A 72,089-nucleotide genomic window follows, 5' to 3' on the forward strand; every position below is an offset into this window, starting at 1 on the left:
GCAGTTCTGAGAAAAAAGTCTGAATTGTGAGATAAAAAAGTCACAATTATCTTTTATACTGTTTTATTCTGTAGCGGAAACAAGCTTCCATATCCAACACAATCTCATAGTAATTCTGAACTATCTTTACATTTTGATGAATTGGTGGCTAATTCATATGAATTTGCATAATCTCATTTGTACATTTGCACAAAAATTTGCTTATGCCTTTGCTGACGGTTGTTTATGGATGGACCTTCATGCTTTTTCATACAAATTCATAAGAAATTTGCATCTCGTAAAATAGTTAGGCTCTTCACTACATTAACTTTTGTTCAAAAAATAAGTTTGAATGATCATTGAATGAGATTACGACAGAAGCAGTCTTGCATTGACATACTGTAGTGAGGTGTTTTAATAAATAAGAGCATCAACAACACAACAAAAGCTTGCTTTATGTATACTGTATATACACATATATATATATATATATATTTATATTTATATTCTGACCGTATAAACTATATAAATATGTCATGCAGTCCTCATAACTTAAACAACCAATAATTTACAGAGTGAGGTAGGGTAGGAGGGGAGTGGGTTGTGATGTCATGAGCAGAACAGAAAAGGGGCGGAGTCTCGGATCACCAGTACGGATGTTATCATTGACGGGTGGGAGGGGCTTGCGACAGGAGGCTGCAGTGGGTTGGCTGAGACACCAGTCAATACATCACTCAATGCCTCCATGAGTTGCGGCTGAGCACGCACACGCAAGCGGCGTTGATTCGGATGAACCTCCAGGCGATCTGGTTATTGTAGGTTGTTAGCGCGCGCACATAGGTGTGCGTGTTGGTGCAATACGAGTTCCAGTGCCGGTTGTCAATCCCACGACAGCTAGAGGTTCCAGCTTTAACGCCGCTGGCTCCTTGACCTGGCTTGGGGGCCCCGACGGGTTTCGACACGCGGCATGTGGTCTCGTAGAAGAGTTGCTTCTTCACGACATTGTTGATGCGAACGTGTGGCAGCACCGTGACTTCATTGCCCGCTAAGTCTGTGGCACGGGTCAGGTTGCCGACCCAGTGCTCTTCGCTGTCGCACACCGAGTACTCGCCGCGATGCAAGAAGTCGTTAGCCTTCCGCCGGACACGTGGGCGTTTGGGGCCTCCCGTTTCATTTTCCGTAGGGAACACGTCGCTGAACAGCACGCGAGGTGAGCGGTAGCGGCGCTTGTTGAAGAGTTTGGGGTCCACGGTGGGGATTTGGTCTTCATAATGCGAGTCCTGCTTGGATTGGCCGTGAGGCCTGGGGGAGTGTCGTGCTGCTGCGTGCTGATTGGCTGGCCCCTGCGCCTGGGTGTGGCCTCCCATGATGAGTGCAGCCTGGATGCTGATCAGGACGAGCAGGACCAGCGTCAACGACCTCATGGGCACTCGTCCTGCTGGCAAAGAGACAAAAACAATCATTGTCATGGAAGTGCGCATATTCATTTCTCAAGTTATTAGAAACACTTTCTGTCTGTAAGGTGGCCTGGATTCCTGACTGGTTAAAACGGCAGCAGGAAAAAAGAACTGCTCATATTGAAGATATCACTGAGCTATGCATTGAAGAATCTGGCATCGGTGTAATTTTCACGAAACCTGTCGAGAACGTGTCTAGGGCATATTTCACCCGAAAATCGAAAGGAAAAAAAAAGAAATATTTTGAATAAAGAAAATGAGAAATGAGAAAATGTTTTAAGGCCATCAATATATATATATATATTTTTTTCGTTTTACATTTTTAATGTTTATTAAGAAAATCAGATTAAATAAATTAAATTACTTAATTACACTATCATTCAATATTGGCGGTTGGTAGAGTTTTTGAAAGAAGATTTACCAAGGCTGCATTTATTCGCTCAAAAATACACTAAAACAATTATATTGTGAAAAATAATTACAATCTAAAACAGCTGTTTTCTATGTGAATATATGTTAAAATGTAATTTATTCCTGTGATCAAAGCTGAATTTTCAGCATCATTACTCCAGTCTTCAGTGTCACATGATCCTTCAGAAATCATTCTAATATGATGATTTGATGATCTAGAAACATTTATTATGTTGTTGTTCTAAAGAATAGCATTGTTTAAAAGAAAAATTTTTTTGTAATAATTTAAATGTCTTTACTTTCACTTTGGTCAATGCGGCTTTGCTGGATAATAGTGTTAATGTCTTTGGTTGCACTTTATTTTAAGGTGACGTATTTGCGAGTAATAATAATTAACTACATGTACTTGCTAAAGAGATATGGTAAGGGTTTGTTTTGGGGTTAGTTACTTATAATTATGCATAATTTACTGTTATAACTGTAGGAACTACATGTAGTAATGTGTAACTACGTCATCTTAAAATAAAGTATTACCATGTCTTTTAATAAAATTATAATTCTTTTTTAACATTATGCATTCCAGACTCTCTCTCTCTCTCTCTCTCTCTCTCTCTCTCTCTCTCTCTCACTCACATACACACACACACACACACACACACACACACACACACACACACAGGTTGGGTTTGTCCCAAAAAAATGTCCCCACAAGGACACACACACACACAAACACAGGGAGAGAGAGTCTCTCTCTCTCTCTCTCTCTCTCTCTCTCTCTCTCTCTCTCTCTCTCTCTCTCTCTCTCTCTCTCTCTCTCTGTGTGTGTGTGTGTGCATGTGTGTCTGTGCGTGTGTGTGTGTGTACTTGTTTAACTACTTTTGATGGCCAGATGTATATGACACCCGACTCGACTAGTGAGGACATTTTACTGGTCACCATAGTTGAAAAGCATATAAATCAGCAAAATTATGTTTTTATTAAAATATAGTGTTTTGTGCATATTTCTGTGATTGGTAGGTAGGGGTTGGGTTAGGCAATAGAAAATATCATTAAGTTGAGATAAAGTCAGTGAAGTCTATCCAATGCCGTCAGTAATATTGTGAAACAATATTGTGTGTGTGTGCTCACTGACCTGTGAAATGTTCAGAGTTGAAGTGAGGGCCCAATGGGCTGCTAGAGCCAGAGTCCAGTGCAGGCTGACCCCCAAGCGCCTGCCATCAGGACTGGCCTGTGTGTCTGCTTTTATTCTGTAAAACACACAAACACACAGAGCGTGGCTCGTTAGGTACAATAACATCCAAGTATATCCGTTCAGTGGTCTGATATATTCTTCAAAGCTGCATAAGGTCAATGAGGAGTGAGTTATACATATTCTGAAGTGTTTACAGTCTAGATTGAACCTGCAAACATAATTTTCTCTCAGTATTCACATCAGAAATGATGTGGCTGCATGAACTCAGTGTGCAAATATAAGGTCTTCGCAGAGAAATCGATTTTTAAAAATAAAAGCTGTGAGGTTGTTAACTGATGATATACATAAAATAAATGTAAAAAAAAAAAAAATCCTAATAAAGAACTACAATACCCCACAAATACCCCATATTCTTAAAAAACTGATATATTGATTTTGCAATGAACTTAAAAATATATTGTTTTTATATTTATAATCAATTTATAATTTGTTTTTATTTGCAATGCAATAATTCTAAGTGAACAAAGTCTTGTACCTTTTAACTTTTTTCTATATTGTACTTATTGTGATTCATCTTGGGGCTGATTGGTTTGTTTCTTGTCTTTTTTATTTTTGAAAAGGACAAAATAAATGAGGAAAATACTTTGGAAACCACACAAAAAGGTCAGGGTTAAGCTCTATTTACCCATATGCTCACCCGGGCCATGAGTCACTTCAGCTGCCTGCAATGTGCAACCACCTAAAGTGTCATTCCATTAAAAGTGTGAAATTTTACACTTCATAATGAGACCTCTGCCCCATCTGAACCACACACTAAAACGTGTTTCATTAGAAACCATCCATCAGGCTGAGCTTTCTGAATTGACATTAAAATCGCCACATATGGAAGCTTTAATAGAGTTAGCAAAAACAAGGAATTCATTAAAAAGAGAACTCAATAACCAACATACCTTATTGCGTCAACAACAATACATAATGTTAAATTCAGTACAATCCAACTAAATTGGATTATGATTAATATTACCTGCACAGTTTATAAGCAAAATTTCCAAAAGCAATCCAAAGCAATTTAGTTCTAGCCCCTGCAAACATCATCAGCCTCTTCCATATTTACACCACAAATTAGAAACTTCCACACAAAATGTATTGTGACAAAAGCAACCAAGTAAACGGGTTCATTTAAAGTCAGTATATTTTGAAAAAGAAAAAGAAAAAGAGAGAGAGTCCCAGCACAATCTAGTGTACTGTAAAACAGTCACGGATTGAACACAGAGATACAAGCCTGTTTCCAAACACTGCCACTCTATTTATATAAGGTAAAGCCAAAGAACAGGCGTAATGCCAAATCTGTGCTGGCATAATCTCTAGGCTTCCTAGTGTGCAAACTTGTAATGGTTATTGTGCAATAATAGTAATAATGATCAAAATGCACTGCACAGCATCTATGCAGGATTCATAAAGGTTTGATGGTGGGATATTTTTAATAATGTGCAATATTCACAATCAAATCATAAGCATGAACTAAAAATGCAACCTTCAACTTTGATAATCATGAGAATAGTGAGCAGATGGTCTGCAATCTGCACACCGTTGCTTTCAGCTGATCACACTTTGTGTGTGACTGCGTGACTGTGTATGTACTGTACTTGTGTAAAAAAACAGAAACAGGCTGTTCGCACTGAAAAAAAGTTTTTTTCTTAACCAGAATCAGCATCATTACTTCAGTGTCACGTGATCCTTCAGAAATCATTCTAATATGATGAAACATGCACAGTGTAAATATATATATATATATATATATATATATATATATATATATATATATATATATATATATATATATATATATATATATATATATATATATATAATGTATATGTGTGTGTGTGTGTGTGTGTGTGACAGACATACAGATAGATAGATGGATGGATGGACAGATAGACAGTTAGATACTGTAGACAGACGGATAGATGGATGGATAGATAGATAGATAGATAGACAGAGACAAATAGATAGACAGACAGACAGACAGACAGACAGACAGACAGACAGACAGATAGATAGATAGATAGACAGACAGACAGACAGACAGACAGACAGACAGACAGACAGACAGATGGATGGATAGATGGACAGATAGATAGATACTGTAGATAGATAGACGGATAGATAGAAGGATAGATAGATAGATAGATAGATAGACAGACAGACAGACAGACAGATAGACAGATAGATAGATAGACAAAGAGACAGATAGACAGACAGACAGACAGACAGACAGACAGACAGACAGACAGATAGATAGATGATAGATAGATAGATAGATAGATAGATAGATAGATAGATAGATAGATAAACAGACAGATTAGATAGATAGATAGATGGATAGATAGACGGATAGATAGACGGATAGATAGACGCAGATAGATGGACAGACGGATAAATGGACAGATGGATAGATGGACAGACGGATAGATAGATAGATAGACAGACATATAGATGGACGGACGGACGGATGGATGGATAGACAGATAGACAGACATAGATGGACGGACGGATGGATGGATAGACAGATAGATAGACAGACAGATAGATGGACGGACGGACGGACGGACGGATGGATGGATGGATGGATGGATAGACCGATAGATAGACAGACATATAGATGGACGGACGGACGGATGGATGGATAGACAGACAGACAGACAGATGGACGGACAGACGGACGGATGGATAGACAGATAGATACAGTGAGGAAAATAAGTATTTGAACACCCTGCTATTTTGCAAGTTCTCCCATTTGGAAATCATGGAGGGGTCTGAAATTGTAATCGTAGGTGCATGTCCATTGTGAGAGACATAATCTAAAAAAAAAAATCCAGAAATCACAATGTATGATTTTTTAACTATTTATTTGTATGATACAGCTGCAAATAAGTATGTGAACACCTGTCTATCAGCTAGAATTTTGACCCTCAAAGACCTGTTAGTCTGCCTTTAAAATGTCCACCTCCACTCCATTTATTATCCTAAATTAGATGCACATGTTTGAGGTCGTTAGCTGCATAAAGACACCTGTCCACCCCATACAATCAGTAAGAATCCAACTACTAACATGGCCAAGACCAAAGAGCTGTCCAAAGACACTAGAGACAAAATTGTACACCTCCACAAGGCTGGAAAGGGCTACGGGGAAATTGCCAAGCAGCTTGGTGAAAAAAGGTCCACTGTTGGAGCAATCATTAGAAAATGGAAGAAGCTAAACATGACTGTCAATCTCCCTCGGACTGGGGCTCCATGCAAGATCTCACCTCGTGGGGTCTCAATGATCCTAAGAAAGGTGAGAAATCAGCCCAGAACTACACGGGAGGAGCTGGTCAATGACCTGAAAAGAGCTGGGACCACCGTTTCCAAGGTTACTGTTGGTAATACACTAAGACGTCATGGTTTGAAATCATGCATGGCACGGAAGGTTCCCCTGCTTAAACCAGCACATTTCAAGGCCCGTCTTAAGTTTGCCAATGACCATTTGGATGATCCAGAGGAGTCATGGGAGAAAGTCATGTGGTCAGATGAGACCAAAATAGAACTTTTTGGTCATAATTCCACTAAACGTGTTTGGAGGAAGAAGAATGATGAGTACCATCCCAAGAACACCATCCCTACTGTGAAGCATGGGGGTGGCAGCATCATGCTTTGGGGGTGTTTTTCTGCACATGGGACAGGGCGACTGCACTGTATTAAGGAGAGGATGACCGGGGCCATGTATTGCGAGATTTTGGGGAACAACCTTCTTCCCTCAGTTAGAGCATTGAAGATGGGTCGAGGCTGGGTCTTCCAACATGACAATGACCCGAAGCACACAGCCAGGATAACCAAGGAGTGGCTCTGTAAGAAGCATATCAAGGTTCTGGCGTGGCCTAGCCAGTCTCCAGACCTAAACCCAATAGAGAATCTTTGGAGGGAGCTCAAACTCCGTGTTTCTCAGCGACAGCCCAGAAACCTGACTGATCTAGAGAAGATCTGTGTGGAGGAGTGGGCCAAAATCCCTCCTGCAGTGTGTGCAAACCTGGTGAAAAACTACAGGAAACGTTTGACCTCTGTAATTGCAAACAAAGGCTACTGTACCAAATATTAACATTGATTTTCTCAGGTGTTCAAATACTTATTTGCAGCTGTATCATACAAATAAATAGTTAAAAAATCATACATTGTGATTTCTGGATTTTTTTTTTTTAGATTATGTCTCTCACAGTGGACATGCACCTACGATGACAATTTCAGACCCCTCCATAATTTCTAAGTGGGAGAACTTGCAAAATAGCAGGGTGTTCAAATACTTATTTTCCTCACTGTAGATAGACAGACAGATAGATGGATGGATGGATAGACAGATAGATAGATAGATAGATAGATAGATAGACAGAAAGATGTGCTTTATTTACAGTCACCACTAGAGGGCAAAACTGCACTAACATTTCATCCACACATCTGGGGAGTAAATGGAGGCATTCATTGTCACTAGTTCAACTCTGCACATGGCAGCAAGGCATAGACTAAACTTTCCAGCAAACAAACAGGCCGGAACCAGAACTTAAAACAATAAAGCGATACAGCCGCACATACTGTCTGTATATGTTTCGCTGTATATGTTTTGCAGCTGAGGGATTCGACTCACAGACTGAGGCCGCACCCATTGTTTTGCGTCTGGGGCTTCTCTCACACACATGATGTTGCCCAGATGTCACCTAACCTTGCTTTCAGTGAGAAGTCTGTCACACAAGGAGAGGAAGAAGGTCTTAAGTGTCTGGATTGCACCGTGTATGAACGCCAGCATCTAAATAATAGAACATGACAATTTAATGTAGTTTGTAGTGTCATGATAAGATTAACAAAAACTCTTGTTTACATCAAATGCTGTAAACACATTGTGTGAGCTGTTCTTTGTGTTTGATCATTTGTTTAAGTTTGAACTCAAACCTGTTGAGGAATTTTCCAGGTTCAATCAGCAGCATTTGTGGCATAATGTTGATAAAATTTCATTTAATACATCTAATTGTATTAATTTCATTTTTAATAATCATAATCTTTTAATAAACAGTGAAGCCCATGTGAAAGGGATTGCGCTTAATTGTATTGAATGTGCACTTGTAGGGCACTCCAAATCTTAAAAGTATATTTTTTCATTGCATAATGTACATCTTTACTTGCAGATAATATTAATGAAATGAAATGCCACTTACAGTAAGGGCACTTAGAAAGAGTTCACTTTCATGACTGTTTCTTTACACACTTAAGTGCACTTTGTTCAATTTGTAATTAAAAGTTTAACTTTAAAGCACATTTTAAAACATTGTTTTAATAATATTCTGTCGTGTTTTAAGTGCATTTATTTTGATGTTGACTAACATAATAAAGCTCATGTAAAGACTAACATACTAAAGCACATCTAAAGCGCTTGATTATAACTTTAACTGTAGTGTGTTATTCAATATTATATATAAAATGTACTAAATTGCAACTTCATCCTACAAATGTGTAATTACAAATATATTTTAATGCATGATAAACAAGGCACAATAGAAGTTACATTAAAGCGTATTTGATGTATATTAATGTTTCAAAGACAATAGAAGTTAATTCGGAAATACATTTAAAGATGTACAAAAGTCCCTCTTTCCCACAAGTAAAATCAACGTGGATGTATAAGTAATTTCAACTTCAATTACATTAAACTGACTTTTAACAAAAATAATTTGAATCTTGCATAACTTATAAAAAAGTTTAAAAAAAATTGCGTAACTTATTTTAGTGAGTTAAAGCAATGTATAAACTTATTGATCATATTATATTTTAAGTAAAAAAAACACTTAATGCATTTCATATCAGTACTTTAAAAGTACTTGCCAAAACTTCTTTGCCATGACAACACCTAAACCCCCTTAAAACAACCATAAAAATAACATGAACAGTTTTACAGCTCAAATAATACACACGTTTTAACCGAATATTAATGGTAGTGCTTTTATAAAATTATAAGCTACACATTTCTGCTCTCCAAAAATTGGCCCCATTCCCTGCCATTATACAATAAGTGTGTCACAGATGTTGTTCATAGAGCTTAATTTGTTTTAAACCTGAAAAGTTGTCAACTTCTTTCCAAACCTTTGTCACAGTTTGAAGAAACATTATGGCTCTGACCGACACTTTTGACCCCAACACATTTTAAGTAACCTGATTATAAAACGTTATGATTCTTACTTCGAAAGTTATGGAGCGGCTGCTCTCTTGTACCGGTTCAGAAATCCCCACCAGCACATGTGCAGCATGTATAAACACACACTCATCAAACTGATACACAACGACTAGCCCTCTAGTCCTGTAGCGCTGAGTACACTTTGTATTCGAATGCTACATAAATTAGCTCCGAACTCCCTTTGGCGAAACCTATATAAACACACCGCGCGGCACAGCCACCGAGGGTCAAAATGGTTTACTGAAGACCTCCAACCCGCGCTGCTCAGAATGCACTTTTTCTTCTCTCACAGACTTTCCTAACGTCTAACATTCATCACATGACTTTAAAACACAGGCTGGCACCTGAATCAGTCTTTGCCAGAAATTGGTGATGACAGGAGGGGTTTTGTGAGAGATTACAGTGGTTTGAGGTTTGTGGTTGTTATCCATTCTGTTTATTTTAATGTTAAAAATAACATAAGCCATCATGGCCTACCTTCCTGGAGAGGAAAAGAAAAAAGGAGGCAAGAGGGAAGCTGATCTGCACGTGTAAATGCAGATATTTACTTTTAGTTTTCAGTGCAAATAAACATTTAAAAAAATACTTATGTTTTTTTTCCCCTCAAAACATTCTTTAAAAAATAATAATTATTATGCATGCTGTTATGAGGCGCTGAATATTTGTACTTAGAAATCAGTTAAGTTTCATTGCAATGGTCCTGCAAAATGCTCCAAAATGGATCCGGCGACTCAAAACGGGGGTTGGAGGTAACGGAACAAAAAAAATTACACTGCCTATGTAGCTTCTCTGCAGGGGCGGCGCCAGAGAATTTTTAACGCATGTGCTGAGGGGGTGCTAGATCATTAGGCTTGTTTGAGATGAGCAAAATCTGTGCAGAACCGATCACCGGTGATCAGTGCGAGATCATGCTGGTTAGAAATTTGTCAGAGTGCGGTCCGACTTGCTCTGATGTTATGCTGACGTATGCAAAAAACTCTTGCAATTGCAAGGCGCACGTGTCGGATTCTGTAGTCGAGTGCAGTTGCTCTCCACCGACTGCGCTGATCAAAAGCATGATGGGAAACGACTTGCTGACGACACAGCTTAATGCTCATTGGTTTAAACAACCGTGATGTATTGTTCTCTTTTAAAATGTTTTCATTTAAACTCTGATATCGTGTTTTTATGTGGATAAATTATGTGTGAGTATTCCCAAACTCTGACAGTGTGATCTCTATATGGGTTATTTGATTGTTGTCATATTTATAATATATATATATATATAACATGTCTGTAATTAAAGTAAAAATGATTGATAAACACGTCTTTGGTATGTGATTAAATAACAAGTACTTTGCTGTCTTGTTCATTATATTTATTTTCATATAAAAGCAACAGAACTTAAATTGCATCCAGTTCAACGAGCACAAGCGTGAATATCGTGAATCCCGCGATATCCGCCTTTGATCTCACAGGTGTCTGATCCACTGCGAGAAGAGAGATCTGTCTGTCATGCCTGCACTTTTTTCACTCCTCCCCTCACTGCAGCCGCCTAGTCTCGCATACATTTCAGGCGAGGCAAGGTGCATCTCAAACAAGCCTATTGACGGGAGCTGCGCAAAACTTGGCCACTAAATATTTAATATTCAATTATTTTAATGATCACAATTAAAGTTGTAATTGTATTAAATTGAACAAGCGCAACTTTCAGCATTCAATCAAATAGGCTATTCTAAAAGATAGGCTATTATTAATAATAATGTTATTTCAACATAATATCTCATTATTTCGACATAATATGTGTGCGTGCAACAAGCAAGATGTGCATTTGTAAATCCGGTGACGCGTGCATTGATTTTTATTAATAAACTAGTGTTTTCTGACAGTGTCGGCTGCAAAGATGAAGTTGACAATGGCCATATTCGTAGTGAACGCGCCTATAGAGAGAAATGCACATAATGGATTACATAATCAGAGAGTAGCCTTTTTCTTTTTTCGTTTTGAATTATTACGTTTAAAGACATTTCAAGCTTTGTGTATTTGATGTATTTCTCATGTCTGTGTGAGGCATACACTGAGTTTCGTTAAGTTAGGATGAGATGCGCTCCAGTTAACGTGCAAAGTGACCGCACGGGCGCCTCCATGATTATATTGTCTGTTATATTTGCTTCTTATTCATTAAATCCAGGCAATTGGTTGATGAAAAATGTATTAAAATTAAGATACAATTTATACAAAACGAAATTCACTTTAAAGAAAGGTTTTCTACAAAACAAAACTTAATGAAGTGGTCAAAATCATGTCTGACCCACTCCATGTCTCATATTGCGTATCCTATCTTACTCGTGCTGTTCACTTTTCATAAATCAACATAAATGGAAAAAAAATAACATTATAATATTTTAACAAATATGAAACTAAATGCGCTTTTTTAATGGCTACAACAGTATAGTAGGCCTACAGACTCTCTATTTGTACAAATTGCTGCACATTAATTTAATTCTGAATTTTGCACACACAAATTGAAAGGCATTTGTTCAAATCAAGTTCTCGTATAATTGTGCGTGCATTTATTAATCATTATGATACTAAAATAATAACAAAGTAGGCTATGCACAAAAAATCAGATGAGCCCAGAATATGAACGCAATTACACGTTAAGCATTTTCCTCCCATAGAAAACCATTATAAGAAGAACGCTTAATGTGGCTTAATGCAGATTAGAATGTCCCCTTATTATGTCGAAATAACGAGATATTATGTCGATACTACTGCTGTGTCCACCATGGTCTCCACATTCTTGATCAGCGGAAACGATTTTTGCTTGTTTGGGATCTGACTGGCCAGCGTGTTTGAAAAAGTTAAGCAAACTTTGCTGTCTTTTTGACATTTTTCCCCTGAGTGAAACGATCGAGGCTAACAGCAATCTCAACTAGCACAACAAGCGAAAATGCAAACACAAGATTTTTGTAGAACTTCAATGGGGAATAAAGACTAACCAGACAAATAACAACATTGAACATTACACAAACAGTAATTTTATTTTTTTCATTTAGGCAATTCATTTTCCATAGTGACACAGGAGGTGCCGGATCCAATAAAAAAGGTTCCGGATCCAACGTCGGAGGTGACGGAACATGTTCTGGCGTGTTCCGGCTCAAATTAAGCCCTGCTCATCATCATGGTAAAGCCAATGCTAACTTTTTTCTTTCTTTTTTTTTAAAGCTGCAGTCCGTAGCTTTTTTGGGTTAAAAAATATCCAAAATAATTTTTTGAGCAAGTACATAACCAGCCAGTGTTCAAAACTCTCTGTTTGCTGTAGCTCGATTCAAAATGGTAAGCTTGTAAAAATGTTTTGAATTCCAGTGGTACTGGTGGATTTCCGTGGGAAATTTGAGCATGTCTTTGCGTCATTACGTCACATCTGTACACATAAAGAAGGAGTCTTGGCTATTAGGCTATGAGTGTGAGGATGTTGGAGGTGGAGATTTATAGCCTTTTCTCACAGCACTTGATATAATTAAACTTATCAATTTGATGGCAGATCCAGAAAGGTTCAAACGACAATCACCAGTGACAACTTGAGATTCACCCGTTGTAAAACGCGAAAGACTTCGGACTTGGGAGGAAAAAAAGAGACTGCAACCGGCCTGTGTGAAAACAAGGACAAATATCAAATATCTAAATTCTTGGTGGTCATGAGTAATTTAAAAAGCTGTCTAATTTAAGTTGGAGATCGGCCTTTTTAGTTTATGTGGCTGTTTTAGATCATGTTTGACTTTCTCCATGGTGTTTTAAAGTGGTACATTCTCAATAGAATTCAAATGGGCCGCACATTTTATAATCAGCGTCGTGATAGGAACGGCTTGCGCAAATCTTTTGGAGCACGCTGATGAACGTGGTGCGCCACTCGTGAAAAATTAAATAATTGGGCTTCAATCACAGTCATATTGCTCAGGCTGGTACGTTTTGAGCTTGTCCACTTTCTATCACTTCCAGAGGTAGTTGAAAACACATTCGACCGGATTGCTTTCGTAGTGTAAACGCTCATGTGGACGAATGCATTCGAACAGCCACATAAGACCGTCTTCTCTCCGTCTACTGACCTTATAAGTAAACATTATGAGAAGAGCTCTAGCCTGACGGGCTGGAGACCCAAGTTTGGTTTGAAGATGAAAAACGTACCAAGCACAATGTTCTCTCACCATTCCTGATTTCTAACACACACTCACAACGTTCTGTCATATTTACAGGACTGTAATATGAAGATTCTACAAAGGAACATTTATCTTTAGCAACACTATGAAAGTAAATAGCAGGCATAACAATACTGGTATAACCATATACTGTATATTATGGGTACAATATGCATCACATGACTAAACATGAATCATAGGTTTCAAAAGCCTCCGTTTTCACAGTCCACACTACAACGCGAAAACAGCTCCGTCTTCATTGACAAAAACTCAATCTCAGTGTGAACAGAAGACCAAAACGGAGAGAAAAAGATGTTTTCATATGAACGTTTATTATTGTGGACAAGTACTAATGTTCTAATGACTGCTAGTTGACATGTAGTTGCAAAGTTACTTATAGTCAGTAGAATGGTTAAAGTGGACCATCGAAATAAAGAGTTACCAAAAAAATTACACTGTACAACCATTCACATTAAACTAGTGAAAGCAAAAATAAGGTTACACTTCAAAGGTTATTTCCAATGGTCCACTTTAGACATTCAACTAACTCTCATTAGAGTATTAGTAGACTGTAGCTAGACTGTTAGGTTATGGTTAGGGACATGTAGTTGCAAAGTTACTTATAGTCAGTGGAATGTTTGATGAAGGTGCATCAAAATTAAGAGTTAGCAGATATTAAGCAGACTGTCAACTAATACTCTAATAATTTCTAGTTGACGTGTAGTTGCAAAGATACTTAGTCAATTGAAAGACTAAATTAGCCCCTTGAAATAAAGTGAAAAAAGGGAGCTGATTAAAAAAACTTAATAGCAATGGTGACCACTTAAACACCATAAAATATCCACTTTCCATTTCCCAAAACTCCCTTTAACCATAATTTCTGAAATCATTCCCATCACCACTTAACTACAATAACGCATGTTTTCAAATGAGGTTTAATTTATGCTTAATGACATGGGAAAAACCACAAATGAGCCTTTTAAAACAAGCCTCTTAAATCTCCAATGAGCGATTCTCCTTTAATAACCAGCAATGCTGAGGCAAACGTTGTTCAATTCATTTTCTTTTATGAGCGTACACTTTGTGCTAATTATTGTTTTAAGTATTTTGACATCATAGTTCTCCAATAATGTGTCTGTTTTAGTAACACTTTTCTATATTAAATGCCATATAATATTGAGGTTATGTCCATAGCTACAGTCTGATGTTAACATTTCTGCCATGTATAATGGTACTATGCTATATGGCAAAAGTATGTATATTCTGCCCTAAAAGTATGTATTTGCTGGTGAAAGGGAAGTGTATTCAACTACGCCATCAAATTGCATCTTGGTACCACACTTTACTTTCAACACTTGCCAAAATGTACAGTAGTAAACTGCACTGAGTACAGTATCCCACAATGCAATGCAACTTATTGATGAACACAAATCCACCACAACTTTTTGTTGACTTGTTATTTGTCTGACAAAAAATTAGGGATGCACCGATATGAAAATTTTGTCTGATACCGATAACCGATAATTCTTTATCTTTGAACGACGATAACTGATATATTGGGCGATAAATCTAAATCCAGAGTTTTATGTAATTTTGAGAGCCTGATTACAAAAACAAAAGAAAACTCATTATTAAAAACTATGTCCAAAACACATAATTTTATGTAGCCGATATGACAGACTTGCGCTGCACATGTTGCACTTAACTGTTTTTTCCTTTTTGAAGTCAATCATATTTCAAGCAATTCAAAACCATCTTGTTAAAAAATGCGCATCTGAAGTGTCTCAGCTGAAGGAAATAATCCATTATTTATCGGCTTTAATATATCAGCCATATTTTCTTATCGGGCTGATATTGATAACATTAAAAATGAACATACTGTTACCGATATGGTGGCTGATATATCGTGCATCCCTACTAAAAATAGCTCTTTTTATTTCCAAGATGATTACTGGACACAAAGAATTAATGCAGTAAGTCATGTGACCAAAATGTACTGTTTGAAATGCGTAGCGTTACATAATGTGTATTGTTCGGCATACTGTTTAAAAAATATAGTAGGTCCCACGTTATATTAAGTGTATTTAACTACAATGTAATCCCATTTTAATTAGTAATTTGATACAGTTCATTTATTGTGTCCATACATGTTATTACATTGTACTTATATTTTAATTAAACCTGCATGTAATTATGTCTGTAATTATGTATTACATCTTAACCCATCCTCAAACTTACCCATGCCACCAAACCTGTCCTAAACTTACCCATGCTGCCAAACCTGTCTTAAACTTACCCGTATCCACCAAACCTGTCTTAAACTTACCCATGCCACCAAACCTGTCCTAAACTTACCCATGCCGCCAAACCTGTCTTAAACTTACCCATGCCACCAAACCTGTCCTAAACTTACCCATGCCGCCAAACCTGTCTTAAACTTACCCATGCCACCAAACCTGTCCTAAACTTACCCATACCACCAAACCTGTCTTAAACTTACCCATGCCACCAAACCTGTCCTAAACTTACCCATACCACCAAACCTGTCCTAAACTTATCCATACCACCAAACCCGTCTTAAACTTACCCGTATCCACCAAACCCGTCTTAAACTTACCCATACCACCAAACCTGTCCTAAACTTACCCATGCCACTAGTGGTGCATGATATATCGGCCGCCGATATAATATCGGCCGATATGGTCATTTTTTTACACATCGGTATCGTTCCGATGTCAAAATAGGGCTGATGTGAACAGGCCGATAGTTATTCCTGTGTATTTGACGTGTGAAGTTGAAGATGAACTTGACGATGCGGACTCGCGTTCTTCGCTGTAGCCTAGTGAACGCGCCTGAGAGAAATGCACATTTCATATGGATGACATAAGCAGAGAACAGTCTGTTTTCTTTCGTTTTGAATTGTTCTGTTTAAAAGTACACATTTCAAGCTTTCTATATATGTCTCAGGTCTGTGAGGCAAGTAGGCTACCTTATACGCTGAGTTTCGGTTCATTTATGAGATGAGCTCCAGGTTCACACGCCGGTGCCTCCGTGTCGTGATTAAATATTTTCTAATATATTTACTTCTTATTTATTAAATCCAGGCAATTGGTTGATGAAACATTGATCAAAATTAAGATACAATTAATACAAAACGAAATTAAATTTAAAGACAGGCTTTGTGCTTTCTGTTTGAGGTCTCTGTGAAAGTTTTAAAGCAGTCTTTTAATGCCACTTTCAGAGCGCTCACGTCCATAACGGAGAACTGTGCCGTCCGTAACATTGTTTTTTTTTTTTTCGAAATAAATGCGACTTATAGTCCAGTGCGACTTATGTTTTTTTCCTCTTCATGATGCATTTTTTGACTGATCGTTTTTTGACTCGTAGATATTCGAATATATTGCTTGATATTTGATACCCGTTCGAATTTGATTTTTCTCAAAAGTGACAGCACGTGTGATTTGTGGATTACCGATAAGCGTGAGTCTGGAGAAACAGCCGTTTATTTATTCATTCTCAGTGTTGAGAAACGTAGCCTTCATGTCTTATGTTATTGTGTTAATAATAACTGAAGTACCTAATTATGTTACATATTTATTTTGTATGAAAACTAGCGCGTTCATTACTTATAGATTAAAAAGTACCGTTGTATCAGTGCTGCGCGAGCTCTCTCTCACAAACACAGACGCGCACACAGAGAGAGAGAAGATAATTGTAAAATGAAAATTGGCGGGCTAAGTTTAAATTTTGTTCTTGCTTTTTTTTTTTTTTTTTTCTGTCAAAATGTCAGAAAACATTTTGTATTATCCATCCGTGTTTTTAAAATTCATTAAATGACGAACGTTTTACTGTTAACACAGCCCTCATTATATGTCGGATTCGTCTAACTTATACTTGATATTATTTTTAGAATAAGTGATTCGTTATGCTATTATTGGACTCCTGTCTATTCATTGTCAACTGTTTTCTATAAATATGTTTGTATTGGCTAACATGTATTCAGCTAATGCGTGTCCTGTTTAAAATGTGCAATGTTCAAACGCAAAGACTCACAAAAAAACACATTGACTATTCATTGCCTTTTCATCCTTATTTATAGTGTGAATTCAGGACACACTTGTATCCTTTATAAAAATGTATTTTTATATAAATATTTATTTTTTCTTCTGAAAATCTGATGACATATTTTGCACACAGGTAAAGGTGCCCAATATCAGTCATTTCTAAAGTAAAAAAAAAATGTGTTTTGGAAAATAGCTCTTTATTTGATTATCATAAAAATGTGTTTTCTATACAGAGATATCGACATCGGAAAATATCGGTATCGGCCATAACAGCAATATTAATATCGGTTATCGGTATTGGCTACAATTCTCACATCGGTGCATCACTACATGCCACCAAACCTGTCTTAAACTTACCCATACCACCAAACCAGTCCTAAACTTACCCATGCCACCAAACCTGTCCTAAACTTACCCGTATCCACCAAACCTGTCCTAAACTTACCCATACCACCAAACCTGTCTTAAACTTACCCATACCACCAAACCTGTCCTAAACTTACCCACGCCACCAAACCTGTCCTAAACTTACCTGTATCCAACAAACCCGTCTTAAACTTACCCGTATCCACCAAACCCGTCTTAAACTTACCCATACCACCAAACCTGTCCTAAACTTACCCATGCCACCAAACCTGTCTTAAACTTATCCATACCACCAAACCTGTCCTAAACTTACCCATGCCACCAAACCTGTCCTAAACTTACCCATGCCACCAAACCTGTCCTAAACTTACCCATAAGTTATAACAATAAAAAAGAAAAAAAGAAAAACAATTAAAGTACAACATGAATTTGTAAATTGCAAAAAAAAACACATTTTACATTATTTGCACGTGTGCACTTTAACACAAATTATGTAACGTAACATCAAGAGTAGAACAGACATATGCAATTTCATTTCTGACTGAATGCATGTCAGTAGGTTTAGCGACCTGTTTAAAGATTTGATTGTGAGTGTCAACAGTGTATTTTGTCAAAGCACACAGCTCTTCTGAGGTGCTGACAGCACATCAGAGATAATGAAGCAGTGCTAAAGACAGATGGCCTCTTTTATCAACAAATGACAAAAGGAAAGAGAATAAGACAAAGAGAAGCAGGGGAGGGAATGAGAAATGGCTGATCATTTGTCTGACAGACTTCACAGAGTTATTCTCTTACACAAATACCAAATAATTTGAGCTCTCGTTGGCACAGAATGTTGCCTCTCTCCTGACTAAGTGTTGCAAATGCATGTGATCAAGTGTTTAATATACTGCTATATAAAGAAATCCAGAAAACACAACAGCAAAATAAACTGAATGTGCTTTTAGAACAATGTAAGTGTGTTTAGATTGTGTCGCAACAGCAGTATGTGCTTTGCAATGCATTAGCAGATTCACACTTAATGCATCATAGCTGGAATACGCATAGTTAATTATGCTAATCTATGTGAATGTAAACTGATCTGATTGCTATTTTGATATATAATTCTCTCGATCTTTTGTAATCATTATAATAGCATTTCACAGCTGTTTTGAACTCAGCAGAGACTGATACACGCCAGAACTGCTTTTAAAGGGATAGATAGTTCAGCCAAAAATGAAAATTCTGTCATCATTTACACACATTCATGATGTTCAAACCCATATGACTTTTCAATTGTGACAAAGGGGACAAAGACCATCATTAAAAAAAAAATAATTTAAATGTCATTTTAAGTAGTTCATATGACTATTTTCCAGCATATTCACTGACAAAATTTACCTCTGCATGATGAGGCACCGTATTTGTATGCATGTGGACAAAGGAGGGGAAGATTTTACTTAAGACCTACGTAAGCTTCTTGTCACACAAAGCTTATGTCTTGGAAAATAGTAATATTTAAGAAACTTTTATGTCCATATTCAGTTTTGCTGTATGGAAAAAAGTGGCAAAGACATTCAGGACATTAATATTCTACTTTTGTATTCCATACAGTGTACATACATATTCCATACATAATGACAACATATTAATTCCCTTTAAACATTAAAGACTATGAATCGTTTTTGTTGGAAATGGTTCCAGTAAAAAGCCTTAGCACAACAAAAGTCCTTTAAATTAAAGGAATAATGGTATTTTGTACTTTGAATAATTGTAAATATAAATAAGATATACACATGCACATGTACACAGACAATTAACGGACATAATCTTAATTTAGCACAGCACTTATTTCCAAAATCTATTTGTCTCGTATTTTAAATGATGCTTGCTGTACCTTAAAATGTATTTACTGACAATAAGTAAACAATGACAGCACAACATAGACTGTGTAAAAGCCTGATACACTGTTATAACAGTCTTTACTTCAATGAAAAGGCTTAGCAATAATAGGATAATTTTTACTCACCCTCATGTCATTCTAAGTGTGTATGCTGTTATTTCTTCAATGGTAAACAGGGATAACAAAAATGGAGAATTTTGAAATAGTACACAACAGCGCTTTTCCAGAATGATAGTTCATAGTGACCATCTGTTAAGCTTAAAATGGACAAAAATAAACAATAAATGTTGAATGTACCTATTTTGTTACATTTATGTTGTTTTTTGAGCTTGAAAGATGTGGCCATAGTGACCTGTTGTTATACTGTAAAAAGTTGACTTAATTTTAAAGCAATGGGGTTTCCTCAATTTTAAGTCCTCAAAGTTAAGTAGACTTCATGCGTAATTGAAAAAATTAAGTTATGTGAACTTGACAATTCCACATAACTTATTTTTTTTCAATTACGCATGGTTTATTTATTTAGTAATTTTAAGGCAACACGTTTCTGATCACTTTTTACAATGTATATATGGAAAAGAGCTACGTGGATATTCTTAAGAATGTCTCTCTTTTGTGTTCCACAGAAAAATAACAGCATACTGGTTTAAAAATCATGAAAGTGAATAAATTATGAGCAGTGAAGATAAAAATATCTTCAACATCAGGCCATTTTAAAATCACTTGGTTTAGTGATTTCAAACTCATTTCATAGTAATAATAATTTAATCTGTGGAAAATACCACAGTAAAATTGACAGCAGAAAAATGTTACCCTGACCTGTATCTGCACCACGATCTAAGGCATCCATCAAACATAGCATGAAGTAAATCTTTCACGGTTATCTTTGGGGAATACGCATGAAAACGAGACTTCCACACACAGAATTCAGCAGAAGATGTGTCCAAAAAGCTGCACTGAATTTGATGAATGATTGTATGCATTTTCTGTTGAAGAGCTGAAGAATAACATCGGACCGTCCAGATGGAATACCAACATTATTATGTTAATGATGAGTTGCACAAACACATATGGACACAGATACATATAGTGCATACACACACATGGATGTCTGTACATCGTAAATTTGGCAGAAGACAAAGCGACCATTGGAACAGCTGTGAAATTGTATTTTAAACACAGCTGCTGTTTTGTAGACAGTACAACAGTGAACAGGAAGTAGCGTGAAATTTGTTTAGGATGTGAGAGCATTGTGGTAAAAATCTACCTTTCGACCACTTTTGTCCAAAAATTCTCATAAAAACGAATACCTGAAAATCTATTCAGATGCATTAAGTTGAAAAATTGCTTTTTTTTAAAAAAAACATTCTTATTATTTGATAGGGAAATCATAGAAATGATTAACACACAAGAAAAGAAAACATGGAACCAAAGTTTTTTTTTTTTTTAATAAAATAAAATAATGAGCGAATTTCGAAGGCGATATATACATTGTTTTTGAATACAGCACATTCTTTGGGTCAGTGATGGTTGTACAGGCTGTTGTCTTTCTCAAAGCTCTCAGGCATGAGAAATCACTTGAGGTGGGCTCTCCAATAGCTCACAGGACAGCCAAATGTTTCCCAAACAAACCTGACGACTTCCTGGATAGGCTGACGGCTAAGATCATTTAGAGCCTTTCCTCCAAACAATTTAAACAGATGGAGACGAGAGGACAAGGGCTGTAAGCGAGCATTGTACATCATTTGTGTCCCTTGGTCAAGTCAAGTCTTGGTCAGAACTCAAGAGTACTGCTTTTAGACTTTAATAAGTGTTTCTTGATTAAATCTAAGCACTGCTGCAATGCACAACTCCCACTCTGAACAGTTGATTTGATATGGCTTTGAGCCTTGTGTTTGGTGCCAGCACTAAATGATGGGAACATTAGTTCATTTGTTTTCACATTGTGATGCAGCCAAATCGACTCTTCTTTTTGAGAAATTTGAAGTGTTTCCGATTTTACTGTGAGCTGTTTGTTACAGAATACTTCTGATTGCTAGAGGGAAAAAAGGATTTTGGAAAAAAAAGAGATGAGCAAATGCACATTCAGTAATAATTAAAATAACACTGAAGTAGCAATGTCTAAAGAAGGCTGGAGCATTGCTCAAAAAAGATGCAATTTCCTTCTGTGTTAAAATATGTTCTCATATCCCAGCTTAAAATGCAGAGAGGTCTTTAAATAAGCCAGTGGTAAATTGACTACCAAAAAAGTGTAAACACTGTGGTGCTATCAAAACATCGGTCTGTTTGTTTGAGTATCCCAACCAGGGGTGTGTTTCCCAAAAATGTATATAGGTGCAAGATCTATCATTACTAGCATAGTTCAAAGATTTGGTGTTTCCCAAAACTGTGGTTCCAGTGAACAATTAGCAAACAGCATCTCAAGTTTGTGTGGTTGGAACTACAGCTCTCAACCTGTTGTTAGCAGTTTCTTGTTAGGATTTATAGATCTTGCTCTTGGGAAAAATAAGCAAGCTTACATGTAATACATTCTATATCTATAAACATTTCAATCTATATATTTTAGGGGCTGTTTACACGACACCGTTTTCAACTAAACTGTAAAACTTTTTTGGCCGTTCATTTACACGAAAACTGCGTTTTGGGTTCCTGAAAACGCAAACTTTTGAAAACGGGTTTCAAAGTGGAGGTTTTTGAAAACGGTCTCCGTGTAAACAACAAAAACACAAATCTCTGAAGACGATGACATCATGCACGTGTATTACGCGTTCAGTCTATAGTGTTTCATCGCCATCTAATGGCCTGGCAGCAGAATACAGTGTTTTCGCTGATCTGTGTGAATGGGGATCCTTTTGACAATGGTATCGTCTGTACACGGAAAACTCAAAGGAAAATCTTGTCCGTTTTAAGCATATTGTTGTCGTGTAAATGTAACCTTAGTGTGTTAGCAATCTGACATCTGTTCATGACCTCATTAACGATGGTCCTATATTGTTGGATCAAACGACGGAGATTTGGCCATGTTACTACTGTTTCTGGAAACATGACGCAAGGCGCACATCCAAAGTAGCATCTCATGCTCCTTGTATGCACCTAATGAGCCATTAAGCATGTCCATAAATGAACGTATCAAACCTACAAACTAAGCTGAAAAGTCAGATTTGAAAGTCAGCTTTTTTTCATTTGGTTCTTTTTAATTTGTTTATTTCAAAACGGTTCTTTGGTTCAATAACCCGTCCGGACATGCTCATTGTTTCATTCCGTGCTACTTCGAATGTGCGTCTTGCATCATCATCACTGAACTACATTAAAGTTTGATTCAGTTCGATCAAAGTCCCTTAAGGCAAGTAATTTCACTCAGTGGTCATCTTTTAAACGCCTGTCTGCAGATATTTCAGTCATGCAAGTGCAGCTTCTATCTCTTTGAATGGGGGAACGTCAAATTCTCCAAAGCTGTTCACCAAGCTTACGATTAAATTTCATATTTGAAATCACCAATTAAATCTGACAACAACTGTTTAATACATTTTGTTTCTAAACGCTCAAACAAAAACAGTCCAGCCAATGTGCTTGTGCGTGTCTCAGAACAACGTTAGCAGCAGTGATGCAATGACTTTATCAATTGATGACTGGCTCTTTTATTTAGAGGGTGTGACTTATTCTGCCATATTGCGCATTGCACTTTCTCCCATTCATAAAAATATGAATGCACCGTATTTGTACATCTAAAGTCTTTGGTTTGATTCTGTGAACTGGCTCGACAGGTAAACCGGCTTAAAGGGTAACTAAAGCCTAAAACAACTTTTTTTTGGTTAATGATCTGTAAGACTGGGGCTTTATTAATGCTGTTCATTGATTCAAGTAATTTTTTTGACATTTGGGTTTAAAGTGTTTTAATTCTACAATATATGGTGTAAAAACGTCTGAGTACTGCCCTCTTCAGGTTGAACAGTGGCTACTGCAGTTGAGTTTTCCTATTGGAAGTTGTGGTACCCTGTGACATCAGAGTGACGTAACCACTCCCTTGCCTACAGAGAGACACGTCTCAGATTTTCCAGCGTTTTTCAAATATTGCCAGTGGGTGGAGTCAGGCTCTGACCAGGGGTTTAGTTACCCTTTAAAAGATCGATTAGTTCAAGAATCAAACCAATGGTGTGATTTTAGGGCGGGGTTAGATGTTTATCAACCAATAGCAAATAAGTGTAGTGTTCCAAAAGTTTGTTTACTAAATACAGCATTCCTTTACTGAATGTTATTCCAGTGTTCTCAAACTATTAAGTGGAAATGTATAGACTGGTTCAACATTGTTCACTAGTGGATAAAACAGAACTCCTTTAACCAGTTTTGGAAAAATTGCTAATTCCTATCTGGCAAATAATATTTTATGCATGTATTTTTAAATGTTATGGTTTGCGAAATGTCATACAATCACTGTGTGTATACCACAACGATCTCATTACAAGAGGAAGTGTGGTGCTTATGTTAAACATTTAGCATTATCAGCTATCAGCTATGTAAAAATAACATTTTCCATTAAAAGAAAGAAAGTTGACTTGTAGAGCAGCAAGTCTTCTGAATGAACAGACCTGACTATCCTATTCACCAAAGCTCTGAGAGGAAGCTGTAATTAGCAAATACAGCCAGGGTGAAAAGTAGCAGCTGATTCAAACTCGTAATGATAGACATTTTAAGCCCAAGGCGAATGTTTTATCAGTTTGTTTCAGGAGATTTTGGCATGTCTCGTTAAGAGGCTGTTATGGCACTAATTGAAGTCTGAGTGAGGTTAAAATTGTATGGTGGCATGAAGAAGTGGGAATCAATTTTCAATGACATCTCAATGAATATAACATTCAGAGATATTATGAAAAGAAGATGAGCTAATACGGCACAATTTAAAAGATTATTCAAATGGTGGCTGATTGCTAATGGTTAGATTATCTGTTCACACTGTACAAGACATTCAATCTAACTTGCACAACTTCAACTTCAATCTCAAATGAGCCATGATATTTAGTTTCAAGCTTGATTTATTGGTGTTTTAACACCACTTTTGAGTTCCAAATGAGGTTAAGTTGCTTTAGAGAAAACTACACATCCATGAGATAATATTATAAAGCCACAATTTATGGACCTACACCAGGCCCTAAACACTCAAAACTGGAGGAATTCACTAAGAATGAATCGCACCTGGATGATAACATCATATATTTGCACTTACTAAGATTAGGCAGACTAGCAATAGCCATTGAAAATGACGCAGAACTATGGCTTCATTTTTAGTGCCCTGTTAAACTGGATTTCAAGTGGTTATTGAATAAGATGCAGGTGCAAAACCATGTGTAAAAGAGCTGTTAAGTAAGTTCAACCCATTGAGTTGCTTCAATTTTCTTACACAAAATTTCCTGATCCTTCAGCCTACCATTGCTAGAGACTTCTGAACTGTAAGTTCCTGGCTCATGTTCTTTGGGAACACATTTGTTTGTCTCTCATGTCTCACGAGGCCCATAACATCTCAATGGCCTGTGAATTTCAAAAGTGTGACCGTGTTTAATGTTCTCCTAATGAACTCTCCCATACTGTCATTGCAAGAGTTAACCAGTTGGGCCTCAAATGAGCTATAAAGTTGACCAGGAATCACTTTTCTCACTGTTCGACATTCATAATTATTCTACTTTTTTTTTCAATTCCTGATTGTTGGTGGGAAGACCTTGAACGTCAGACTAACGTCTTTTCCATAACGCCAGAGTTTTACAGCCTTGACATTCAACAGTTTCTGCATGACACATGGCTATGTTTTAGTTAATGCTACGCCATATTTCCCCTCAGTTGGTGAGAATTTGATTGTTCACTCTGGAATTGGAGACAGGCTTGCCAAGCAGGAATTCTTGTCGTTACGCTGTGGGGAGGAGAGCGGTGTTCGTTCCTCTTGACTTAGTCTCAATGGGTTTAACATCTTTCATTGTGGCCGTTCCTGTTCAAAACAGTTGCTTTAAACTTGACCTTCGGCTGTCTGCACTCATCTTAACATGATTTACCATAGCTGACAGCCAAGAAATTTATATGGTTTCATGTACAGCCCTCAACCAGACGGCTGACACAAAGGTTCCTGGGTTTGGTAAAGTTTTTTAGTTACTTCAAAAAGGAAAGTTTCATAATACTACACTGCAAATTCTGTAGTTCCTAACAACTGAACCCTTTGCAGATAGTGAGCGTACTGAACATCCTCTGTACGTTTTTTAAAAAGTACATTTAAGCATATTTTAAAAAGAGAACTCATTTTGGAAATAATATACAATATAAGAATATACTTAAGTGCAAACTGAATGTAATGTTTTTGGACACTTAATTCCATGTTATTTACAATTGATGAAAATGTATTAAATAATTTAAATTTATATTAAATGCAATTCATTGAACTTAAGAGTGCTTTGACTTATAGTTTCATGATTACTTCTGTTGTCTTTGAAAAATGGTTAAAGTGTACTGTTGAAGCATTTGTGGTAAACTAAAATTTCTCTTGTCAGTTCTATTGAAACTTGTATGCCATGTATTTAAATATATTTGTAATTACACATTAAAAATGGCAATTTACTACATTTAACATATATTACCTTAAAATGTTATATTAAATCACACACTACAGTTGAAAGTACTTTACATGTGCTTTAGTATGTTAGTAAACGCATCAAAATGAGTGCACTTCTTTAAAACACGACAAAAGCGTGCTTAAGTGTGTTAAGAAAGCGTACTCCTATTTAAGTTCACTTAAGTGGCCTTTTATTTCATTACTATTGTATTATCAGCAGTAAATATATACGATTTAAGATTTAAAGTACACTACAAGTGCACATTTGATACAATTAAGACCGGATCTTTTTCACCAGGGTCGGGCCCAGCTGTTGATACGTTCCTCAACAAATACGAGATAAAGTGATGTGCGACAGATGTGCTCCTTATGCACATATAAATTTGATTAGAATAGTTGGATTGAGTTGTCTACGATAATTGCATTCTCATGAAAAGGCACTCAAAATGAGTGATACGATTTTTTTTTTATATGATTAAATTTTGGAGTAACTAAAAGACAATAATCTTTTTTCCCAGATACGTAACTAGCTCTGCTGCTTTTAGAAGTGTAGATTTTACAGCAACAAGGTACTTTATCCCACAATTACCAGTGTAGTGTTGCAAAACACAACAATATTCAATTGTATATTGCATGATTTGGGGAATCATGATTTTGGGAATTGGTTTGTTTGAGCGCATCATGTACTGTAATTCATTAGCTTCCCTGTGATTTGGTTATAAAAATCCATGATTTAGTTAAATCCTCGGCAATTAAATCTAACTCGTTATATAGTTCCAAGTATCTGATTGCCAAGATTGACCAATCAGAATCAAGTATTCCAGAGAGCCACCTAATAAACAAGTGTTGATGTTGAGACTGTAATGTAGGATCGTTGGTGCTTCTAAAGTAGAAGTCAAGCTATACATCTGCATTGTTATGTTATGAGCCAGAGACCTGTTCTGTGAGATTTCTGGCCTTAGATAATGCATAGAAACACTGTTGTTAGAATGATAACATCTCAATGCAAACACAAAATTAGGCTTATTGTAATGAGGAGCTGTTCCAGCTAGTGAAAACCAGTGATCCATTGGATAGCATGACTAACTACGTTCTATGGGTCAGCAAAACGAAAGCTAATCATTATGCCATCTATTTGCAAGATCTACATTGACATCTCTTCAAATAGCCTGGAGGTGTAAGCAGGCAAGAAGGCTTCACACAACCGTCTACAGGTTGTTGCTAGTGAGCGTTTATGACTGCAGGAAATTAGCTCTAAAGCCATACAACCAATCATGCTGAGCAGCTGTGAGTGCCAACAGAATGACTCAGGCTAGAAGGTTCACACAGACATGAATGGCCAGACATGCTCTGTAAAGGTGCGTGATAATTCTTCTTAGGCCACACATAGCGGAAATGTGGGAGGTTGCAGTAGATCCCATAGATCTCAAGGCTGTGAATCCAATGTGGTACTCATTTTGTGAGAAGTATGCAAGAAGTCACACATATTGTCTAGTGCAATCTATCCGTAACCAGTGCACACGTTGACTAAAGGAATCACAAATTGTAACAGAGCAAACAATCTGAGCAAAATCTCGCAAAAACAAACTCACACAAACTGAGCCGAATGCAGTTCATTTAGAAGATTTAGAAAATAAACTCCCTAAAACACACTCTGACTGATTTAATACCCAACAGACATTACAGGCGTTTTCTGTCATTTGTGCACATTTTTCCAAAATTCATGAACTATATACATTTGAAAAATAAATGATGAAGGAATTGTAAAAAGTTGGCAAGTTTTTTTTTTAATGTAAACTTAATGTAACAAAAAGAAAATCTAAAATCTGTTAGTTTTAATTAAATCCAACCCACTGTGATATAAAAGTTCCCAAATTTGAAGAAACACTTTTGAAAATGTAATAACTGCTGCACAAAAGTGATGCAGCAGTTTAGTGAATTCGCTCCTTTGTTTACAATTGTCAAAATTGGAATTGTCTGCAATTTTCCATTTTATTACTATTTATGAAACAAATAAAACTACTAAAAGCATTATTATATTAGTTGATTTGATTTGAATGAACTGAATCATCCACAAGATCTAATTTCATGAAAAGTATGATGGGAGCTTTTGTATAGGGAAGTAGTTATCGTGTTCTGTTCAGTGGCATACGTATTTTTGCATATTGAAGTGATTTGAATTTGTGTGAAACACAGGAATGCTTTTAATGTTGGTAGTTGACTTGATCTGTGGTGTAACTACATTTTGCTATATTTTGCTATATTTTTAAAAAATAATTATATGTATTCAACTTTTGTGTCCATTTTAGTTGAATGACCGTGACATATTTGTACTTTAAGTTTAAAATTAAGTCAAGGTGATAAAAAATGGAAATAGTGACCAGTTACAAGACTCAGGATATCCGTATTCATTCACATACTATATAACCTAAAATCTTCATGTTGATAACTCCCATGGACACGTTTTGCACCAACTACCAATGTACACATTTGGTGAGCAGTTCATTAAGCTACACGATAACAGTAAATATTCTCACAGCTGTCTGAATCATCTGTTAATCTTAAACATGAAAGTACATGTCTACTCACCCACCTGCAGTAGCAAAAGACAAAGTAGTAATGTAAAGTCAGGGCCCACAAGGGGAAAGTGGTTGCGGCTGGTTCAAAGCCTGCAGATTGTGTATGCCAGTTCAGTGTATGTTTTGGAGACGATCTCATGTAGAGACAAGCACTGCAAAACATGTCATCTGTCCATGAAATAAAAACAGAAATGCAGTGGGTGGGGTGCAGGTAAGGGCATCATGCTCTGCGGTTGTTATACTGTATGTCAAATTAGGGCATATATCATCTGTTAAGCAAACTTCTCCCAATTGTTATTTTAGTGCAGATTGACGACCCGAAAATGAATCATTAGTCACTTGTGCACATCCTCAGCTCTCAAGGATTAGATGAAACATGCTTGTGTTTTAGCTGAACGAAAGGGAACATCTGTGAGAGGCATAGATGTAACCTTTAATATACAGTACAAAGAAAATGACAGAGTTTGCAAAATATGAAGTACAAACAGTGGATTCCAAGAATAAGGGTACATTTACATGACAACGATGTACTAAAAACGGAAAATGTTTTCCTTTTGCGTTTTTCACATACAGACGACAACGTTATCAAAACGAGTCCCGTTCACGGATCCGCGAAAATGACTAAAATTGCTGTATTATCCAGGCCAGGCCAGTAGATGGCAATGTCACGTTGTAAAGAAACACTACGCTCCAATAGACTGAACACGTAATACACGCGCTTGACATCACCGTTTTAACAAATTTGCGTTTTTGTAGTTTAAACAGAGACAATAACGGACGATTTACAGACGATAATACAGTATGTTCTTGTTATTGTTTTTTTTTAAGTAATGATGAATAAAATTAAATATCACCCTACACCACAGCAAAACTATAGGCGTTATTTACAGAATTGTATCAGCCAGCACAGCAACTGGATGAAAATCAGAGGGCATTCCATGTAATAAATAATGTGGAGATTCCAAATCAATTCACAGATTTTACACCAACATGTCACATTCTGTGACATTGCTTCAACTTTAAACCGAAAGAACAAAGTGTCTAAAAAAAAGAAGAAAAACTTTAATTTTAATGTTCAAAACAATGTGATGTGATATTCTTTTCAATAATAAACCGATATGTGAAACAATATGTAAAATAGGTAGCAACAACACTTTCTCCTCATTGAATTTACTGAAACTTCTCTGAAATGTCTGTGCTGACTAATAATATAGTTTACATTGAAAAAAGCAAAATAGAAACCTTTGCACTATAATTTCAAACTTTTCAGTGCCAATGTCATTTGAAAGTCAAAAATATGGAATCATTTGAATGACTTGAATATAAATATGAGAGAAACAAAGCTGCGGCACATTTTAATTGTGTAATTGCTGCTGCTGCTGCTGCAAAAAAGTAAGTATTGTCAAGCACTTGGGATGAAATTCATAGCTTGACAAAGAATTGTATGATGTATTTGGAACAGAGGAATAATATCCTATGAACATGTTGACCGAAATCGCATCAGGGTTCTAAATGAGACACTGATTTTTGGAGTGAGCTTATAGGCTTCTCGCAAATGATTTCATGAATACATTCTAGCATCTGTCTGGGCATGTAAACAATCCTCTTCTTCATACAAATAATTTTTTTTTTTACATTTAGATGTCATTGCATGATCTAATTTGCTTAGTTTTATCCAAATAACCCCCCCCCCCCCCCAAAGGAGAAAAGAATTGAGGTTGAACGGCTCTTTCAAAGATATGTGAATTCTGGCATTGCAACGATCTACTAATAATTATGCATAAACTTGTAATGCTAATTTGCAGAATTCGTCTGACTTAACCTGTACCAACAGTCTTGCTTGTAAAGCACGTTTTTGTTATCTTTTAGCACTTCTTTACTGACGTTGATGGATTCCAGCTTCGTACCTCATTGTACAGTCATTCTATTCATTTATCACTTTCACCTCCCTACTCAAATGTTGCGTGAATCACCATGGGAACAATTTTCAAGCTCTTGTGTGGCCATAAGGGGCATTCAATTTTGCTCTCTGTCGGAGGTCGGCCTTCTCTGCACAAACAAACACAGCTTATCCTAAACAGAAGCGCTCCAAAGCAAGCTCTAAAAAACTCATAAAACTGTCTTGGCAGTGCACACAAGAGTTCTAGGGCTGTCCAAACTCTGAAATCCATCAGAAGATTCTATATATTCCAGACCATTTCAGCCGGGTGCCAGGGAGAGTCAAACAGGACCCCAGAGTCAGGTTTTTAGGCTGAGCACAGCTATTGGTCTGCAAAAGTATTTTGTGTGTGAACATGGAATGTTGGGTGAGTAGAACTAGATCCACCTCATCTATTTTGTTTGGCCAGATGGTCAGTGTGGTCTTATCAGGCTATATAGTCAATGGGTTATTTTATATACACACGGCCATTGCTGGTACTAAACTATAGACTCGAGTCGTCAGCCTGGGTAACTTAAACACCCAGGGGAGTTGCTGGCAGTGGCCCACCTGCCTCATTAGAAGCCCTCATTACCTCTCATTACCACAGCGGCACGCTACGCTACGTGAGCACAGATCTACAGAGAGAAACCTTTAATTCAGGCTCAATGGGAAACCTGACCCTGCTCATGAATAATAATAGCCAACATCATTGTATGGAAGGAAAATAGCACTGTCCATCTGCCTCGGGACAAGAGAGCATCTGGGAATTTGAAAGGCTTCACTCACTCAGTGTCAAGTAAACTTTGGGTTCTATCCAAGCCGATTTCAAGAGGGCCGTCAGCTTGCATTTGGACCGAGACACCAAGGCAAGCAGTTCTGGGATAATATCAAGAGATACATCATATGCAGTACATAATAACACCTATTGTTTTATTCTTTTTGTGCTGGACTTTATCTTTTACAGATGTTGACTGAATTGCCCAACCTGTTCTGGACGGTATGGTTTTCAGTTCCTTATGTATTAAAGAGACACGTCGTATTTGTAGTTCCAACTTAACTCATCTATTACATCATTCTGCCAAAATATTCATAAAATCCCTCTGCCTGGGAAGCATGTCTGTGTTGATTTCTTCCTGCTGTTCTCATATTCAGACTTCAACTGCGGTCCTCAAGCCGGTTGATATGCTAACCACAGCTCCTGCCCAGATGAAAATGATAAAAAAATGTTCCATGTCTCAGAGAGGAATGAGGCAACGACAGCGAGACCCTCTGGTTGTGTAACATGAGTGGCATGACGGATAGATGGAAAGAAACAGAGAAAGAAGAAGTGAGAGGTTTTATGTTTTAGCGGTCTCTAGTTTAGAAAATAATACTTCTCCAAAGTCTAGAGGTCTCCCATCACCTATCAGACCTCCTTGTTCATCTCTTCATGCGAGATGAACACCCCAAAACACTCGAGGTTTCATAAAACCACATGTTATTCTTTTCCAAACCAAAATTTGGTTTGGAATTCATTCAGAAACAGCTTGGGGTTTCCTTTTTCTCTTCTTTTTTTTTATTTATTTTATTTATTTTATAAATCCTTTAACTTTTTGAAGTTGATGAATTAAGCCCCGCTTTTGCTTGTCCTCTCCCCTCTAGATACCATCTAGTATATCACTCAAGTTATTTCTTTCTTGTCAGCAGCACCTTGAGTCTTCCTGTCATAGGATACGGGCTCATTTCAGATTAAAAGCTTCCCCTTTGCTTGTTGACAGGTAGCAAGTCCATTCACAAGCATTCCACAAAACTCATAATATCAGACATCAGCACCCAGTGCTGCTTACCTCACAGCTGCTCTCCTCTCAAGTTTGTGAGACGTCAAAACCCCAAGTTAGTTGTATTCCAGATCTCACACTCTTCACAGGTTTATCCCCAAAGCCCGGTCTTGTTCAACATTACAAAATGCGAGTATCCAGGTCCTGTGCCATCCACTCCAGCCCTGCTCCCACTCTCTCTTAAGGGAAATTGATTGTTCTGAAAGTTGGAGTCCCATAGCTACTCCCCTGACCTCCACTGCAGGAGCCAACAGGTCCTAGTGCCTCCCCTTTCCCTCCCTCTCTGCCCCTCCTTTCTCTCGTCACGTCTATAGGCTGCAGAATCCGTTGTGTAGCGCTGAGAATAAGAGGTAAGTAGAGCTTTGTTTAGGCCCCGTTCACAAGACGATTAACTGTTGTGATTTGCTTGGCCCATATCAGCCATTCAGATCTTGACATTTCCCTAGTTCTGTTAGTCATCGTTGGAATTACTTACCTCAATAGTTGTTTCAAACTCTTTTCTTGAGTCATTCAGTCACGATCCATTTTGCTCTATAATTTCAAAAGCGCCTCAGGAATTTGCATGAGAAAAAATGAGGCAGTGTATTGCAGATGCAGAAAATGAGAAACATAATAAAGGAATGACAGAAATGGTGTTTCTTTTTTTAGTACAACTCCCACAATCAAAACCACGAAGGAGAATAAAATCCAGCAGATGGAACCGCTTTGATAGGGGCTCCAACGATAGTTCAGAGGCCCTGAGTTGAATTGAATTTAAAGAAGAATTACGCTCACAGGAAGTGGAGTTGGCCGATTGTACTAAGTGAGTATGACATGAAGAGTTTTCTCACAGTGAACAAAAACCTGGCATTAATAATTTTGGATTGGAAATTCCCACACAGAAATGTACATCTCTTCAAATTAAAGTTCATCCAGTGGTTCCATTGTTTTATTCATGTCCCTTTTGGGTGTTCAACTTAAAAGCATATATAATGCAATTTGATACCTAGCACACACCCAGCTTTGAACTGGGCCAGTTCACTCATATATCATAGCATATCTCATCTAATTTTTACCACTGTGTCTTTCCTTTAGCTCTCTGACTTTAAGTAAACCAGATTCAAACATTCTCTTCAATGCAAATAATAATGTCCTTAGCTGAAATATCAGTTTTAATCAACCAAAGAATTGAAAAATTATTTTGGGATTGGTATTACCACAGTTTAGCTAAAATATGAATTGACATAGCTAGTTGCTAACATTAAACAATAGAACCCTGTTCAAACAGCCCTAAACTGGTTTTTGTGTCCAACCAAGCTGTTTCCACTGGTCTGACTGGTCTGGTATGATACATTTAGTGGTGATTTAGGCACTTTTTTAGCATTTCAGGCTGGGAGACCAGCTATTCTCTACCAACTGAATACCAGCTTGGGTAGCTTGGGAAACCAGCTAAATAATCTTATAAATCTTATACCGTTTAAGTCTTGCACCATGTTGACACCGGGCACGAGCAGTGGGACGCAACGCTACAAAATCAAAGAAAACCCATTATAATCAGTGATACTGTTCTTAAAGGGATAGTTTACCCAAAAATGAAAATTATCCCATAATTTACTTACCTTCAAGCCATAGGTGTATATCACCGTGTCCTAACTACACGCGACGCCGCAACGCGCGATAAAAGGTATCTTTTCCATGTTAATCAGAGTTTTTGTCCTACCAGCCGCGACGGCGACACACAACGATTCTATTTTAGAAACGGTTTCTATTTTTCTGTGACGTCGCGCTGGAACAACAAACACAAAGTGTGGCAATGATAATCTCAGGTACTGTTTATGTGCTTTAAGAGCATGCAATGTGACTTTGAATATCATTTAGTGCTCCCAGCTTTATAGCTGTAAAAGCAACAATGGATAATTCACCTCAGATCTTGAAATTAAACAAATGGAAACAAGAACGTCCAAACTGTGAACCAACAAGTGTATTCTTTGACAAAGATTGTTTTAGTAACTCAGTAGCCCATGTATTTTTAATAATGTTTAAATGGTGTAATATTTGTGAATTTGATTATGTAGCCTACTTATCCATTTTCTTGCGATTGCCGTCAAGATTATTCTCTGGTGCTGTGGACTTGCCGCGAGAGCCCGCCCACACGCTGTTCTGATTGGCTGTAGGTTTTGTTTGATTTTGACGAGTCTAGTGTGGACAGACAAATTATTTGTCGCTGAAATTTTATTGCATCGCGTCTGGTTAGGATACGGTGTATGTACTTTCTTCTTTCAGGCAAACATAATTAGAGTTATATTTAAAAATATCCTGGCTCTTCCAAGCTTTATAATGGGAGTGAGTAGAGTAGATTTTTTGAAGCCCCAAAAAAGCACATCCATCTATCATAAAAGTAATCCATACGGCTCCAGGGGGGTTACCTTTTGAAGCGAAACGGTGCATTTTTGTAAGAAAAATATCCATATTTATACTTTTATAAACTATAATCACTGGCTTCTGGGAACGGCCGTATGCGAGTCGAGTTCTGGCGGAAGATTGGAAGAGCTCATATACATACCATATAAAAAGGCTTGAGGGTGAGTAAATTATTGGATAGTTTTCATTTTTGGGTGAACTATCCCTTTAAGTACAACTACATGCACTACTTGTACAAATTGGCAGTACATATTGGTTTGGAACTTTTGCTTTTGACGCATTCGGTGTAGACAGTCTCAAGACGTTGTAGCGCAGCGCGACATGACAAGCGTCACGTCTGGAGTAGATATGGTGTTGCCTGGAATATGAATGGTGCTACTGTAAACATGACACAAAAGGTGCTACTCTCCAAGACTATGAAATGGTGATGAAGTCAATTAGTAGCAAATCTACTAGAACAAGCACTTAAAGCAACAGTGAGTAAAACTTTCAAAACTTGACAATTATTGCACTGGAGCTGCATAACCACTTGCTTTGTGCAGCATTTGACACTCTTTGCTCTTCGCGAGTCCATGGCAATGTAGGAGAACTGTTATTGTGTTCGGGCAATAGACCATCTTAGCTTTCAAAGATGTGTCAATTGCATTGCTGCAAGCTGTCTTTACAAGACCAGTTTTAGTAGTGTTGAGTTGGAATGTGACCCGGTAGCTGTGCAGACCCCTTGACCCTTCCCACTGGTTCATGGTTGGAGGGGTTGTTGGAGACAGCAAAGTCATCACAGGTCAAGTGTCTCTGCATTTCAGTTTTGCTGAAGCCATAATTGTGTGCAGTGTGGCAGCTGGGGTTGAAGACTTCCCACCAGGAGTGTTTTCACATTATGGACGATGATATAGTAGTAAACTTTGAGAACCCAAATTCTTTAGCCGTCCAAGTATTTCCAAGGTCTGTCTCCATGGTAATGGACCCAAAATGGCAAAACACACACTATATTTATCTTAGCAAGCATGCTTGAAATAAATTGACACTCCCATGTGACTGACTTTCAATCCTATGCTAATCTAATGTTACTTTCACATTTGGCAAGGACCCAAGTCTATTATTCCTTAGAGATTGGTTGGTTACATTTATTTATCCAAAGTACACTTCAAAGTTGTGCTTATATTAGTTCATGCATTCCATGGGAATCAAACCCATAACTTTGGCATTGCTAGCACATGCTTTAGTGTTCGAACTACAGGAATTGTGATGTGCACTAAAGGAGGTGGTCTGAGCACAGTTCATGTGAGCTCAAGTGCAAGTCACAGTTTTTATAAATGCAATATGTCTTAAATCACAACATTTACATATTGATGATCTCTAAATTGCATATTTGCATTATAGTATAGTAATGCACTTTTCATAGAAGAAAATCTCAGAATAAATTGCCCTTACATAGCAGCTTAAATTCTTTGCATTCTTTTGCAATATAGTGGTTTGGACCCAAAAGTGCAATGTGAAACAAGACCTGTGGGACTGGTGGAGGGGGTGGAAATGAACTTGGGTTTGGACAAATCAATCAAACTAAGTGTAAAAACAGCCTTACATGCACATGGTCCATCACAACATGGATGGGGATTCACTACACAGTAGCTTTTATTGTCCAAAGTCTTATCGTCCACTTAACTGCTATACCACAAGGAGCATAAACTACATTCACTACAATGAGGGTTGTTTTAGGGGAGTTTTCCCCAAATGACGTGGGTGATGCACATTATAGTGTTTAGGGTATGTGAACCTGAATGCACACTTTTTTTTTGTCGCAATGTAGTCGAGCATGTGAATTTGACAACCTGCCAATAATTACTCTCAAGCCTGGAGTTCTTTCTAGGGGGTTTACCTCAGTAAGTCATTGATTGTAGTCAAATACTGTAACTCTGGTAGGGCCATAAGGTTGAGTCACTGGCTGAGGTTGGAGCGGTTTGTAACGTCAGTGGGGCGTGGAGGCACAAGCCCTCTGATTCAAGGATCAAGGCAGAGGGAGAGGCCCAAGGTGTTTTCATGTTTATCGCTTCCATGCGCTGGCTCTGTGCCCAGAGAGCTGGAGGCAACGAAAGGAAGATTCTGAGAAAAAGATGAGCTTGTGATGAAGATCTTTCATGCTCTATCAGATCTCCTGCAGTTCTTTCTTGGCTTTGATGTCAGTCACTGGCCAGATCGGGTCAGTACTGCTTTGTCACAGAAGTCAATAATTTGCATGTGTTTTTAAGTCTTGCCTGTTTATACACTTTATACACATACTTTGAAGCTGTCTAAGATCAGTTTCTTTGTGCACACACTCACGCTCACAGGAAGCACCTATCAGTCAGCACGCGAATACCGAATCGAATTCTCTTTCGAGTCTTATTGTGCTTCTACACACTTAAATACACAAAGAAATGAAAAAAAAAAAAAAAAACATCTCATTGAGTATTCACATAAACGCATTCGGTTACATCTTAAGTGAATGTAAACAGTTAGGAGAAAATTGGATGTGTATATTGGATCCGTGCATTAAATCTTAAAGTGACAGCAGCCTAATAAACCTCAAACAACAAAAGAAAAAGCGAGAATGACTTACTGCTCATGACTGAGTAACTTTAATAATTATCATATGATTTAAAAAAAAAAACATTTATTACTTATTAAATTAAATGTCTGCAGTTGCTATTTATATAGTATTCTATAGACCTACATGAAAAATGGGTTACTTAATTTGTATTTCTGAATAATATATTTATTTTTCCTTTTGCTTGTAATAGAATATTAGACTGTTTACCTGTGTTCAGTAGGCTTGAACTTTTTACATACACTTGTCAGGCTAGTATTTGTTTTTGCTGTTTGTAGAGATTTTTAAAAAAAAAAACAGTGGCAGCTTCTAATTTCATAGGAAAATAATGTTTCAGTAGTTTACATGGGTCAAAATTCAAAAACAACAACAAAATCCTTAGTTCTAATTTTTTATATACTTGTTATTACTATAGCTTTATTACTATAGCTTTTTACTATGGTAAATAGGCTACAGTAATCAGGTGTGGCTTGAGTATATAGGCAGGCAGGGCAAAGCCATCAACTTGAAAACATAGATGCATACAATAAACTTCTAATACTGTAATTTGTTAATTATATATGCATTTAAAAATGAAACCATTTTGAGTTGGCCCTGTGTTATGGAAATTACACGTAGGAACTTTATACACAGAGCATGCCTTTGTATGTCCCCTCACAGCCTCATTTTCATCCATAAAAAAATTCAATATGGCATCTACCCTGACTAAGGTCTAACCACATGTCATATAAAACCTGTGCAAATTGCAAAGCCTCAAACAGAGAGAAAGGAGGTGCATTTTCGGCTCTTCAGATCCTAATAGTCTGTTCTCATGAAGGCTTGAATTCATACATTTATATTGATGGATAAGACAAGTCAGCTTTTTACATTCGAAATGTGTTTTGCTCAGGAATATGCCATAATACAGAAATCAAGTCAACTTTAAATTTGCTGAGCTGGATACTAATTATGAGATGAAGTGAAGTCAAAAATCAAAATGGCAAGATGCAATAGAGGTTTGCTTTTGTTACATTTAAAATGTACGTTTTTTATAAGTTAATGTTAAAAAAAAAAATGACTTAATGAAATACAATGTTGTTTAGTTGGACTTGGACTCGATTGGTTAAAGACTCGTACTCAACTTGGACTCAACGGGTGGACTCGAACACAACACTAGTTTCTGCAAATGCTTGACAGACATCCTGTGAGCATGACATGAGAAATAGTGCTGTCTGATCTAAATTTACAACAAAAAAAAATAAATAAAAATTGTTGGTAAAATGCCTTTTCCACACTTTGGTGTGCCCTATTATTATTATTATTTTTTTTTTGTGGTAGTAAAGAGCACTGTTGCCTAAATTCACAGTCACAGTTGCCTATGAATGTCATCTAGAAAAATCGCTGAAGTTAATAATTGCTTAGTTTTCTTTCCTTAAAAAGAAACAGAATGCGCCCCAATGCTTACTTAAAACATTTTTTTGAGATTAATTGTGATTAAGGAAAACTTATATTGACAAATATGAGTTCAATTAGGTTTTGGACCTAATTATCTAGGCTTAATGATTAGCTTAACATCTTTTTTAAAGCTTGAAGTCGCTATTCACATTACATGGCCAAGCGTTTTTTATTTTTATTATTTGTATTTATGTGGTCTGAAAAATAAATAAGGGCATACTGCATTAGAACAACACCAGGGTGAGTAAATGATAAATTAATTAAAAAAATTGTGTTAACTATCCCTTTAATAATGCACAAATTTTAAGTGTGAGTAATTTCTTACCACAGTGCCAAAGTGTTACACTTTTCAAAGGAATCAATAGCAACAAAACAGCCAAACAGGAAACTAAAATTTGTTGTAAAATAATGACCAGGACATGTATCCCATATTCCAGTCCTGGACTGTACTGTGTAATTGAGTCATGCCTCCTACATTCATGGCTATGTCAAGAGCTGACATATTGCTGCCTCCTCTTCACTCATTGACTCCTCATCTTCTTCATCCCACCACTCTGCGCTTCAGAAGCTCGCTATTGTCCCATCAAGGCCGGCAGCAGAGAACAAACACCCTCCTCCACACTCCCATTGAGCTCTTCATATTCGCCTGCTCTCCAGACACTGCCGGATAGAGGGATTAGGCAAAATAAACAAATACAACCAAGAGAATAAAAATTATATTATTTTCCACAGAGAAATTAAGTATAGACCTTTATTAATATATATTACACCTTTTGTTACAGAACTACCATGATCATGGTAGATCATGGTGAGACCAACATGAGTTGTTTGAATTGTACACAGTTTTTTCCTTTTTCCTTTATCCTTTTAAAAATCATTTTTCTTTTTTCATATATATATTTTTTTATTTGAAGCAAAAACGTAATATTTATTAATTTATTAATTAATTAATTTAGTTATGATATACTTTTTTGCTTCAAATCAAATGTTTGCAATGTTGTTCCCTCTTGTTTGGTTAAAGGTTTATAACAGTTTACGGAATAATTTTTAAAATGCCTATGGAGAAAATTAATGGAAAGAATATTTCCAAAACCAAGAAACATGTGGAGCATCACTGTTGTGCTCAGTGACATCAAGATTTTGAAGGTAACCAATAATAATAATAAAAAAAGTATGCTATGGATTCAATAAAGTATAGCAATGATGTTAGTTTATTCAAGAAGGCAGCACTTTACTGATAGTCAATTATGAATCCTAAAATTATTGTATACCATAAATTGTGAAGCACTATTTATTACCGGTTTTTAAATGATGAACTTAAATGCGTCACATACAGTTTTTTTTTGCATTTTTAACTGCTTCAGAACAGACAAGCCGAGTCAAAGTGACAGCAATTAGACGCATTCCTCAAATGCCTAGTCAACCCACAAATCCTGCAGGGCAAATAGGGAGTTCTCATTCACATACTGTGTGTGCTGCTATCAATGATTTCCCCACTACCTAAAGTCTTCCCGTCACAGGGATAATGCTCTTTAGCATACTTTTAAAAGGATACTTATTACAGAAATAATCATCCGAAAATGGTTAGTTCAAAGATTCAGTCTCTCTAAACCCCTCCTTTCTGAGAGCTTCATCTCCTCTGATTGGTCAGTTGGCCCAGTCTGTTGTGATTGGACTACTCTGCTTTGATTGGTCAGATGGCCCAGTCTGTTGTGATTGGTCTACTCTGCTCTGATTGGTCAGTTGGCCCAGTTTGTTGTGATAGGACTACTCTGCTCTGATTGGTCAGTTGGCCCAGTTTGTTGTGATAGGACTACTCTGCTCTGATTGGTCAGTTGGCCCAGTCTGTTGTGATTGGTCTACTCTGCTTTGATTGGTCAGATGACCCAGTCTGTTGTGATTGGACTACTCTGCTCTGATTGGTCAGTTGGCCCAGTCTGTTGTGATTGGTCTACTCTGCTCTGATTGGTCAGATGACCCAGTCTGTTGTGATTGGTCTATTCTGCTCTGATTGGTCAGTTGGCCCAGTTTGTTGTGATAGGACTACTCTGCTCTGATTGGTCAGTTGGCCCAGTCTGTTGTGATTGGTCTACTCTGCTCTGATTGGTCAGATGACCCAGTCTGTTGTGATTGGACTACTCTGCTTTGATTGGTCTGATGGCCCAGTCTGTTGTGATTGGTCTACTCTGCTTTGATTGGTCAGATGACCCAGTCTGTTGTGATTGGACTACTCTGCTTTGATTAGTCAGATGGCCCAGTCTGTTGTGATTGGTCTACTCTGCTCTGATTGGTCAGTTGGCCCAGTCTGGGCTGCGTTCATCCCTGACAAAAAGTTGCAAAACGTTTTTTAAACAGAAACGGTGGTGCGTTGAACGCCCTGTTCTGATGACGCAAGAGTTGCAACTGTGGCAACTGAGAAGGCCATTCTTTGTGTTCTTTTTGGAGAATTTTCAGAGCCTGATGAAATTGGTATAAATATGTGTTTAATACTGCAAAATACACTCGATGTTACAGTCACTGCCCTTGCTGTCCAGAATAAAAGAGAACATCCCAATCGAGTGAAGGGATTTGTGGAAACTGTGGTTGTGATTGGTCTACTCTGCTCTGATTGGTCAGAGGGCCCAGTCTGTTGTGATTGGTCTACTCTCCTCTGATTGGTCAGATGTCCCAGTATGTTGTGATTGGTATTACTGCTTGAAATGTAATATTCAAAAAAGTATAATGTGGTACTTATAGAATATACTCAAGTGCAAAATAAATGTAACGTTTTCAGACACTTAAAGGGGAACTTGGCAACTATTTCAACTTAATAAATCCGTTTAGAAATCATTTGGATGGGTAAATAACCTGTTCTGGTGAGAATGGTGACTTTCCCCGCACCCCCCAGAGCCCCCCGGCGGAAAACCAACCTTGCAACATGGGGACTAACGTCCCGGTAAGTTGGAAATAGGAAGTCTCGTGAGAAGCGAGAATGAGCGAGAAACAGAAACTGCTTTACGGCAATTCAACATAAACACACACGCCATATGATACTGTGTATGATGTATTACCCACCTCGGTAGACATAGCTCCACACAATAAAGTTGGCCGGCTCCGATAATAACAAATGCACATGAGCAGCGGTAGAAAGGGGAGGAGGGTGCCGCAAGTGAGATTTTTTTTACTACAGTATTTTTGTGAAATATACGGCCCACAGCTGTAGGGGGAGCTCGTTGAGAAAACACGCAACAACAAAATGGAGTTGTCATGTTCCCCTTTAATTGCAGGTTTACAATTCTTTATGTAATCATCATAAAGTGTACTGCTGGATGTCATGTATTTAAATATATCTGTAATGATGAAGTTGCAGTTTTGTACAATTAAAATATAATATCTTTAAATGTAAAAACCAGTGGTGGAAAGTAACTAATTACAAATACTTTCGTTACAGTACTTGAGTAGATTTTTCGATTTTTTCTACTTTCTTGAGTATAATTCAATTGTGGTACTTTTACTTTTACTTGAGTAGAATAAAAATAAAGTATTCAACTTCGCTACATTTATTTTTCACCAAAAGTACAGAGTACTTTGATGCCGACGGAGCTACAGGGCGAGCTAACATTTCACAAACACTTTTCAATTCAAACTACTGCGTGCGGTGGAGGCTGAGCCCTCAGCCCTGCGCTTCAGCCAATAACAGACCATTCTGAAAGCGCTTCAGCCAATAACAGAGAGGTCTGACTCGGGTGCAAAACCAATCAAAACTTCCAGTTCAGCTGGGGGGCGGGGCGTTCAAACCGCGCTTTGACATTCAATCACTGGCGCTCGTGTTTAGAATCTGTATCGCTAAAGTTTCCGCTAAAAACTCGGCTCATAACATGGACACCGTTATTGCATGGACGGAGCAAGAACAATGTAAGTGTCTTGAAAACATTAACACAGTTCAATTGAAAGGTAAAGCTCGCCCTCTTAAACAATACAATTAAACTAAATGTACGAAGCAAACTTTGTACAAAGCTGAAAAACCCTCAACAACAGTGAAATGAGATTGCATGATTTATCTGTCAATCAGATGCATGTAAAAGTGTAGTTCGTTACTAGCAATAGTTGGCTCCCAGCACATTTTCGGTAGAAAGGGGAAAAAAAGAGCATTTAATTTTACATGTTATACCCCACTTATTTTTTATTTTATTTTTTACTGGCACTTTTTTATTCATAGCCTACTACATCTCTCTCTTTTTTATCAGACCTTTCACTTAAAATTCTTTGCTTTTCAATTATGAAATGATTCAAATGATCTTACCTGGACTTACTTTTAAAGATTAGTAATAAAACATTTGCTCTTGACAACAGGGAAAGCTAGTATGTTTGCTTAACATACCGTCAAAAACTACAATTTATGAGTTTAATATCATGTTTTGCTTCGAAATCAAAATGACTTGAAATCACTTATGTGGTTTCATGTAGGAGAATATATTATTTTATTAAATTCTATAATACAGGCTATGTTGATTAGCATTGCATTAATGGGTTAGTTCACCCAAAAATAAAAATTAGCCCGTGATTTACTCTCAAGTCATGGTGTATATGACATTCTTCTTTCAGACGAATAGTTATATTAATTAATATAAATGTCCTGGCTCCTCTAAGCTTTATAATGGGAGTGAATGGCTGGAAAAAATTTAAAACCCAAAAAAGTGCATCCATTCATGATAAAAAAAAGTACTCCACACGGCTCCCGTGGGTTAATAAAGGCCTTCGGAAGTGAAGCCATGGGTTTTTGAAAAATACCCATATTTATAACTTTATAATCTAAAATAACTAGCTTCCGCCAGAGGCATCCTACCCAAATTGACTTGCGGCACAAGAGTAACCTGTGACACATGTATGACGTAGGATGTACTGTAGGAGTATCATAAGCTTAGACGCCTCTCACGGCTCAAACAAATAGGGCTGTGCAACAAACTGAAGCTGCTCTTCTATAATATATATACATTGTGTGTCGGGTCAGGGGTTAGTCTTCCACCGTAAATCGATGCGTATGGTCGGTCGTCTGGCTGAAGCTAGTTATTTGATTATAAAGTTTTAAATATGAGTATTTTCCTTACACAAACACATGGCTTCACTTCAGAAGGCCTTTATTAACCCCCTGGAGTAAAAGTGGAGCACATTTATCATGGATGGATGCACTTTTTTGGGCTTCAAATTTTCTCTAGCCATTCACTGCCATAAAGCTTGGAAGAGCCAGGACATTTTTTAATATAACTCTGATTGTGTTCGTCTGAAAGAAGAATGTCATATACACCTAGGATGAATTGAGGGTGAATAAATCTGGGGCTAATTTTTCTTTTTGGGTGAACTATCCCTTTAAAGACATACATCATTCTTATGAAAATACCTGAGATAGCTTGATGAACACAGATATATTATCGCTATCATGTGTTTGTCTTCAGTTTCATCTCTATTTGCATGTTATTATATCCATATTGGCATTTCCTGAAACGTCATAAGTGAATCATTCTATAAATCTCACTTGTGGACTTTCTGCGCGAGGTATGAATCAGTATGTACTGGGCTTCCAGTATGAATGAAACAGAATGGACATGAGAGTGTTTAGTGCTCCATATCGCTATCATCTCCCCATTTTGGGTAAAAATAGAAAAATAATACTAAAGTACTTTGTAACGTAGTTACTTGAGTAGTTTTTAAGCAAACTACTTATTTACTCTTACTTGAGTCATATTATTTTTCAGTACTTCTACTTGTACTCAAGTAAATTATTACTTAAGTAGCAATACTTTTACTTAAGTACAGTTTTTTAGTACTCTTTCCACCACTGGTAACAACCAATAACACATTACAGTTAAAATGATCATCAAGTCACCTACTTTTCAAGTGCTTTAGTATTTTAGTCAGCGCATCAAAAAAAGTGTACTTCTTTAAAGCATGACAAAATATTATTAAAACAGTGATTAAAATGTAATTTTTGCATAAGTGTTAAGAAAAGATGAAAGTGTATACTCTCTTTAATTACACTTAAGTGACCTTTTATTTCATTAATATTATATTATCTGAAAAATGTATACTTTTAACTTTTAAGATTTAAAATACAAGCACATACAGTATACAGTTGTGGTCAGAATTAATGGCACCCCTGGTAAATATGCTAAAAAATGGCTGTAAAAAATAAATCTGCATTGTTTATCCTTTTGATCTTTCATTCAAAAAATGTGCAAAAATCAATCCTTTCTTTCTTTAAAATAATTGAAAGTGCGGGGGAAATCACATTATGAAATAAATGTTTATCTCCAAAACACACTGGCCACAAATATTGCCACCCTTTTATTAAATACTTTTTGCAATCTCCTTTTGCCAAGATAACAGCTCTTGAGTCTTCTCCTATAATGCCTGATGAGTTTGGAGAACACCTGACAAAGAGATCAGAGACCATTCCTCATCAGATCCTTCAGATTCCCAGATCCATGTTGGTGCTTCTCTTCAGTTCACTCCACTCATCAGGTCAGGGAACTGAGACGGCCATGGCAGAAGCTTAATTTTATGCTCCGTAACACATTTTTGTGTTGATTTTGATGTTTGTTTTGGATCGTTGTCCTGATGGAAGATCCAGCCACGGCCCATTATAAGATTTCTAGCTGAGGGCGTAAGGTTTGGAAATTTTATCTGTTGGTATTTGCTAGAATCCATGATACCATGTATCTGAACAAGATGTCCAGGACCTCCAGCAAAAAAATAGGCCCACAACATTAAAGATCCAGCGGTATATTTAACCGTGGGTATGGGGTACTTGTTATCCGTTTTTGCACCAAACACATCTGGTGGCTTTGCTGCCAAAAGGCTCTTTTTTTAAAGTTTCATCTGACCACAGAATCCAGTCCCTTTTGAAGATCCAGTCGTGTCTGACAACTGAATATACTGGAGTTTGTTTTTGAACAAGCGAGGTGGATTTTTCTTGAAACCCTCCTAAACAACATGTGGTGATGTAGGGGTTGTTTGATTTTTGTTTTATAGGCTTTCTGACCCCCAAGACTCAAGTAATCTCTGCAATTCTTTTCAATTCTTTAGCTATTTTCTTACAGCCACTTTCTATTTTTTGATGCTCAACAATATTTGATGCACATCAGAACTATATTCTTTGGTTTTACTCATTGTGATGGATGATTAAGGGAATTTGGCCTTTGTGTTTCCTTATATTTAAACTCCTCTGAAACAAAAAGTCATAAAAAGTCCCCCCCCTGACACCTGTCCACCCCATACAATCAGTAAGAATCCAACTACTAACATGGCCAAGACCAAAGAGCTGCCAAAGACACTAGAGACAAAATTGTACACCTCCACAAGGCTGGAAAGGGCTACGGGGAAATTGCCAAGCAGCTTGGTGAAAAAAGGTCCACTGTTGGAGCAATCATTAGAAAATGGAAGAAGCTAAACATGACTGTCAATCTCCCTCGGACTGGGGCTCCATGCAAGATCTCACCTTGTGGGGTCTCAATGATCCTAAGAAAGGTGAGAAATCAGCCCAGAACTACACGGGAGAAGCTGGTCAATGACCTGAAAAGAGCTGGGACCACCGTTTCCAAGGTTACTGTTGGTAATACACTAAGACGTCATGGTTTGAAATCATGCATGGCACGGAAGGTTCCCCTGCTTAAACCAGCACATGTCAAGGCCCATCTTAAGTTTGCCAATGACCATTTGGATGATCCAGAGGAGTCATGGGAGAAAGTCATGTGGTCAGATGAGACCAAAATAGAACTTTTTGGTCATAATTCCACTAAACGTGTTTGGAGGAAGAAGAATGATGAGTACCATCCCAAGAACACCATCCCTACTGTGAAGCATGGGGGTGGTAGCATCATGCTTTGGGGGTGTTTTTCTGCACATGGGACAGGGCGACTGCACTGTATTAAGGAGAGGATGACCGGGGCCATGTATTGCGAGATTTTGGGGAACAACCTCCTTCCCTCAGTTAGAGCATTGAAGATGGGTCGAGGCTGGGTCTTCCAACATGACAATGACCCGAAGCACACAGCCAGGATAACCAAGGAGTGGCTCTGTAAGAAGCATATCAAGGTTCTGGCGTGGCCTAGCCAGTCTCCAGACCTAAACCCAATAGAGAATCTTTGGAGGGAGCTCAAACTCTGTGTTTCTCAGCGACAGCCCAGAAACCTGACTGATCTAGAGAAGATCTGTGTCGAGGAGTGGGCCAAAATCCCTCCTGCAGTGTGTGCAAACCTGGTGAAAAACTACAGGAAACGTTTGACCTCTGTAATTGCAAACAAAGGCTACTGTACCAAATATTAACATTGGTTTTCTCAGGTGTTCAAACACTTATTTGCAGCTGTATCATACAAATAAATAGTTAAAAAATCATACATTGTGATTTCTGGATTTTTTTATTTAGATTATGTCTCTCACAGTGGACATGCACCTACGATGACAATTTCAGACCCCTCCATGATTTCTAAGTGGGAGAACTTGCAAAATAGCAGGGTGTTCAAATACTTATTTTCCTCACTGTAGATTTTTGCAAATTTTTTGAATGAAAGATGAAAAAAATCTATTTATTCTGAAGATTTATTTTTGATCATATTTACCAGGGGTGCCATTAATTCTGACCACAACTGTACAATTAAGCACACCACTTTTTCACACGGGCGACCCCGGAGAAAGTTTGGAAAATGATCATAAACTAAATCATGACTTTTTGTTGCTAAAGATTTGAACTCCTTTTGTATGAAGAACACTAGAATATGTTGTAAAAAGTTTTCCATTCAATGGGCCTCAAAAATGCATCTGAGTCGTTGTTTTTAAGGTGCAATCTTTATGGCTTCAGTGTTTTCCCTTATTTATAAATGACAGTAACAACTGCAAACAAAGCAATAGCATCAATAACACTCTTGTCAACAATGTTTACAACAAGGAACAACAGCAAAATACCCTGCAGAAATAGATAATCCAATGGCATCTTGGGTGAATTTGCTGGTTGGGCAGTTGGCAAGGAAATAGCTTCTTTATGTGGTGTTGTCAACAGAAATCTTTCAAAACATGAATGGAATATTACCAGATCCTCTCGTCCATCCCTACATTGAGGGGTCTGATGTGAGGTTCTAAGGTAAAATATGGAGACTGATATATTTGGAAATGGAAATGGTGCTTGCCTGTGCCAAATTTTTTATTACAATGATTCAAGGCTTCTTGAACAAGATAAAAATGTTGGGTGGGACATGATTTTGTCCATTGGGAATTGATTGGATTGTTGTGGTTTGCTATTCGTGGAACTCATGTGAGTGACAGGTTGTCCCATGCTCACGCCAGTAAATGCATCATCAGAGAAGAGTAAAGATGCTGCTGCAAGAGGGAGGGGAAGTTACTTTGATTAAAGATTATGAGGGCACATGAATTAAATTAAAATAAAATAATGATCTGCACTAATAAATAATTTATAATAAACACAGTATGCAATATTCCATAAAAAAATAATTGTCAATTTTGGTTTCATGGTGACTTTAAATGTGCTTTATGGGCAGTGTGCAGCCTAACATGCTTGGACAACTTTATGAAAACCATTAAGGTGAGATTTGTCTAAGGTTTTGTTTACTTTGCCACACCTGGTATTAGGGAGAAATCCTAATGCCTTGTCTTGTGGTTGATTTAGTTCGCTCGTTCATGTTTTAATTCATTTCACGTGCCCAATGCAGCCAACTCAGATAGAGCGTATACATCTACAAGACGTCTGTTAAAGAGCACTTCATCTGGAAAACATTTACTGTTTATAAAAAAAGCAGTTTTACATACATTCTAAATCATGAACATCTTAAAGACATTTTCTTAATGTTCATTTAACATCTGAGAGAAAATCTTTTGTAGAAATGTAGAAATAGAGTAGAAATGCAAATGAGAAAAGGCCCTACAAATAAAGTATATCTTCCAGATGAAAATGTGCACATCAAAAAGACATCTCAAGGTATGTGTGCTATCAGAAAAGTTCTTACCTTTGTGAAAAAGAAGTGCATGACGTACAAGTTTCAATAGAAATTATATGAAAGCATATTTTAGTTATAAAAAGTTCAAGTTAAATCATGTTTAAAGTTAAGATTACAATCTTGCACTAAAATATTTTGGTATTGTGTGGTTTATTTTTGTAGTTACAGGTATGTAGAAAATGTAAAAAATTACTTTTAATTTGACAATTTGTGAGAACTTTATCTTCTGCATCTCACAAGAAGGTGGAGACAGTTGCAAGAATGTGATCATTTGGTTGTTCTTCCTTTCATGTTGATAATAGTGATAGGTCGGTCATGAATGATTCGTTCATTTTGACTCGGGACAACCGAGTTGTCTCAGAGAGTGATTCGTTCATTTTGTGTTGACCGCACATGCACAACATCCTATGGGTTCTGTACTGGAAACAGAAATTATTAGTTCCTCTCTCGAGTCTTCGGTTTCAGTTACATGCTGCGTTTTTGGTCTCAAATTATAGCTTTTTCATTTCTTACAATTTATATGATGGTTCTTTTCCATATGAAGGTGGAACTAAAGAGTTGGTAATGTTTTAAACTTTATCTATGATGGGGAAAATCACTTTGATAAAGATACCTATTTATAGCCCAATAACAACATGCAGTTACGTGACATTAAACCGAACGACTCGATCCCGAGAGATGAACTAATCAATTCTGTATCCAGTACCGACTGCATAGCTTCAGCCTATGGGGCTGTCACGTGATGAATGAACAACTCGAACCTGGAGACTCAAAAGATGAACTAATCAATTCTGTATCCGGTACCTACTGCATAGATCAGTTGATGAGGATGTCATGGGATGAACGGACGGCTCAGATCGGGAGGTGAAGTAAACTACTGCAAAGCTCAGTTTATTGGGATGTCACGGGATGAACGAAGGACTTAGATCAGGAGGCGAGATAAACTAACAGACTGCATAGCCTGAAGACCCAGATAAATTAATTAATCATTTCTGTTTCTCATAATTTGGCCTATTCCTTGCATTCAAATTTTTTTCTTAATGATCAACATTTCATGTGTTTTGGGAATTTGGCTATTAACATGTAACATTTTAAATACATTCTGCTGAAATGACTCGAAAAAGATTCGTTCATTTTGATGAAAGACATTCAAAGATCCAAGTCAGTAAAATGATCCGAACTTCCCACTACTAGTTGATAACAAAAAGTTGTAATTTGCAGTTCCCTATCGACACAGTTCACTCGTACTGCGTCGTTAGACGCATTGGGTAAACTCCTTTTTCTCCGATTTACTGAAGCTTATAGAATTACGCAGTGTAACTGCATGAGCCAATGGTTGTGCTGCGGAGTTGGACGAACCAATGGCTGAGCAGCGTAGCTGCATGAACCTATGGCATGAAAGCCTGCCAGAGCCCGCCAAGATGGGCAGGGCTACCCCACTATATAATGTGGGCATTCTGCCACAGGAACTCTGAGGAAGACTAATTTTCCTCCAGCGACAAACATCTTCTCTTTGCTGGCCATCGAAGAGCCTCGCAGCGGATCAAGCTGACTGATTGGCGCTCTGCAAGCTAGCATTTTGTCGCGCTCCACGCAAGCTGATTCAGCGATCTCCCCTGCGGCTTTAAAAGAGCAAATTCTGAGCAAATTTCAAGCTGCATTGTTTTAAAAGTCAGCACGGGCATTACACTGTCCAAGCGCTCCATTACACCACTTCCTGCCCAATCGCTTCAGTTCCACAGCAGCTTCCAGTCGCCAGAAGAGTATGCCAGCTCAGCAGCCCGCAAAGCTTGCGCCCTCAACCACTCAGCCTAAGCCAGAGCCTGAGCCTCGACAGCGTTCCTGCTCCGGCAAGTGCTACCCCTTTCCGAAGCAGCAAGGTCCCTGACCTAAGATAACGCTGGATCCTGCGCCTCAGCCAAGGCTCAACCAAGGGTCATACCCCTTCCATGCTCAAGGTCTATGTGGCGGCAATAGGAGCATTCCACGCTCCTGTGGCTGGCCACTTCGTAAGCAGGAACAACATGATGGTTCGCTTTCTGAAGTGTTCCAGAAGGCTAAATCCGCCTCGCCCCCTCACGGTTCATACATGGAACCTATCTACGGTCCTCAAGGCTCTCAAGGGCCCTCTTTTCGAGCCTCTCCAGTCGGCCGAACTGCAGCCCTTTCTCTAAAGTCCGCCATCCTTCTTGCCCTAGCATCAGTCATGCGAGTGGGCGACTTGCAAGCCCTCTCTGCAGTCGTTAGGCCCAAACTCAAGGCAAGAAGCACTCACAAAGTTGCCATCCACCTTTGGCCAGATTTTATAACTTGGGCGTCCCTGCTCTACAAGCATGGGTCCTATCTGTGTAGCTGGGTTTTGACCTCTACATGAGCTCAACCCACTAGAACCCTTCCTTGTCACTCCGACATACGGTCTGAGTCTCTTAATGTTGGGCGATTACCTCGCCCTACCTAGTCTTGGTGCCCTCTGGGCCCTTATTCAAGCGTCCTGGGCCAAGGCCTTAGAATGATTGTCATTCCACAGTTTTAAGCACGGAGCTATTGGACTGGATTCCCAATGTGTCTAGTGACGCAGTATGAGTGAACCATATTAATAGGGAACGTACTCGGATACTAACGTAACCTCGGTTCCCTGAGATAACGGGAACGAGGGCTGTGTAACTTGCCTGCAATCAGGCTGCACGACTTGGTTTTCTTCCTTGAGTTCGAGTTCCTATGGCAGAATGCCCGCATTATATAGAGGGGTAGCTCATAAAACATTTAAAAAAAAGTCACATTAAAATTTTGTTTATTGTTTGTGTTTTGGTGCAGAAATGCAGTAATTTATGTACTGTGTCACCATATAAAGTTCCTGAGAAAGAAAACATTAGGCATCCTCTGATTTATTTTAAGCAATTGTGTTGTTGAATTATTATCCAGTTCCAGCCACCTGGTGAGTAACTGTTTATTTCCTCACTAAATCCCTTTTTTTCTCACATTTGGGTTTTGGCAAGTGTTAATTTTACACCCTGCCCACAATGTTAAAAAAAAAATTCTTTATCATTTAAAACAACAGTAAGAGATAATTTGCCAACTGCGTAGCAACACAAACAAAACATAAGCCCTAACTTGTTAACTGGGTCACAGCTCTTCAGAGCACATGCTAATGTTTGTGATTGGATCATTTGAAGAGCACTGGAGAGAAGACTAGTTTGAATTCAGAATAGGGCCATTGTTGTACTTAAACTGATTTGAAGCAGATCATAGCGCTCCACTTGTGGAAACAGCCATCCAGTATGAAGGTTCACAGCTGGAAGGGCTTTAGACCTGGAAATGCTTATGCAAGGAGGTGCAGGGTTAAACACACACACACACACACACACACACACACACACACACACACACACACACTAGACACATTTCAGTGTGCAAGTTCTAGAGTGAGTGAATCATTTTTTGTCAAAGTTTAGCATTTTTTGTACTGAAAAAAAAAAGTTTTTCAATAATGTTACATTATGATTAGAATCAAACCTGGGGAACAAAGGGAAAGTCTTTAGAGTTTATCATTTATTTCAATCTGTTTTTCATATAATTGTATAAATTTAATCTACACTTCAGTTACTAACTGTAATAGAACAAAAATTAACAGAAATGAACAGTTATATCACATATTGAGTACAAATACACAACATGAACATCAAAATGCAATGAACTGAACAGCAATAACAAATGAGCAAATAAAGCAATGACTTTTGTTTCTTCTTTTTTGATATATAAAAAGATGACTTTTTTCACACTAACATAAAAACATGATATTCCTTTTTGTCCCCCCTGTAGATCTAGAAAGTGTTGACAACTGCCAGTTGGAGTTGTCATAATGCCATTTGGACAAAGAAAACATTTTCTTTTTTAATTTTAGCAAAAGTCATTTGGGGTCAAAAAGACCGGGTATGGGTTAAAGTATTAAATTATTTTGGAAAGACCTTTTAAAAGGATATCTGGTGTGATTCTCCTTGTGACTGCTCGGGTCTCTATCACACCTACTGTATCAAGGACAGTGTTGTGCAAGTTACTTCCAAACTGTAATACATTATAGATTACTTGTTACTGTTATTTCAAAGTAATTCTTTACCTTACTGTCTCACAATTGTAATGCATTGCATTACTCCTGTATTACTTTTGAGTTACTTTCACCAAAATAACTACAGAAGTAGAACTTAACATTCTAAAATGACAAAATGTACTACAGAGCATTTTACATCCAGTAGAAGGCGATATTATGTAGCATAATGACTGTGGGCTATCCAGGCTACTAACAATATAGCATAGAATTGGCGAAGTGAAGGCTCAAGATAATGCAAGAAAGTATGACAGACAGAATCACAAACGATCCAAGTCTGTTAAAAGTATGGTAGAGGTAAAGTGATTATCTGGCAATATCTGGGAATAGCTTGGGTCTATTCATATTAGACACAACAGAACTGTATGTAAACTCTAATGCCATGACAAGATGCACATTTGTTCTTTTCTTATTGTTGCCATTATTTTATTCTCTTTGAATTTAAGAGGTTCACAACACAAAACAAAGTGCGCATGATGAACATAGCTTATGCTTTCTCGGGAAGTATAAAGTGCAATTGGAGGATGTGCATAAGTTAATGCACATACGTCCATCTCGCAAATGTACAATCTTCGTCTGCCATCTTCACCCATTAGCCGCTGTTCCACTGGCCAGCCCGAGCATCCCAAAATCATGCCTCGCGCCACTCCTGTAAAACACGCCCTAAACACGCCTTCACTGGACTATGTCACACAATATAAAGGTACACCAGCAAGAGGGAGATGAATGAAATAAATCGCTATACAAATATATCAGAAGCTGTCATTTAGTCTTTATTTACAAACTTGGACACCACACGCGGCTATTGACTGACCACGAACAGATAATAACTTGCATTTTTCATTCGTTAATGTCTCGCGATCTTGCTGTTTTTTTTATTTTTGGGCTAAAAGTTTGTTGTAACGCAAGCGTTACTGAACATGTACAGAGTAAAATATTACTGAAAATTGATAACTACTGCGTTACAGCAAAAAGTAATACGTTACTTTATTGTATTACTTTTGTAATGCGTTACTCCCAACACTGGTCACTGCTAATCTCTATTGACAATTTTCACAGTCTGAGAAGTCTCTTTTACAGTTGTCAGGTATGAAGAAAAAGGTTAGAGAAGTACCTGTTTGTACCACAAACAGAAAAGAAAATTTGCATCTTAGCTATTAACTATGTTCTGGGCGAGGTGAGCAATCTTTTAAATATATGGATATTAAAGAAGCTGTTTATGGCCAACATGCTGCCATTATTATTGAACTTATATCTGTGATGGGCAAATATAAAATTAAGCAGTAAGCCCCGCGAAGCCGTGTTTTACAGTGGATTTACATGTAGAACAGCTAAGGGGCGTTGTTAGGCACGAACAGCTGAAACCCTTATTAAACCCTACCGTATATAGACCGCCTGGGCCTTACGCTGATTTCCTAAAAGAGTTTGCAGATTTTCTCTCAGACCTATTAGTCAATGTCGATAAAGCATTAATTGTTGGAGATTTTAACATACACGTAGATAATCCAAATGATGCGTTAGGGGCTGCGTTTACAGATTTATTAAACTCCTTTGGGGTCAAGCAAAACGTTACCGGACCAACTCATCGTTTTAATCATACACTCGATTTAATTATATCACATGGAACCGATCCAACCGATATAGATATCATTCCACAAAGTGATGATGTCACTGACCATTACATGGTAACTTGCATATTACGTACTCCTGTAATATATCATGCTGCGCCGCGTTATCGATCAGGCAGAACAATCCTTCCATCCACCGTAGATAATTTTTCAAATTGCTTATCTGATCTGTCTCAGCTGCTTAGTGAACCCAAACAAACAGATGAACTAGAGGAATTAACTAGCACTATGAGCACCATTCTCTCTGGAAAATTGGATATTGTTGCACCCATTAGATTAAAAAAGGTCAGAGAGAAAAGTAAAGCACCATGGTACAACAATACTACGCATGTTCTAAAGAGAGAAACCCGTAATTTAGAGCGTAAATGGAAACAAACTAATTTAGATGTCTTTAGAATTGCATGGAAAGACAGTATGTCACGTTATAAAAAGGCCCTAAAAGCGGCCAGGGCTGAGCACCTCCGCAAACTAATAGAAAACAACCAAAACAATCCTAGGTTTTTATTTACCACCGTGGCTAGACTAACAAATAAACAGATGTCACCTGAACAAAATATTCCGTTACAGTTTAGTAGTAATGATTTCATGAAGTTCTTCACTGAGAAAATAGAAAACATCAGAACCACAATTGTAAACGTTCAATCCTCAATCGCGCCTTATAATTCAGCCTCAATTATCACGACACAAGAACAATTACAGTGCTTTACAACTATAGAACAAAAAGAGTTAAATAAACTTATCACTTCATCTAAAACAACAACATGTTTATTAGATCCTATACCAACTAAACTACTGAAAGAAGTGTTACCTATAGTGGAAGAGCCTCTCCTCAATATTATTAACTCATCTTTATCTTTAGGTCATGTTCCAAGAACATTTAAACTGGCAGTTATAAAACCTCTCATTAAGAAACCACAATTAGACCCGCATAATCTAGCAAATTATAGACCCATTTCAAATCTTCCTTTTATGTCTAAAATACTAGAAAAAGTTGTGTCCGCTCAACTGGGCTCTTTCTTGCAAGAAAATGACATCTATGAAAAGTTTCAGTCTGGATTCAGACCGCATCATAGCACTGAAACTGCGCTCGTTAAAATTACAAATGATTTACTTTTAGCATCTGACCAAGGCTGTATCTCAATACTAGTTTTACTTGATCTTAGTGCTGCGTTCGATACTATAGATCACACAATACTCTTAGATCGACTACAAAATTATACTGGTGTTCAAGGACAAGCATTAAGTTGGTTCAGATCATACTTATCTGACCGCTACCATTTTGTCTATTTAAATGGAGAAAAATCGATCATAACTCCAGTAAACTATGGAGTGCCGCAGGGATCTGTGTTAGGCCCTCTGTTATTCTCAATATATATGCTGCCACTTGGAAATATTATAAGGAAACATGGAATTAGTTTCCATTGTTATGCTGATGACACTCAAATCTATATTTCATCACGGCCAGATGAAAATTGACAGAGTGTGTTAAAGATATAAAAGATTGGATGACGCGCAATTTTCTTTTATTAAATCCAGACAAGACAGAGGTACTAATCATCGGTTCAAAAAAATGCCCACAAAACCTCTCACACTACAACTTTAACATAGTAGGATGTCCTGTTACTTTATCCTCTACAGTAAAAGACCTGGGTGTTATACTAGACTGCAACCTGTCTTTTGAAAATCATATTTCATATGTTACAAGAACAGCCTTTTTCCACCTTAGAAACATTGCTAAGCTACGTAACATGCTATCAGTTTCTGATGCAGAAAAATTAGTTCATGCATTCATGACCTCGAGACTAGATTACTGTAATGCTTTGTTGGCCGATTGTCCTGCGTCCTCATTAAACAAGCTACAGTTGGTCCAAAATGCCGCCGCTAGAGTTCTTACTAGATCAAGAAAATATGATCATATAACACCAATTTTATCATCACTACATTGGTTACCTATAAAGTTCTGTATTAATTACAAGGTATTGCTGCTGACTAAATGGCTTAGCTCCAGTCTATTTAACGGATCTTCTATCGCCCTATAATCCATCGCGCTCTTTAAGATCACTAAATTCGAGGCTTTTGGTCATACCTAGGATATCCAGATCCACCAAAGGAGGGAGAGCATTTTCACATTTAGCTCCAAAACTCTGGAATAGTCTTCCTGATACTGTTCGTTGCTCAGACTCGCTCTCCCAGTTTAAAACTAGATTAAAGACGCATCTCTTCAGCCAAGCATTCATATAATACTTTTAATCTGATAGTTAAATCCGACCTCTAGTTCATAAAAACGCCAGAGGAGAACTGGCCCCCGACTGAGCCTGGGTTCTCCCAAGGTTTTTTTTTTCTCCATTAGGTCACCTGATGGAGTTTTTCGGTTCCTTGCCACTGTTGCCTTTGGCTTGCTCAGTTGGGGATATTTGGGGATATTTAATTGAATTAATCAATCAACAATACTATTGATCAGCATTACCAAACGTGGACGTTTTCCACTAGAAACAAGCATTGATGTATTATTTTAATTTAATACTGTGAAGTTCAAAAACCCTTATGATGCCAAAAAAAACGAGGACCGTGACGTCGCCCGGTATGGCGCAGCTGGGGCCCCACCCTGGAGCCAGGCCCGGGGTTGGGGCTCGTATGCGAGCGCCTGGTGGTCGGGCCTCCCCCCATGGGGTCCGGCCGGGCTCAGCCCGAAGGAGCGACATGGGGCCACCCTCCCGTGGACCCACCACCTGCAGGAGGGACCGTAAGGGGCCGGTGCTAAGTGGATCGGGCGGCAGTCGAAGGCGGGGGCCTAGACAACCCGATCCCTGGACGCGGAATCTATCTCTAGGGACATGGAATGTCACCTCTCTGGCGGGGAAGGAGCCTGAGGTTGTGCGTGAGGTTCAGAGATTCCGACTAGAGATAGTTGGGATCACCTCTACGCACGGCTTGGGCTCTGGAACCACACTCCTCGAGAGAGGATGGACTCTTCACCACTCTGGAGTTGCCCATGGTGAGAGGCGGCGGGCTGGTGTGGGTTTGCTTATAGCCCCCCAGCTCAGCCGCCATGTGTTGGAGTTCACCCCGGTGAACGAGAGGGTCGCTTCCCTACGCCTTCGGGTCGGGGATAGGTCTCTCACTGTCGTTTGTGCTTACGGGCCAAACGGCAGTGCAGAGTACCCGGCCTTCTTGGAGTCTCTGGGAGGGGTGCTGGAAAGTGCTCCGACTGGGGACTCTGTCGTTCTACTGGGGGACTTCAACGCCCACGTGGGCAGCGACAGTGACACCTGGAGGGGCGTGATTGGGAGGAACGGCCCCCCTGATCTGAACCCGAGTGGTGTTCTGTTATTGGACTTCTGTGCTAGTTACAGCTTGTCCATAACGAACACCATGTTCAAGCATAAGGGTGTCCATCAGTGCACATGGCACCAGGACACCCTAGGTCGGAGGTCGATGATCGACTTTGTGGTCGTTTCATCCGACCTCCGGCCGTATGTCTTGGACACTCGGGTGAAGAGAGGGGCGGAGCTGTCAACTGATCACCACCTGGTGGTGAGTTGGATCCGATGGCGGGGGAGGAAGCTGGACAGACTCGGCAGACCCAAACGTACTGTGAGGGTCTGTTGGGAACGTTTGGCCGAATCTCCTGTCAGAGAGATCTTCAACTCCCACCTCCGGCAGAGCTTCGACCAGATCCCGAGGGAGTCTGGAGATATTGAGCCCGAGTGGACCATGTTCTCCACCTCCATTGTCAACGCGGCCACTCGGAGCTGTGGCCGTAAGGTCTCCGGTGCCTGTCGAGGCGGCAATCCCCGAACTCGGTGGTGGACACCGGAAGTAAGGGAGGCCGTCAAGCTGAAGAAGGAGTCCTATCGGGCCTGGCTGGCTTGTGGTACTCCTGAGGCAGCTGATGGGTACCGACGGGCCAAGCGGACTGCAGCCCGGGTGGTTGTGGAGGCAAAAACTCGGGCCTGGGAGGAGTTCAGTGAGGCCATGGAGAAGGACTATCGGTCGGCCTCGAAGAGATTCTGGCAAACCGTCCGGCGCCTCAGGAGGGGGAAGCAGTGCCCTACCAACGCTGTTTACAGTGGAGGTGGGCAGCTGTTGACCTCGACTGGGGATATCACCGGACGGTGGAAGGAATACTTCGAGGATCTCCTCAATCCCGCCGTCACGTCTTCCATTGAGGAAGCAGAGGCTGAGGGCTCGGAGGCGGACTCGTCCATCACCCAAGCTGAAGTCACCGAGGTAGTCAAGAAACTCCTCGGTGGCAAGGCACCGGGGGTGGATGAGATCCGCCCTGAGTACCTCAAGTCTCTGGATGTTGTGGGGCTGTCTTGGCTGACACGCCTCTGCAACATCGCGTGGCGGTCGGGGACAGTACCTTTGGACTGGCAGACCGGGGTGGTGGTCCCTCTTTTCAAGAAGGGGGATCGGAGGGTGTGCTCCAACTATAGGGGGATCACACTTCTCAGCCTCCCTGGGAAAGTCTATGCTAGGGTACTGGAGAGGAGAATCCGGCCGATAGTAGAACCTCGGATTCAGGAGGAACAGTGTGGTTTTCGTCCCGGTCGTGGAACACTGGACCAGCTCTATACCCTCTACAGGGTGCTGGAGGGCTCATGGGAGTTTGCCCAACCAATCCACATGTGCTTTGTGGATTTGGAGAAGGCTTTCGACTGTGTCCCTCGCGGCGGCCTGTGGAGGGTGCTCCGGGAGTATGGGGTCCGGGGCCCTTTGCTAAGGGCTATCCGGTCCCTGTACGACCGGAGCAGGAGCTTGGTTCGTATTGCCAGCAGTAAGTCAGACTTGTTCCCGGTGCGTGTTGGACTCCGGCAGGGCTGCCCTTTGTCGCCGGTTCTGTTCATAATTTTTATGGACAGAATTTCTAGGCGCAGCCAGGGGCCGGAGGGGGTCAGGTTTGGGGACCACACGATTTCATCTCTGCTCTTTGCGGATGATGTTGTCGTGTTGGCCTCATCAAACCAGGACCTCCAGCATGCACTGGGACGGTTTGCAGCCGAGTGTGAAGCGGCTGGGATGAAAATCAGCACCTCCAAATCCGAGGCCATGGTTCTCAGTCGGAAAAGGGTGGTTTGCCCGCTTCAGGTTGGTGGAGAGCTCCTGCCTCAAGTGGAGGAGTTCAAGTATCTTGGGGTCTTGTTCACGAGTGAGGGAAGGATGGAACGGGAGATTGACAGGCGGATCGGTGCAGCTTCTGCAGTAATGCGGTCCCTGTACCGGTCTGTCGTGGTGAAGAAGGAGCTGAGCCGCAAGGCGAAGCTCTCGATTTACCAGTCAATCTACGTTCCTACTCTCACCTATGGTCATGAGCTGTGGGTCATGACCGAAAGGACAAGATCCCGGATACAAGCGGCCGAAATGAGCTTTCTCCGCAGGGTGGCTGGGCGATCCCTTAGAGATAGGGTGAGAAGCTCGGTCACTCGGGAGGAGCTCAGAGTAGAGCCGCTGCTCCTCCACATCGAGAGGGGTCAGTTGAGGTGGCTCGGGCATCTTTTCCGGATGCCTCCTGGACGCCTTCCCGGGAAGGTGTTCCGGGCATGTCCCACAGGGAGGAGACCCCGGGGAAGACCTAGGACACGCTGGAGAGACTATGTCTCCCGGCTGGCCTGGGAACGCCTCGGTGTCCCCCCGGAAGAGCTCGAGGAAGTGTCTAGGGAGAGGGAAGTCTGGGCATCCCTGCTTAGACTGCTGCCCCCGTGACCCGGCCCCGGATAAGCGGTAGAAGATGGATGGATGGATTGATGGATAATACTGTGAAGCTGCTTTGATACAATCTGTATTGTGAAAAGCGCTATATAAATAAACTTGACTTGACTTGACTTGTTTGTTGAGTAATTTACAACGGCTTCGAACGCAGCTCAACCAATCAGAATCAAGGACTGGAAGTATCCGTTTTATAATACAAAATATAAATGATTAAGCAACCTAATAAATGGCCAGAAAATGTGACATTGTGCTGTCTGCCCTTTGGGAAAGAGTGTGACTCATTCTGTTATGAAGGAGTTTTGATTTATTCCGCTGTATGTGACATTCCCTGAGGGCAAGATAATGAACCATGTAAATCCTTTAAAGACTCCTGAACATCCTCCTTTTTTTTTAACATTCACAGAAACAGTCATTATCCAAAACGTTCAAAATGTAATATAGCCTAATGCACACAACAGAAGTCTTGCCCAAAAAACGTTGATGTCTTCCTCTGCTTCCTAAAATGTCTTTCAGGATTTTAAGGGACTTTACAAGTCATCGTAAGCTCTATCAATAACACTGTACTGTATATGTGGATTGCTGTAGTAATTACCACTGAAACCACGTCTTCACATTGGCAAGGGAATTTCAGATTGTTTTGGAACATCAGGCTAAATCTTGTTTTGTTTGTCCAATTGATGTCCTCAGCCACCCAGAGTGATGTCAATGTATTGACTAGGTTGTTTAAAATGGAAGCCAAACACCCGCTTAACTGGAAGACCCCTCTTCAGACTAAATTTGAGTGCAAAATGATTCAATTAAACTCTGGCATAAACACAGCACCACTGATAATGCAGATGGCAAATATACTGCACTGTTTAATATCACCCACAAACAGTCACCACATCTTTCAGCTTGTATCAACTCTCAACAATACTGAAGCCTGAACAATGACATATGAAGCTCTGCTGAAAAATTGCTATAATATGAAGCTTGAATGTTCAGAGCTGCATCTGTTTTACCAATTCTGAGCTCTTGGGGAATAGACATCAAGAGATGGAAAAACAGGACAGGCATCAGGGCGAGGTTGCAGGGGAAGTAAAACATCTCTTCCTTTCTGTCTCTTTCTTTGCTCCTCACTGCATGAGCCATAAACTGTCCACCCAGACCTCAAAGATCTCTGCCAGAGTAGTGCAAGGGCAGATGGCCTTTGTTTGAGTCTTGGTGGCGTCATGGAAAAGCATTGCTTGAGTTCTAGCAAGATCAGGGATAATCAGAGAGTAGTTCTTCACACCAACACTAGAGAATCAGCCTAGTGATCCTGGACTTTGCAAGCTAATTAACAACAGACTGATTATGAATGTAATACTTCTAAATGCATCTAAATTGGCTTGTCCAAATAATCTTTTCCTCCGAAATGATGTTTTGCGTTGACAAGTGTATACAGTATTTGTATTTAAGGCCAATTCAAATCAGAAGTCAGACCAATACTTTTGGAGCACAACCTTAAAGACATTTAGAAGCACACCAGTTGTTGATTTAATATTATATTTTGAATAATATCATAATTCCTCTAGTTCGGATAAACCTCATCATCAGTTCTTTATCCAGTCCAGGCCTTTAGCAGCTCTCTGTCTTTTGTCAGTCAACTCAGTTGTTGGCCATGGAAATAAAATTGTGGTGCATGCACTAACAAGGCCTTTGTAATTATTAGACATTTTGAATAAAATGTATATTTCTGTTTTTATTTTATTAGTTTAGCACATCCATAGAATGCGCTTCTCAATATGTATCTTAGAATTTGGAGTTTGAAGTTTAATGCTAAATGTAAAATTCAATTATAACTATTGAAACACTCAGGACTTACATATATATCATGTTTGCCTTTGAATTACATTGGAATGACCCAGTTGTAATATCATTCACCACTTTTACCAGGAAATCCTGGCATTTCTATAACTGTACTTGGCTTATTAAGTTTATAACACTACTGTGGCTCTCAGAATTCCAGTTCTATTTTATTGTACACAAATCATAGTGTCAATATTGATTTTTTTCTTCCTTCACACTAAAGCAATAATTTTTTCCCCGTCTAGAAACTTTTCAGTTTCTTCACTTAATGTGACAATTTCCAATTTTCCAGAATGAGATCACTGTCTGATTCACATTTACAGGACTTGATGTCAAACAGTGGAACATCCAATATGATTATGTTTGTGCGTAGTGTCAAAAAACTTGGAAGGAAAGTTTTTTTTTTTTTTTTTTTTATATTAAAATGTACTGTACAAAATAACCACATGACCACAGTGGTGAAGCAACCAGAGCATAATATCCATTATTGTGTTTGTAAGAAAAATGAAAAGACACACTGAATGATTCAGTCAAACTGCCCCCAAATTACAGAGATTTGGGTATTTCAAAATACCATTTGATAACTTGCCTAGCTATTTTAAATAGTTAGCTACACTGTGAGAGGGAGGATTGGTTAAACCAAATGAAATTATTGTCACTGTATTTGTGAAAAATGTATTTAATATGCACAGCATGGATTTGGAGTCCACCACATTTGGACCAGCTATAAGTGTAAAGCTACATGCCAAAATATCTTAAGATGCCACACACTAACAGAATGAGGAAAACTAAACTAAAGGAAAGAAGTACAGTTGCCACACCATTGACATCACAACCATAACCATTTACGTTCTTGTGGTGCAAAGCATGATACATGCTCAGACCTTTCCATGTGCCCATTCTGTTGGGTTTCCATCAGCAGACTTTCCTTAATTGTTCTGCTCTCTATGTGGGAGATCAGCAAAGAAAAGCCACAGTGCCAACTCTTAAACTCCTGAGTCACTCTATCCTGAAATGAGGCAGCCACACATCATGCTGGAGAGTTTTATATTTCCCTACAAATTATGGCTATGCAAAACCACAGCAGTCTGTTTCTACTTAATATTAGTATTCTGTTGTCTCTGAAGAAAGGAGAGAAAATTGTGTGTTGTTACATGACCTCAGTAAGCATTTTCACCCAGACTTTATGGAACACATGAACTTTAACAGTAATTGCTTTGAGTGGTTCCACACTGAGACTCTCTCTGGCTGAGCTTTACTCTTACACTGTCAGAGACATTCAGTCTTTTGTTCATTAAGTTTCACTATTACGGTCTTATAGTTTGAAATTCTTAATTTCCTGTGTTCTTTGTTCATGTTTCCCTTTTATAAACCTTTTATATGACTTTTATAAACCTTTTATCTGCAGTCATTTCAATAGCTGTTGTTTGCAGCAGTCTCAAATTCTCTGAGGCTGATGTAAAATGATAGTTGCAAAGTTACTTACAGTCAGCAGAATGTCTATTAGGGAGCATCAAAATAAAGAGTTAGCAGATAAGCAGACAGTCTACTTACTAATACTCAATGACTGCTATAGTTGACATAGAGGGCCCTATCTTGCACCCAGCGCAATTGACGTTGTACACCGACGCATGTATCATTCCTATTTTGCACCCTCTTTTCCCTCCACAGACGCACGTCGGTAAACTAGGAAATACACTTGCGCTCCCCGGGGCTGTTCAGCGCAAAGAGGAGGCGTGTTCCAGCGCAAACATTCCCTGATGCTATTTTGCAGGTTTAGAAAACAATTCCACCACTGACCAGGAAAAACCTAGTCTAAAGTCAGTGGCGCGTTGCGCGTGATATTCATATGCTATTTTAAGGGCGCATGCTTGGCCACAATCAATGTAGCGTGTGCACAACGCGCATAAACTTTGATTCTCTCATCTACACAGAAGCAGCAGTTTTCATTTTTGCAAATCATAAATTATTACGATAGATAGATAGATAGATAGATAGATAGATAGATAGATAGATAGATAGATAGATAGATAGATAGACAGTTTATTATAAAAGCATAAATCTAGCTTACACATTTACCCAAATTATTATACGCCTGTTTAACCGAAGCTAATTTGGGTGGGTTTCTCCCATCCCCAATGTCACTTCTCTGTCTTTTACAGCCCTGACGAGAACGTCGGTCTCCTCGGCTGTGAACCGCTCCTGGCGTGCGCCTGGCAAATCCGCCGTTATAATAGCAATCCGCCATGGAACAAGCGCGTCTGCTCTTAAAGGGAATGTGAGATGTCGCTCTGATTGGTTTATTTCACGTTACGCCCAAACCACACCTATGAATAATGAAGCTACTTCAGACCAACCCATTTTAGATGGCAAGAGTCATTTATCCCACCGGTATAATAGCAACAGCGCCCAAGACCCGCCCACAAAGTTACTTGTGTTTCGCGCTTGATACTTGCGTTTCAGATCGTTAAAATAGGGCCCATAGTTGCAAAGTTACTTATAGTGGATCATCAAAATAAAGTGTTCCCTTTCAAAAGCTACAATCGATGCTGCGCTGATCAGCGCATTGGGAACGTCTTTAACGTGACCAGCTGTGAATATGTGTGCAACACGTCAATGAAATTGACCCAGAACTTTTATAGCCTCGGGCGGTGACGTCACTGGAGCGCGCGCTGAGCACAGACGAGCCACAGCTGCATCGACACGTCTTTTGTCTTCAGACCATACTGTGATGTATGTGTGCTTCTCAAGCTCTCAAAAACTCTCTGTTTCCTCTGATAGGAGTTAGTTTTTGCTAGGCAGTGCGCAGAAAAATCTTTTTCCTCTACACTGTCCGACAAATGAAAAAAAAACAACAACAAACAAACGGTGTGTGCCGTGCACACCAATGCTGTTTTGTTTGTTTGGGGAAAGAGCATGCTGGCCTTGCGTTTGAGCATGGTGATTGCGAGCACTGTGGAATGTTCACAGTTAAAGTGCTTTGCATTTGCTTAGCTTATTTCAAAGGGGTAGCACCCGCAATGCGATTGTGGAGCTCGCGTGTCGATCTGGCTGAGGAGCGAGAGACATGTGCGTCCCTATCGCTCGCTCTCTCTCCAGATCGCGATGTCCTTTAGCCTGACTACCGAAGCGTGCCTCGGGGCTCCTTCAGCTCGGGCAGAGGACACACTGAATCTCGTGAATTCGCCGCCTCCGAGCGTTCCACCCGTGATGATAGAAGGAGAACTGCTCGGGGCGATCGCTCGTACAGTGGCCAGATTACACTGATCACAGCAAAAAGAGTCCCATAAAACACTCAAAGTTTATTATTGATAATATTCCCTGTTCGCTTTCAATATATGGAAAAGAGTGGCCAGAAATACAATTCTTGTATTCTGTGGAATAAAGAACATATTGTAGATGACATGAGGGTCAGTAATTGGTAGCAAAACTTTATTCTTGTGTTAATACTGCACACATGGGTAGAAAAGCTCCATGTGGTTATTGCAGAGGGGAGCCCCAGCTTAGCAATGATGCTAATAAAAACTAAAGTATTTGTGGTGTGTCTCATAACATTGTAGGAAGCTAAAGGCATAAAAAAACAACTAATTGTGTGAACTAAAACTGTTCACTGCTCACACCTACATCTTAATGATGACAGGATATATGACTTTTAAATTATGCATAAATGCATTTTGTGAGAGTAATTTGCTGTCATTGATTTGTTTCATTTTTAGTTTAGAAATGAAGCATGTAAAAGGGAAAGTTCCTAGTACCATTTTATAACCTTAATATATTTTTAAAAACCCCAAATATTCCCCATCCATTTTTTGCATTCCACGAATGATGGATCGTTAGCATTTCTTTTTTTATCATGCTCCAAGGTCAGTTGTGTTACGCACCAAAAATGGTTTCATTCCCGTTTTATTGGCTTGTTAAGATTTTTGTACTGAGATTTTAAAAGCCATTGACAGTCGGTTATCCAAGATGTTTAACAACATGGGTTTTACAGCAGTGAAAATCCAAACACAAAGCTGTATGTTTGACCTCTTTTGACGTGCAAAAAATGAGCACTGTAATAGTTAACCAGTCACTAGACCTAAAGCAGCTTGTGGGTGCATCAGCCAACCACAGAACCGCAAACTAGACTCTTTTCCCTTTTCAAGCATTCTTATCGGCTTAATGTTATGCGTCACTTTCCAATATTGTGGCATCACCGTGTGTGTTTCTCAATCCTTCAGAGGTATGAGTCAGTGATTCAGTACATCATTTAAATGGCATTTTAATGGGGCATGTTAGACAGGAAAGGTACATACTGTAGACAGGGTTTAAATAGGGCTTTTGAGGTCAAATAAAAACAAACAAAATAAACCCGTTGAAAACTTTTTGAAATAGTAGTACTTTTATATAGATATACTCAGAGGCGGGTAGAGTATCCAAAAAGTGTACCGTATTTTCCGGACTATAAGTCACACTTTTTTTCATAGTTTGGCTGGTCCTGCGACTTATATTCAGGTGCGACTTATATATCAAAATTAATTCAGACTGAGATGAAAACATTACCGTCTACAGCCGCGAGAGGGCGCTCTATGGCGGAGTTGTTCAGAAGCGACACCAAGGATGAAGAAAATTCAATGGATTCAGTGATGTGGAATGAGATCGCGGAAGATTGGTGAACTTGTTTACTGGTAACTTGCTTGTTGGACTCGCTGGCTTATGTTAATTTAGCCTATTCAGCCTCCCAGGTGTATGTTCTTTATGCTATTGTGTAGCTGAATAACTGATAATGTGTTGCGTTAACATACCGGACACCTACTCAGCCTGTTGTTCTGTGTGCTACTGTGTAGTTGAATAACTTGCCTTTCCAGATGAAATGTCTGTTCTTGGTCTTGGATTTTGTGAAATTAATTTCTAAATAAATGCGATTTATAGTCCAGTGCGATTTATATATGTTTTTATCCTCTTCATGACGCATTTTTTGACTGATGCGACTTATACTCCGGAGCGACTTATAGTCCGGAAAATACGGTACTCAAGTAAAAGTACAAGTACTTATAGAAATATTTACTCAAAGTAAAAGTAAATGATCTTAATAGTTACTTGAGTAAAAGTAAAAAAGTATCCAATGGAAAAACTTCTAAAGTAGCTAGTTATAGTTTCTTCGGATCTTAGCCTATATAACAATACAATAACATGTTAATATTTTGAATTTAAATGATTATTATCATAATTAGATATCTTTGCAACAAATACAGAAGAGACGCACATTATTTCCGGCATCTGTAGCCCAAATATCATTGCATGTTCTTTGCTTTGTATAATAATAATGTATACAGCTACATTTGGATTATTAGACATTGTCGAAATAAAGTGAACCTGCAGAGTTTTGCATTCAAAGGCATGTAAATTAACTGTAGTGTATTGAGTTGTATGTAAACTCAGAAATAAGCACTGTTTGGCCACTTTAGAGATTAACTCTGGGTTAGTTTTTAGTTGGCCAGTTAACTGTACAAAAGAAAAGTTTGGTAATTCATATTGCGCATTAAACAAATAGAAGAGCACCGTTGTCCCGACTTTTATTTGTGTTATTTGAACAGTATCAAAACACAGAAGGAACCACTGACAGTGAAAACTCTTCACATGGACACATGGAAATGTATAAATTAAATTATGTTCAAATATAACTGGTAATTTCATACTTTGTAGTAGTGGTATCGTGACAATCTGTTTTGTAGTAAAATGTAGGCTATTATCTGAATGAACTGAAATCGAATGCAGCTTGGTCACATACAACATATGCAGATGTTCGATTAATAAAGATCTTCATCACAAGCAAACAATGGGATGCATTTGCAGAATTTACTGTAGATCCACAGCCACTTCTTCCAACGCTCTTGATGTTCTGAACATTCACGACTCTGCGTGAGGAACCACTTCAGATGATTCAGTGCGCACAGGAAATTGAAGAAATAATTCAAACTGATTTGCGACCAAATCAGACAGTTTAGCCAAATTGTCTTTGAACAGAATCGACTTAAAAGAGTGAATAATTTTTTAATGGGGCATTGCTCGTGCGATGCTTGAAATGACTATGCTTGGAATGACTATACGTAGGCCTATTAACTAAAGTAAAGAGAGCAGGGTTCCCACGGGTCCTTGAAATCCTTGAAAGTTTGTGAATCTGAAAAAATGTTTTCAAGGCCCTGGAAAGTTTTTGAAAATAAACATACATAGAGACAGGTCCTTGAAAGTGCTTGAATTTATTTTGATGGTCAGATACACTTTTTCCACCGTAATGGTTCTGTTGTTACCACTTGTGTCTATTCTCAAACTGTATAGTGTTTCGCGGATCGCGGCTAATCGCGGGTCGGGCGGGCCAAGTAATACAAACATTCCATTCCAATTAATCGAGGGTGGATGACAGATAAATCATTATAGCCTAATGTGTTGAATTTAATAAAGACACGGAACTCTCATCACGGTAAAATGCAATGAACGAACGTGAACGTTTACTTTCGTTTTCAACAACGTAATTCTCTTCAGGGAAAATCAAGGAAAACATATCAGGGCTCGACAATAACGCTTGTCCGGGACACGTGTATTTTTTTCTTTTTTTGAAGGGGAAAGTGAGAGAGAATTGTAGGCCTACTACTTGCCCAACCAGACAAATGCCCTGATTAAAACAATTTTTAGTATAAAAATACAAAATAACTAATTCTGTTTTATTTTATTTAATGTAAGTGGCGATTGATAGCCTATAGTTGATAATAATATAGGCCTATAATGTACTGATGGTAACAATGTTGCGCTGTTGAGGCTTGCGCAGTTATTTATAACACTATAGTTAAGAAACAATATTTTGTATAGCCTAGGCTACACGCGACCAGAGAGCTATCGAGATTGAAACCGAGACTGATTTCATAACAGTTCAATAAACAAATAGCCTAGTTAAAATTAAGTCACTTACATTTTGAACGCAATGACTGTTTTTGTTCTGTTTCAGCAGCGAAAATAGTTCCAAACAAAGATCACAGCAGAACCATCGCGCATCTCACAGCAACACTTGTTGCATTACTGAATGATTCAGCGTTTTGAACGAATCGGTTGAGTCAAAGATTCAGTTACCCATTCGTAAACTGCCTCATTCTGAATAAATCAGCCGTTTGTTCGAATCGTTTGAATGAATGACTCAATGACTCGCTCATTAAGACGGTCGCCTGCCGCCTCCTCCTGGCGGTTTAGTTTCATAAAGTAGCATTCTTTTCAACATTCCTTATTTGTATATTCAAAAATATTTTAAATAATCTAATTTAATACAGTTATAATTTTTCAATGTAAATTATTTAATTTGATTGGTAACAGCATAGTGTCTTATTATGGAGGCGAAAAATGCCCTTTATAAAAGGTACAAAAAAATTAGTGTTTTCAAACAGTGATGTAATGAAACTTTGACAATTTAAGTTTGAAGGGAGTAAAGCCTCTGTTTAGGCTATTAAGGAAATGTAATTTTGCCAAAAGAAAAACTTTTATTTTAAATAAATGTTAATTTTAAATCAGCCTACTTCAGTGTGATATGTTACCATATCATGCTTAACACTGAGAATTTGAATAATTGTAATGTGATGATCAGATGCAGATATCTAAATCAAAGAATATGGGTGGTTTGCGGGTGTATTATCTATTTTTAACAGTGGATTCGGGTGACTCAAAGTGCACCAGATTAATGAATTTATCTTTAAAATGTACAAAATTTTCTTACGGGGGGGCATGCCCCCAGACCCCCCTAGGGGTACCAGGCTCCACCCACAAAAATAATGTGGGAAACACATTAGGCTATATGATGATCTACGAAAAATACTAATTGAATTACCTTATTATTAAAACACCTCTGCCTTATTTTGAGCCAGGAAAAACCCTGGATACGTTAAGTTTTTCCGCATGAGGTAGGCTACTTTGTGTTGTACGTTGCCATGACGTTCACGGGCGCATGAAACTACCATGGTACCTCAACGTTTGTTGTTGGACACAACAAATGTGTCCCCACATTAAGTCATTGAATTTGAGGGTATTGGACCTGGAAAGTCCTTGAAAGGTCCTTGAATTTGAAGTTAACCAAGGTGTGGGAACCCTGTGAGAGGAATGTCGCCCAGCATAATGACCCACATTTAAATCTACTCTTAAAAGTAAAAAAAAAATCCAAAAAAAACTCAAGTAAATGTACTTTGACAGTAACTAAAACAGTTACATTTATATTTTATATTTAATTTATATTTTAACAAACTGCCCCGCAAAAAAAAAAAAAAAAGGTTGCTGTTTGGATTTAAATGGGCAAATGCTTAAGAATCTATGATTGGATCTTTATTGCAGTGATTATTATGTTTCTAGCATGTTATATATAACTGATGACATCACAACATTTATTTCCACCAGGAGGTGCATCATTTTTTGTCCAAGATCTTGATTTGATAGTGCAAGAGTCCAGCACTTTGTAAAGTCTCCTCCACCACATCCCAAAGACTCTCTCTTTTTTTTTTTTTGGAAATCCCAAAGACTTTCAATGAATTTAAGGTGTCGATTCATGTGTGAAAATTATTCCTCATGCTCCTCCCAACCATTATTACACAATTTGAGCCTGATAAATCTTGACATCGTCATCCTGGAATATGGCCATGATGTGTCTTCCTACATTGTTGTTTAAAAATGTAAAAGCTATACACACTCCATCAATCAGGGTTAGAAGAACTGTTGCCAAACATATAACATGCTAGAAATGTTATAATCACTGCAATGATGATCCAGTCATACTCTTAAAAAGCATATGCCTACTTAAATCCAAACAGCGACTTTTTTTTTTTTTTTTTTTGCTGGGCAATGTATATTAACATACTATTTATTTATGGGTCATTTATATGACCAAAGTCCTACATTATATTGTTGTACAAATATTATTTTATACCACAGTATAACTGTATAACATATTTGGCCACAGAATGCCATGACTGACCGATCAGAATGAACTATTTAGAGTGCCACGTACTAAGTAATAATAAAGATTTGCTTAGTATTAAGAAGTCCAAGCTATTTTTTTTTCCTATATAAAGTTGATTTTCTGTGAAATTTTGACATCTAGCCTATCTGAGAATTCTTACATCTGTTGCACATTTTTGACAGTGAAAGTCTGTTTGAAATCAAAAAGCTTTTTTTGCCATTAAGTGTTTGTAAGATAAATAACTTTCAAAGATATAATGATAAATATGATGATAAATGACAAAGTGAATGTGCTTAAGCATGTTAAGGTGATTAAATCGGAATTAATGAAGACGTTGCATGAGTAAAGAACAGCGAGACATCAAAGCAGCGGTGTGTTTTTCTTCTCCACAGCTGCTATCCAGAACACTTTATTTGTGTCTAACATGGTCAATATGTGCTGCTGGTTTCATTTAACATACAGTAAATAAACCAACATCAGGCAAATATTCCTGTTCACAAAGTCATTCTGACCTTCTGGTTTGATTAGATGTTATGTGCTGACGCAGTCAAAAAGTCAGGATCATTGTTACTATGTTGTCCAGAGATTCAACTAAATGTTTACCATCCATTAAATTATCTTTGCTTGTGTCTGAGGTAAAGAACATCAAGAGACGGCATTTGAAAGCTTTCAATGTAAGCTTGGATCATGAGCTGAGAATAATCCAAAATTCTTGTGCTTCAATGAATGTAAGAACTTAGTTCTCATTTCCCCCCTCCAGTTC

At 38.5% G+C, this 72,089-nt stretch overlaps 1 protein-coding gene across 3 annotated transcripts; it reads right to left on the reverse strand.

Moving 5' to 3' along the window:
* Positions 1–470: 470 nt before the first annotated feature.
* ngfa (nerve growth factor a (beta polypeptide)) lies at positions 471–32,846 on the reverse strand. Of its 3 annotated transcripts, none has more exons than XM_084097903.1 (3): positions 32,695–32,846; positions 2,980–3,094; positions 471–1,417 (listed from the first exon to the last, which is right to left on the reverse strand). In XM_084097903.1, exon 3 carries the CDS (start codon positions 1,401–1,403, stop codon positions 714–716), a length of 690 nt encoding a protein of 229 aa, XP_083954029.1. In that variant the 5' UTR covers positions 1,404–1,417; positions 2,980–3,094; positions 32,695–32,846; the 3' UTR covers positions 471–713. The 3 variants fall into 3 exon arrangements, with proteins under 3 accessions (XP_083954029.1, XP_083954031.1, XP_083954030.1); XM_084097905.1 differs by lacking the exon at positions 32,695–32,846 and adding an exon at positions 4,064–4,192; XM_084097904.1 differs by having other exon boundaries at positions 477–1,414.
* Between the last annotated feature and the right edge of the window lie 39,243 nt (positions 32,847–72,089).

The sequence above is a fragment of the Abramis brama genome (assembly GCF_963993115.1).
Source record: "Abramis brama genome assembly, chromosome: 22".
Classification (NCBI taxonomy): domain Eukaryota; kingdom Metazoa; phylum Chordata; class Actinopteri; order Cypriniformes; family Leuciscidae; genus Abramis; species Abramis brama.

Bases quoted from the DNA above. Each gene is read 5' to 3' on its own strand.
- ngfa (XM_084097903.1), bottom strand. From the start codon at position 1,403: ATGAGGTCGTTGACGCTGGTCCTGCTCGTCCTGATCAGCATCCAGGCT.